We start from the raw sequence: 72,089 nt of genomic DNA, 5'->3' as shown, positions 1-72,089 counted from the left end.
CGGACCAGATCAACTGACCTCCCTTTTTAGGAGAGCATCTGTCTCCTGGGCAGGAGGTTAAAATCCTAGATATCACCTTAAACAGGTATCTATCCATGACAGCTCAAGTAAAAAGGGTGGCTGGCAGTTGTTTTGGCCTCCTAAGATCCTTAAGAAAGATTTTGAAGTGGCTCTTGATGGAATCACAAAGAATTGTGATTCAAGGACTGATCCTTTCCTGCCTTTGATATGGCAACTCACTTTATTTGAGCAGTTCAATGTCAGTTATAAAATAAAACTGCAAGTTATTCAGAACATAGCCACCCAAATACTGTAAGGTGTTCCCAAACCACAGTCAGCATGAGCAGCAGTCAAATCTCTTCAATGGTTGCCCATAAATCACAGAGTACAATTCACTGCACTTTGCATCTCACATCGAGCAAAATACAAAGCAGGTCAACAGGTCCTTCATCAGTTCTTTATCCCCACCAGGCCAACAAGGCACTTAGGTCCAACTATCATGGTCTTCTTACTGTTCCCAGAGTCATGAGACCTAGAAATGGAGGTCGCTCCTTCTCTTTTCTCGCATCCAAACTCTGGAACTCTATGCCCATCGGCTTGAGAATGGACAAAAACTTCCTGAGCTTTAGAAAGAAATAAAAAACCTATCTTTTCCCCTAGTCACCCCAGTTATTTCTCACTTTAGCTAGATCAGACAGCGCTGGGAAGCCCTTTGCCGGGGCTATAAATAGATCCAACACATGAAATAGAATAGCTACTGTCCTTATAGGTTTCATATTTTCTCCCACTTCCTCCCTCCTTCTCTTTCTTTCTTTTTTCTCTCTTCTTTCTTTTCTTGTCTCGCTTTTTTGTTTCTCTTCCCCCCTCTCTCCAGCTTGTTCTCTCTTTTTAAGTTTAAAGTTTATTTGAAAGAAAAAGATATATTTGCATACATAAGAAGTAATATCATATACAAATAATCATATAATATGCATGTTAAAAAATACAAATTGGAAAAAAATACAAAAGACCTAGACTAGTATATGACCAGAGGGAAGGGGAGAGGAAAACATGGGGGGAAAAGAGGTAGGAGGCAAAAGTAAAAAATTCCTATTACAGTATTATTCTGAAGTAATAATAACAACAACATTGTATGCGAGCCTCAATTTCTATTTCATATATCAAAATTAATTCCAAATATAATAATTGAGAAAAGAAAGGAGTAAAATGTAAAAAGTACGACTAATATTATTTGAAAGAACGACAACAGCAATCTATGGAGGTTTTCTAACTTCATCAGGAATGTTAACTAAAGTTGCAGATTTAGCAGCAATATCAGTCAAATAAGTGGTTAAAGGAAGCCATAAAAGATCCCTTTTAATGGAGAGGGATATGGGAGAAACGTTGCAAGTGTCCAGTCTATGATGAAAGCAAACAGCATTCCACCAGGCTCTGAAGGTAACTTTGTCAGCCTGCTTCCAATTAGAAGTTATTAAGTGAAGGGCTATTGCTAATAACAGGTCAACTAATGAAGGATTAGGAGATGGGTGAGGCCAGGACGGTGATAAGGAGCCTAAAAAGATATTGGATATGGAGAAAGGAATTTTAGTATTGAATAATTTATTAATTTGGGACCAGACTAAGGACCAAAAATGGGCCAAGGAAGGGCATTCAAAGAGCATGTGTTTTAAATCAGCTGAAATAGCAGCACATGACCAGCAGGCCGAAGAAACTTCTGCAGAAAAAGAGGCTAATTTCAAGGGTGTTATGAAAAGGCGTTTGTAAATAAAATAAAGAGTCTGGGAGGTGTTCGCTGCTCTGGATGTTTTGTGTATTTTTAGCCATAACGTATCCCATAAGGGAATAGACCAACATTCTACAAGATCTCGTTCCCAAGCCAATTCAGCCTTCCCCTTATTTCTGTCAGATGAGAAAAACAAATTTCTATTTAAAGAGGAAGCTGAGTAAGAAGAAGAGATTAAAGGGTAAAGAGTGGAGCATTTGGTAGGTAAAGTAGAGCTAGACGGTAAGGAAAGAAGATATTGTATAAGAGGAGGAAGAAGTGAGTCATATTGGGACTTACAAGCAGAGGATAAGGAATATTTTAATTGAAGATATGAAAAAGATAATGGACTATCAATAAAAACCAATTGTGATATCCAAAGAAGACCCTTGAGTCTCCAAGCTTTCCAATAAATAGTACACCCTTTAATATGTAAAAGATGATTGTGCCAAATGGGTTGCTGATTTAGCGAGGAAGAGGAAGGATAAGAAGAAGGGAGAAGAGGTCTCAATAATGTGCGTGTATGCGAGAGAACTTGTGAGCGAAAAGAAGAGATAGTTTTGGAAAAGGCAAGAGATTCTTGAAAGTGAAAAGGAGCGATAAAGAATTTTTCAATATTCAACCAAACGGGAGGATGGACACACTGATCCAGAGAGAGCCAACGCGAGGATTGTCTGAGAGAGAAGGCATAATGATAAGATTTCAAATCCGGAAATTTGAGACCGCCAGAAGACTTGTCAGCTTTAAGTGCATTAAGCGCTATTCTAGGAATTTTATTTTATCAAAGGAATTTGTTAAGCCGAGAGTCAATTCTTTTGAAATAGAAGCCCAGGATATGGACTGGAATCATAGACAACAGATATAGAATTAACGGAGCGAGCATCATCTTAATGGAACATAAGCGACCCCACCATGAAAGAAAAAGGGGGTGCCATCTGTCAATGGAAGTAGACACATTTTTAGTAAGTACATCAACATTTTCTTTTAAGGTTTCTGAAATAGTAGGAGAAAACCACAAACTTAAATATTTTATTTTAGAGGAGTTCCAGGAAACGCCAGTGGAAACAAAGTCCTGTTTTTGACAAAGAATATTAAAAGGAAGAACGTCACATTTATCAGAATTAAGACGATAACCTGATAAGCGAGAAAAAGTGTCAACTTGAGAAAGAAAGGCAGGAAGAGAACAAGAAGGGTTGGAGCAACACAACAAAATATCATCGGCATAGACAGATAATTTAACCTGGGAATCGGCAAGTTTAAAACCACTAATTCCCTCATCTAGCCTGATTTTCGTTAAGAAAGGTTCAAATGCAATTTTAAAAAGAATAGGAGAAATTGGACATCCTTGACGTACACCTCTGGAAAGTGAGAAATAATCAGATATTCTGCCATTAATAAAAATAGAAGCTTTAGGACTAGAATAAAGTAAAGAAATGAAAGAAATCATTTTAGAAGGAAATCCAACCCATTTAAGGGCATGAAACATGAAATCCCAACCAATCCTGTCAGATGCTTTCTCAGCATCCAAAGCAATCATGGGGTAGTCAAGCGAAGAGGCTTTACTTAAAATGTTAAAGAAAACCCTAGAGTTATCCGAGGACAACCGACCCTTAATAAAACCTGACTGTTCTGAACCAATAAGGTTGGGTAGGATGGGATCGATACAGAGGGCTAGAATCTTAGCAAAAATGTTATCATCCAAATTAACTAGGGAGATTGGGCGATCATTTTTACAAAGAGCTGGATCTTTATTTTCCTTGGGAATAAGACAAATCATGGCTTCTTGGAAAGAGCCGGAAGAAAAACCATCCTTAATGAAAGATTGATAAAGAGACAAAAGATGAGGAAGTAAGAAGGATACAAAAGGAGCAAAAAATTCAATAGTAAAATCATCCGGTCCAGGAGCCTTCCCTCTTTTTAATATAGAAACAGCATGTTTAATCTCAGATAATGTGATGTCAGCTGCTAGGGAGGCAAAATCAGAATCATGTGCAGGAGGAGAATCTATCGATTGAAAGAAAGAAGAAAGAGCCTCTGAAGAGCGCTGGTGTTCTGGAGTGTACAAATTAGAATAAAAAGAAACAAACTCCTTCAGAATATCTTCATCCTTAAAGAGAGATACGCCTACATCATTACGTATAGATTCTATCTTTGTCCGTTCTTGGCGAATCTTCAAGTAATTAGCAAGAAGTTTACCCATTTTATTTTGGCCTCCATAGTAACGAGCGCTACTCTTTAAAAGATAAGAAGATGCAGCTTCTGTAGTAGATATAATAAAAGATATTTTTGCATCAATTAAATTTTTTAATTATGCTTCCAAATTAGATTGATAATAACATTGTTCAAGATGTTTAATCTTAGTAATTGAGCTGATTTAGTTTCAAAAAGTCTTTTCTTACGAGAAACAAACTGAATGGTAAACCCTCTAGCCGCAGCTTTAAAAGAATCCCAAATCATCACAAGAGATGACTCAGGAGTGGAATTAATGGAAAAGAACTCAGAAGCAAAAGAGGTGAATTGGCTTGTGAAAGTAAGATCCAATAATAATGAATTATTAAATCTCCATCTACCAGCATTAGGGGAAAAGGATAATAAATCTAAATCAACAATAACTGGGGCATGGTCTGAAATTAATATGGAACCAATCTCAGCTTGAGAAGCAAGTTGTGCCAAAGGTTTACTGAAAAAGAAATAATCTATTCTCGATTGAGAATCATGCGGAGGAGAATAAAAGGTGTATTCTTGTAAATCAGGGTTACAAAGTCTCCAGATATCAACTAAAGCCTTACGACGTATGGTAGCAATGAACTGTGAGTCCATTTTGGTATTAGGACATTTTTACAGATGAGCGCCTGTCTAATATGGGATCATAAATTTGGTTACAGTCACCTCCAAAGACAATATATTGTTCATTGTTCATTTATCATAAGAAGTTTGTCAGAGATTTGATTCCAAAAAAATGTTATCAACATTACCAGGTGCATAAACATTAAATAACACTAAAGGTATTTGATTTATGAGCAAATGAAAAATTACCCATCGGTCATCTAGATCATTTTCCTGAATTGTCACTGAAAATTGATGTCGTTTATGACATAAAATCGAGAAACAATTTTTTTTTTACACAAAGCTGGTGAAGAAAAGACATGACCCACCCTGCTTCTTTTCAATTTAACTGCTTCTGTCTCAGATAAGTGGGTTTCTTGAATGAAGGCAACATCAGTATTTAATCGAGCTAAAGGCGTTAACACTCGTTGTCATTTTATAGGATTATTAACTCCTTTAACATTCCATGTTACAACTCTAAACATAAACTATTAAGAAGAAACATGCATAAGTATTATAAAAACAGTGCAAAAATAAACGTGTCATAAACATCTGAATAATCAATACAGAAACTTTATCAAACGGCAAAAACAAAATATGCAATTGAGAAAAACTGAAAAGCAAAAAATTGCAAGAGAAATTCAGGAAGAAGAAAATGAAAAAAAAGAAGAAGGAGGACAATAGAAATGACCATAGCGTAAAAGTATAAAACAAAGTGCAAAGGAGAAAATGAGAAGGAAAGAGAGAAGGAAGAGATTATGGAAAAATAATGTAGACAGGAATTAAAAATGCATTGAAAATTAGACATATAACAGAGAAAAAAGACATCAAAAAGACATATCACAAAAAAACAATGAGACTGGGGCTGGTAGAACCACATGAGGGAATCAGCACACCGGACCAAGGACTCCGAAGAGACGCGTAGCGAGAGAAAAGACCCCAAGCGATACACACAGATGATGACATCACAGAGCCACATCTAAAAGAGACCAAAAAGATATAATAGTTAACATCGGGAAACACAATAAAGTAAGGATAAATAACAAAAAGGTCTAAGGACAAAATAGAAAATATACAATACAAGATACAGCGGGGAACAAGTAAAAGAAAACATCCTGAGTTAATATCAATCCGTAGGTAGAGAGAGTATAGTCAACAATTAAGCACGATGGATGTCCATTGATTCATTACTGCAGGAATCAAGGAATTGATGAAGAGCCGCCGGGTCCTCATAATTCGTTGTTTTATTATTAAAAGTCACCTTAAAGAGGCAAGGATGAAACAAGCCATAGAGAGCATTTAAGGATCGAAGAGCAGGTCTCATCTCCAAAAATTTCTTACGTCGATCTGCTGTACTTTTAGCATAGTCTTGTGTAAAGAAAAGATTCAAGCCATTCCAGGTAATCTTCCCTTTTTGTTTGGTAGCATGAAGAACCTTGAGCAGATCCGTGTATTCCAAAAAATACAAGATAACACCTCTAGGTTTTGTTGCTGAAGAGGCAGAAGTAGATAGACGTGAAGGAGGGCCCAGGCGATGAGCACGCTGAATATTCAAAGATGGAGAATTCGAAAGTCCAAGACGCGTAGGAAGGAAAGACTGAAAAAAGGATATGGTGTTGGATCCCTCAAGACCCTATGCAAGGCCATAAATGCGTAGGTTGTTACCCCTATTTCGGTTTTCTAAATTTTCCACTTGTCGGTTAAGATCTTGAATCTCTCTGTGCATGGAAGGAACTTGGTTAGTAACTACTTGAACCGATGCAATTGTTTTCTCAAGATGGTCAACCTTTTGCTCAGTGTGCGACCAGTTGTCCTCAAGGCTTTGAAGGCGAGAATTTGTTTCTGTCATATATGGCTTAAGGGAATGAATTTCTTCCAACAAAAGCTCCATAGATATAGAAGAAGCTGAGTTCGTCGGAGAAGGAGGATTTTCCTTAACACGTTTCCCTGAAGTCAATGAAGTAGCAGAAGGTAATTTAGAGGAAGATTTTACATTCGGGCAAGAAGCAAGTGAAGAGGAAGACTTCAAAGAAGGGGTTTCACTTGCTGAATCCTCCATGGGATCTTGTAAGACACTAAACGGGTTAAAATCCTCCAAAGGCATGTTAGGAGCACCACTCTGCTGAGGTGAGTTCCTATTAAAACGCGGCATTTCTATTGACAGAATGTTATATTAAAGATGAACAGGAACCATGCACTCTTAGCCAGTTGAAAGGAACTCCGGAGAAATAGAGCAGTGCAAGAAGACTGAGGTAAGCCTAGACCAGACGTCTGCACACTGGAAGGACCTGAAGATAGCACAGATAAATTCACTCAGTCAATAGAAATAATACGTGTTTTGATTCTCAAATCAATTAAAGGCAGATATGTTGAAAAACATCTTGAATTAAGATAGTAACACGTTGAAAATGCTGAAAAAATATTTTAAAAGAAAACACATAGTCATTGAAGAAGAAAGTCTCAAAATGGCGGCCAAAATTGAAACTGCAGCCTAAAGCGCGAAAAATATTCACCAATTGCCAGGAAAGTGCAAACGATATTTATAAATCCACATAAATGTCATTGTTGGCGTTCAAAATGAAGTTAAGAGGCAAGAGTGAGGTAAAAACAAATTCGGCATGAGGTAAAAGTCGTAGCGCGCTCACCGGTGCCAGAGAATGTAAAATGGCGGTCGCGTCTGCAGCGCGACTCGCCGAAAGCTTAAAACGCGAAAAAAAAAGATGTTCCGCTTACCCCACCAACTTGAAACTCTGCACACATAAGCAGGGGTTATTCCGACGTTGGAATCCGCGGTGTTACGGCTGGGAAGACGGAAAGGTCGCTCAAAGGTCTTCCATCCCGCCCGCTAGCCGACGGAACTCCTCGGAAGAGTGGCCATTTCCGCTGGCGCCGTAGTCACGCCCCCCCCAGCTTGTTCTCTCTAACTCTCCCGCTCCATCAGAGTGTGGTCCCACTCTTACATCACCCGTCCTTCCTATGGTTTCTGTGTTTCATTCATCGGCTAGCTCTTTTCCATACCAAGCTCCAACTTGATTGTCTCCCACTGAGAGCTGAGCACGGGGATGCTTCTAAATTTGATAAATTAAATTGCTCTACTGGCTTAAGAAAGTCTTAAAATGGAGAAATTGACACTTCTTTAAATTATGCCGTGTTTAATAATGCAAACAGCTTTCATATGCCTGTAAAAATACAAGTGTGTCACTTAAGCACTTATTTGTATTGTCACAATCCAGGTTTTCGCAGTCACCTCCTAACAATTGTAAATTACATGATTTCTTTCCCTGAATAACTAACTTCACCTTTATGAATGGCCCTGTCACTCAGCGCATATCTTCTCTGTCTGGATAGGAAATAATATCTGGGTTTCCGAGAGTGGTTGTTGCAGTGCTCGATAGACGCTTCTACCGATTTGACTAGCGACATGTATCGTTGTGACAGCAGCTTGCGCTGAATGAAGGCTTCCTTTGCAAACAAACTTTGCATTGGTTCTACAATGCAAGCCCGTCCCGTCAGATGGAAAACAGTGGTTGACGAACGAAAGGTAAACTGCAGTATCAAGTGCACTTCCGGCCCTTCCTTCACAAGCAATTATGATTTTCTTAAAACCTCTCCCATAGCTCACCCTCAAGGTAGTATCAATTCGAATATCAGGTTCGACGAAATTGCCACACCTTTCATGCTCGGAAAATAAGGTGTTTTTCTAAATCACCTCGCAGAATTACCTGGTTGACTTTGCACACTTTACCCTCTCCACCTCAACGATCCTTACTTCCCTTCTACTCGCACCTGTGGGTCTTTACATCCTGCACACACCCACCTCAACTAGGCCCACCTTTAAACTCTAGATACTCTAAAGACGCTTAAGCAAGTATATGCTCCTTGCTATTGCACTTTATGCTATTGACACAACTGTTTGTCTATACTCAGTGTACCTACATTACCACACCTATGACCTACCTCATGTCCTTTGACCTACCTATGTAACTAGCACCTTGTACCTAACTACCTCATATATTACTTTGTATATTCGCTTCTTTACTTTGTATTTTTACTTTGTATATTCTACTTTGTATTTTTTACTTGTAAAGCGCTCTGATATCTGCAAAGATCTTGTTCGCGCTGTATAAAACTCTCAAAATAAAATTGATATCTTTGCACAATAAGTATTGCTTCCAAATCACTGGAGCTGCGTTGTCTACAAGTGCAATAGACCAAATAATTGGCAAGCACTGCACTGTGCAGTAGAGTAATGTAGACTCCATCCTTTATACTTTATCATAGCGCAATTTCGCATTTATTTTGACATTATATTTACAGTGTGCCTTTAATAATATCAGCGTGCATAAATGTTTAAATGCATTAATGTAATGTAAATATTGAAAAATAGAAGCTTTATAAACGTGTCTACTAATTTTCAGTTTAAACATGAAGATGTATTTTGTATTCATATTTGCATTTATACTTTTGGTCACATTTGCATGTATTCTGAAAGTCATATTTGAAAGTGTAATCATGCATGCTACTCATGTTTGCATTTGTTCTTGAGTTACATATGCACAAGTATAACATGTATTTGAAGTACACGTTTAACTGTTTAGCTAAAGTTAGCCTGACTAAAGGTCTTAATTTTGAAATGTATTTTGCTTGGTTAGCGTGTTCTTTCTTTTGCAGGTACGTTCTCATGACTTCATTAGCTAGATAAAAGGAGTATTATTGTATATTTTATTTGATTGATAGTAAGGCCTGAGAAGAGAAATCCTGGCAAGAAACGTGAAGACCTAATGAGCAGATTAAGACTCCTATTCATTGCGTGTCAGGAACGGGGCATGCTCAAGGTTGCAGTAACTGTCCAAGGGGCATATCAGCAAGGAACGGCGATGATTAACACAGAGCGTGCTTAGCGCTTTTTTGGCTTTTAAAGCCACAAAAGCGGAGATAAAGCCCTTGTTAATATGCCCCCAAATTCTGTGAGATGGGAAATTCAAGTGGTGGTTCAAATTTATACCACAAGAAGTGAAATGATTGGTTCCTGATAAGTGGTAAGCAATATGATTGTTGTTGAAGTTTTATTGGTTTTAATTAGTTTTCACTACATTAGACGTTAGGGCAGATTCTTTCAGATGTGGAATGATACAGACCTCTCTGCTTCCTTTACTCTTGCAAGTGTGAAGCTTCATGCTAAACACTTATTCCAATTATGAAAAACTTCTACTGGAATCTTTACCATGCTGACACGTCACGCATTTCTGAATTGCCTTTACAACCTACGCCAATATTATTCAAGACATAGAACCTTGACTAGATGACTTTAGAGACTAGTCATGTTTAGGAGAGAGAATCAGAGTTACTTTAAGGATCACCTATTTCTAATTCTCAGTATCTTTATTACAGATTCTGTAATTATTTAATATCTTATCCTACTGAGCCTGAACCTATTTCGATATTTCAGCTTGTGCGCTGTAATCCTGTATCCTTTTAATATTTTCTTGACATGCATATATATATTGGACTGATCATGTGGAGTAGTGTGGCTCACTGGTTAGAGGCGGCAGGCCTGAGAGCAGAAGTCAGCCTGGGACCAGGGTTCAATTCCCGACGCGGCAGGGTCGTGGACCTTGGTCAGCAGACTCGATAATTCTCACTTCGGTGCCTACTCTAATCAGGGGTTCCACTCGGCAACTCTGGGCATTAGCTTGCCTAATCTCCACAACGGCCCCACCAATTCCGGGGATGCCTGGCTCCACCTTGGGGACTCCCAGCAAGGGACCATCCCACAGGAAGAGCCAGGACGGGTTCCCCAGAGTTATACAGCGCCGGGACGCCCCGTTGCTGGGGCAGCTGTGCGCTTTACAAGTATACTACATTTACATTTACATTAATTGGTAATAAAAATACTCAACTTTAACCTCTGATTCCTGATCCTTATTGTGTGGCCAAATAGGCTTCATGAAAGTTGAATTATTTTATTATTGCTAACTCCCTTGGCCTCTGAGTCAATTAAGAAAGATCCGTCAGATGAGAGATTGTAAATCACGCACCTGCGTGCTCTCACTGTCTAAATACCTAATCAGTCATTTTAAGCACTAGGAGGAAGACATTTTAAAAGTGGATAGGGGGAGCAACTCTGCCTGCATTTTTCTTCTTTCAAGGCCTGCTAGTAGTGTTTACATTTTATGTGAGTCTCCTGGTTTAGCTGCTGGTCAGCTTTCAAAATGCCTCACTCCTTTTAATTTTGCTGCATTTAGTAATGGCTTCCCTGTTTAGATGCAGGTTAGATTTTAGGTTGACATAGGTGGGCAGACAGAGCATAAACAAGGCCTATTCTGGTCCTGTGTTCAGAACGAGGAGAGCCCTACGATGAAGCACGCCACCTCTGGTGGGAGGTGGCTCGGCACACTTTTAAACAAAATATGGCTGGATGAACCACTGCTCGGCGTTTGTTCTCTTTTATCCTTCAAGGGTTCTGTGTCCATGTAGTACCAAAATACCTATGCTATAATGTTGTCTAGTATAAAAATTGTATTCAAAATATCCTTCCTCAAACTATCACCCAATTGGAGTAAGCAATAGAAAATCCATGTGACAATAGTTTTGTGAATAGCATTTAGGGGAATAATATTCATGTCAAGCAATATTTCTGTGTACAGTATTCTGAGGTACAGTCCTCTGTGTCATCAGTGTGCATTAAATATGTCCAATAAAATTCACACAGCCAATGCAGTAAACAACCAATCTTTCAAATTGAGGATCCAATATTGGATGAATGATGGCTTTAAAGTTAGTGGGCTAAGATCAAACCTAGATTTAATCTGTTGTGAGTGAGGATTTCACTCCTAAGGGGATTTCCATGACCCATCTGAACTGTAACCCACATGTCATTTTGCAAGTACTGGATTACAGAGAATATGGAACTAATAATGCCTCACCAGAATCATTCCTTCCATAGTCTTTGTCTGTCAATGTTACCAAAGGTTAACAAATAATCAATAAAACAGGCATGCAGAATTACATCAGAGACTGTTATGTGATTCTCAGCATTCACAGCAAGAGTTAAGAAGTGCACATGGTAGAGTTGATTGATAGGTAGAATGCCAGAAGTCTTCACCCATGCTGAGGTTTTGAGATAATTTGACAAGATCTTACCCAACATCTTTGCTTCCAAGTCACAGAGTGCAATCAACAATAACTTGAAGGTTTAGTCAGATCACCTTTTTGTGTTATCGGTTGGATTTCTGAATCTTCCAAGATGAGGGTGCAGATCTGTATGTTATGATAAAATTATGAAAATGAGTAAAATGGAGAAAAACAAGTCGGCCAGAAACTGAAAGTCCAATTTATATATGTTGTTCAGAATGTCACTTTGGCCTGCTGGTTACATAATCTTGTGATTATTATCAGATGTCCTGGGACTAAGAACAATGTGTTCCATGGAGAAGAAATTGTGAAACAATAGGATGAATCAGTTAGATATAAAAGTATTGTGAGTGGCTAATATATATTCAAACAATTATTTATATTTAAAATAACTTTTGATCCTAATCCCCTACGAACCCAACAACCCGCTACTAATTTAAAATTTTGTAGTGGGTGGATGGGCTAATGTAATCAGATTTTTTGAGTTAAGTTTACTTGTGGCCTTTACAATGGGCCTTCATAGATTCCAGTGCAGTAATCAATACGTGCTATGGCTACTGTTATAACAAGGGTGATTCAGCATTGAGTTTGCAAAAGAGGGAGTGCACCAAAAAGGCATCAGAGATGGAGAACACATTCAAAGTCGCAGTGCTGACCTGTATGCTGTATGATAATTTGATTTAAAAAAGACTCCAGGATTGGTGTGAGTTTGAAGAGATGAGAGCCCAGTGAATACGTTTGTATTATGGAGACAGCCTAAGTGTTTGGGAAATTAAATATTAAGATCACATTCCTTCACTGTTAACCCCTTCCACGCGGGGCTAATTCCCCCACGGTGCGAGGGGGGGAGGGGCCGCGTGCGGCGCCGCGATGCTCGTGACAAGCCCAGCTCGTCATGCTGCACAGTGGAGCTGTGCTGTCACGACTCTGCCCACTCCCATAGAACGCCCGCACAGGCAGGGAATTAGCCGAGCGTGGGAGTGCCGCAGCAGTTACGACGAGCTCAGCTCGTCATGAGCACAGCTCCACTGAGCCTCATGACGAGCTGAGCTCGTCATGAGCATTCAAGGGGTTAAGGCAAAGCGATTTCTGTATGTGGTGGAGAGAATCTGTAGCAAACATGTAGAGCCGCATTGATGATTTACGTAGGATTTATTGTAAATACAGAGACCACAAGGAGGAAAGGCTGGATCTGGCAGCCGTTTAACTGCAACTGCCACTGCTCAATCAACTCCTAACATTCCAGTAAGGAAAACCATGACATAATGCCTTAGAAAACTACATTTTCATTTTCCACTATAAAATTAAGCAATCTTAACAAACAATAGTTTTTTTCTGAGAACAAAAGAAACCAAAATAAAAATACAATAATAAACTTTACATGAGAACGTTGTGCAATACAGAATAAAACTAGCAAATACAGAAATGAAAATACATTTAATAATCGTACTCTAAAAATCATATACAACCCAAAAAAGGAAATAGGTCCACTACTAAATTCCATTTCTACAGGCACCATCACTACCCTTTTGACTACTTTCATGCAATGCATTTCAACAATATCTAATCGGCAGATTCCGTTGTGGATTACTTCTGCGAGCATACGCCACACAGTCAAAATTCCCACTTGGGTTGTTTGTGGCTGTATTGTCTTTAGATCTTCCCTGATCTGTCAGGTCAACAAACAACTCTCCGCTTTCCTCGAGACCAACGGATCCCTTGACCCCTCTCAGTCCCGTTTCCGAGCAAACCACAGCACCGAGACCGCCCTCATTGCAGCCACCGACGACATCAGGTCCCTGCTCGACAACGGGGAAACTGCTGTCCTCATCCTCCTGGACCATTCAGCAGCATTCGACACCGTATGCCACCGCACCCTGATACAGCGCCTCAGCAACACCGGAATCCAAGGAGCGGCCCTGGAGTGGATCATCTCGTTCCTCACCAGAAGAACCCAGAGAGTCCGCCTCCCCCGTTCCGCTCCGTGGCCACCGAAGTCATCTGTGGCGTTCCACAAGGATCCTCACTCAGCCCCACCCTCTTCAACATCTACATGAGCCCTTTTGGTGCCATCGCACACCATCACAACCTCAACATCATCTCCTACGCCGACGACACCCAGCTGATCCTCTCCCTCACCAACGACCCCGCCACGCAAAAGCCAACTTCCAGGAAGGAATGAAAGACATCGCAGAATGGATGAAGATCAGCCATCTGAAACTGAACTCAGACAAGACGGTAGTCCTATTCCTCGGACCATCTCCCTCCGCCTGGGACGACTCCTGGTGGCCCCCTGCCCTGGGCACCGCACCCAAACCAACGAACCACGCACGTAACCGGGGCTTCATCCTGGACTCCTCCCTCACGATGACCAAGCAAGTCAACGCCATCTCGTCATCCTGATTCAACAACCTGCGCATGCTCCGAATGATCTTCCGATGGATCCCCACCGAAACCAGGAAGACGGTCACCCAGGCCCTCGTCACCAGCCGCCTGGACTATGGAAACACCCTCTACGCTGGAACCACAGCCAAACTCCAGAAAAGATTCCAGTGCATACAGACTCATCCTGGACATCCCTCGTCACAACCACATCTCTGCCCATCTGAAAGACCTGCACTGGCTCCCTGTCAACAAGAGGATCACGTTCGGACTCTTCACCCACGCACACAAGGCTCTCCACGACACGGGACCGAAGTACCTCAACAGCCGCCTCACATTCTACACACCCACCCGCCAGCTCCGATCCGCCAGCCTCGCCCTCGTCTCCGTCCCACGAATCCGCAAATCCACCGCTGTCACGGACCTAGTGCTACTACACTAGGCTTCTTCTCTGCTGATTTATTTAACGCTGCTGTGGGCCATGCTTCAAGTCATTTGCTGGACCGGCACCACCAGTCCATTGTGACCCGCACGCTGCAGTTAGAGGCAAAATGAAAATTAGAACACAACAACAATCAGAGTGAGAGTTCACTCATCCAGGCACTACTCACTTGCTTTTGCTGTTTAACGACAATAACAGACCGCCTCGTCATCACTGCCACAACGGCTCCTGAGGCAAATGCCGGCCTGCATGATTCGGAGGTGCCTAAGCAGATCTGGCTAGACAGGGCATAATGTTTACTCAGCTTCGGGTGGTGAGGTGGGTTGGACGGTTCCGGTCGCGGCTGGGCCAATAACACTGCGGTGCAAGCAGTGCTAACATTTGCAGTCTCCCCAAACCTTGTGCAATGCAGCCGCCCAACCTGGCGCCACCACGGGTGGAAGCAGGAAGTCCTGCCTGTGCGTCAAAAAACTCCTACTGACCTCACCCCAGGTCTTTCATTGGGCAGCACTTATTCTCAAGTCAGTCTTCACTAATGTATCAAATATGCCGCGGGCCGGTGTTGTCGGGTGAATCCTTATTTAATGTTACATTGTTAATTTCAGTAGAAAGCAACAAGATCTTTGGACTGTGAGCCAGCTCCTGACCTGGGAGCAGTGTGCATGGCACGCTGCAATTCCAGCTTTACGTTTGCTAAAGCAACATACTAGCACTCCTCCTTCACAGCACAGGCGCTATGTATTATGCGTGACAATGCATTTCAGTGCGGTGCTGCGGACCACCACAGTGAAATGAGTTAGTCTAACGCCTGATGCATGGTACTTGGCAGAGCTGAGTATATTTCGTCGCTCCTGTTTTTCTATGAACAGGAACTTTTATGCCTATTTTAATTTAATGCAGGAGAACTCTCTTTCTAGAATCAAAATATTCCTTTTGATTGCATTAAACTTTTTTAACATTTTGTCTCACCACATTATCAACATCATTGAACAAATCCTGTTTTACCTATTTCAGCATCAGCCCTGGGTAGATTTTTGGATGAATGAGGGGTAGTATAACAGAACCACAACATAGACCGTACCGCACTCTGTATTATACATTTAAATGTATAATCAGGTCTGATTCCTCATTGCACAATACAATTCAGCCACCAGATGTACATGCTTCGCTTTCCCTACACCTAACTTAACAACTATCTACCAACCACTTGCACCACCACCCTGGCAGCATCAACGTGATCCTCAGTCCCACCAGCAACTAAACATTTCGGCCTCTGGGAAAATGCTTGCGAGTACCCATGAAGTAGTTCAGTGATACTAAAGGTACAGCCCAGGGGCTGCATGCGGCCCTCCTGACCTTTACATACGGCCCCCAGGGAAGCAGCAGCACTGGGCTGCTGTTTATTTAAGTCAGCACTAACATTATTTCTTTTTTTTAATATACAGAAAACAATTATTTAGAGGTTTACTGCAGTTAGGGAAAGGAAGTAACAAGGCCCTTAACTTTAGGAACACCTGCATTTTTAACGACAACAAACGTATAAAAATATGAGTCTATTCAAAATTCAAAAAGTGTATTTCATTGACCTGTAGAACCATTTCACTTTAATAAATCAAATTATAGCAGTGCATGCAGAAGTACTTTTCTCAAAGTGATGGTTTTCAAATATGAATCTAGAAACCTTCATGCCCCCCCTCCTATCCTGACAACATTGCCATTAGTGATTATATCCAAGCACAGGAGATAGTTTTGAACAGCATGCATTCTTTAGTCGTGTGTTTTGAGTTCCTCTTATATGTGATAATGAAGAAAAAGGAGGCTTATTGAAATAAAACAATTGCCCTGGGTCACATAATTTGATTAAGTGGTGAAGCTGAGATTCATCCCAGGTTTTCTGGTTTCACATTGCGCCATTGAGTTCAGCCACTACATGCTTTGCTTCCCCTACACTGACTTTACACCCACGGCTGTCATCAGTGTGGCCCTCACTCACACCAAAGACTAAACATTGTGGCCCCGGCAAAATGTTTGTGAGTAGCAATGCTGTAACCTGACCGTCACCAATCACATAGTAGTGAACTTGTAGAGCCGCGTTGATGATTTACGTAGGATTTATTGTAAATAAAAAGACCACAAGGAGGAACGACTGGATCTGGCAATTGCACAACCACAACAGCGGTTGCTCAGACAATCGACCCCTAACATTCTAGTAAGGAATACCATGACATCATGCCTTAGAACATTACAGAATCATACAGTAACCTTCTTTTTCCCAGTGCTTGCACGATTCTATTGTGCTTTTGAGTATCATCAGCCTACATTAAAAAAGTTGCCATACTGTCGGGGTCCATGAAGATGTTGTAGAAAGTTGGTAAGAGGGCTGCTCCTTTAGGTACATCACAGATCACCTGAGTTGTTTGGAAAGAAAGAGACAGAGTTTTACCTGATGCGTGTAGTTTCAGAGGAATGACTGAACCACTGGAGCATCCCATCCTTCAGCCCAACCATGATCTCCATCAGAAACAGAAGACTGCCATGTACAACCCTATCATAAGCTGCTGACGGGTCTAGAAATATCCACTCACAACGTTAGGCTTTGTCCATGGCAGAAGGGATTTGTTGTCTAACGTGCATTGTGGTGGATTTTGCACTTTTCCAAGATCTGCAGTTTGACTGAAAGTCACTATTCAATCCTTGACACCAAATGTTTGTTACACCAGATCTCTCCCCAATGGGTGTGGCTCAGTCTGATCATTAAATTGCTGACTTTTTTCTTTGATAGTTATTGTGTAATTCTTTTAAACTATATTGGCTGGGCCAAGCGTAATATTCATAACTTTTGTTTTGATTTCGAGAACTAATTCACTCATAGACAATAATTATTCAGAAAACAATAGTTCTGAAAAACATCTGGAAAAAACAATAAAATAATTTGTGATGGTTGGTGAAAATTACTACATCTAACCCACAGAAGAGAGCAAATGACTCCATCGCTGCAGGACGATAGAAGCCAATTTGATGAGTAAATGAACGCCTTGGAAGATTCACTTAGCGAGACAACTCAACTCATCCAGAGATGATGAGCAGATCAAGTTTGGATGATGTATTCCTAACAATATTCTCATTTTACTATCATTATATGATCATACTGAATAATTGCACAAACATAGGCAGTATCCACCCTGCAAACCACCGCTTGTCCCATTAACTTTCCTCTTTAACTGTCCAATGTAAAAAAAAATTCATTCAACATTGGCAAAGTCAATAAGTCTGCTTTGGCAAAAAAGGTGAGGCCTGTAGGTGGCAGCGGCCATGCCGGTCAAGAGTTGATGGGTGATGGGCCGGGTGGGGGTGGATTTTGACTGAAGACGATGAGGGAAAATTAATCATTTATTACATTTTCTCTCGTGGCCGTCTGTCGAACCCCCTAACCCAGCCCCATCGCTCTTACCTGCATGGGCCGCTCCTGCCTGCTGTCTTTCTTAATGCTTGTTATATTGATGATTACTTCTTATATACCATAACTAGTAACTCTACAAGACTGTTATGTGTGTTTTTATTATTTTTATCACAGTTAGCCTTTAGTTTGGTTTCTTGGTGATGTTGGCTGTCTCGGCATGCCTTAGGGCACAATTCCAGGTTTTAAATCGCAGGAGTCATTATTTGGAGATATGTTCTAGGTATAGTTTTCCTGATCTGTCTCTGGTTGGGGGGCAGTGCCATGTTCGATGAGTTGTGTGTTATTATAGTGTCTAAGAGGTCTGTCAGAGAACATTAACTAGTGCTGTGGCGGGCAACACACTTGGCTTCCCATGCTTCACTAAGTGGAAAAACATTGATTTTGCCAGGTGCTATTAAAATGACGTTTCTAGGTGATCCAGCATAAGCAGTATGAAATTGTGAGCACAGACATGTGTTACCCACGTTACCACCAACTCGAACCTCAGAAATACTATTCACAATAACACAGTGTTTGAGCCTGTAGAAACTCTACTACCACTTACAAATCATGAGGTCGTCCGAAAGATCTTTGTAAGAGCTAATGGGGACTCAGATAATTAGAGGCGGAAGCCGCTCCTTCATGAAGACCTTTAATGGAGAAGTGCCTATCTAACAACAATAATTAATAACCATACATTGTCAATAATATCGTCAATAAGAAAGGACAAACTCAGAATAGTTATCAAGATACTTTTATCTAAACTTCAGGATGAATGGTCAATGCACAAAAATACATTAGAATGATTTAATACTTAGTTATTCAAATGAATACAGGTTAAATCACAGCAAAATCACAGTTCAAAGCAAATACATCATAAATCAAATGCCTAGCGTGAGGGTAGAGTGAGAGAAATAAAGATCATATATTGCAAATACAGTATGCAACTTCAGGAATCATACGAACTAAAATGTGGTTGTAGATTATCAGGACCAAGACGAGGGATGGTCTAGAGCACAGAGCGCAATAGCCAAAGTAGTCAACCCTTCTGCCGAAAGGTTTAGCATGCTCAACTTCATCAGCCGATGAAGTGCTGGGGAAATCAGGGGAGTTCAGAATTCAGAATTCAAACCGACAGCATGTCAAACCCAAGGATTGCAAAGAAAATAGTCGCACTCGTCCTTTTCCCACGGATCAATTAAATCTCGAAATGTTCACAGTTCATGCCCACAAAGTAAATTTTTTCAGATTGTACCGATTCTATTGGTTGAGATCCATGGTATGATCATGGAATGATCATTATCCAGCTTAAATTGACTGGAACCCAAACATAATACCTTTTGTTTTCTGTCTGTTTGTTACATAAGAATGTAAAATATCACTTCAACTCGGAAATAGGAAGCACACTTGCAACTTAACATGTCCACGCGCTCGCTTACGAGTTAGCTTGCAACAAGGTTGACACTTTATTCATAGAGAGAGGATATTCAAACTATAGGAAGCATTTTAGTCTATTTGAAAGAAATAATGAAGGACAAAATACATTTCTCTGAGGCCTACAATGAAAAAACATAATACGCTTTGAGGTCTACATGGAAAACCAAAAACGTGCTAACTTTAAAACATGTGAAGGAATATAAACGCATAAGAAAACTAATACATTAACACCATTTCACTATTTTTATAAGCATAGTCTAGTCATATTTCATTAATAAACAAGCAGCATTTCTGCAGTTTCAGAATTTCTGTGTTGAGAAAAAATAGCAGGAAACATTTCATATAAGCAATCCTTTAAAATCATATTTTTGCTAAAAAACAACAGACTGCCTTATTACTCTTCACATTATTATCATAGCACACCATAGTTTTCTCTCTCTATCATGAGTCACTTGATCTCAAACCAATTTTCCATCTTTTCTGCATGCTTTTACGATGCAATTTTAAAACACTCAGGTGTTAAAGGAGACACAATGTTAGTCATGCTTCTTAAGTTAGTTTTAGTAAATCACACGCAACGAGCAGGATTTGACCAAGCAAAATCATACTTAAATAATCATGCTCCACCATAGGCGTCTCGAGCTGTATACGCTCTCAAAGAGCCAGAAGGACTGTGCAGTATGTATGACAGTAAATTGCGAGAGACGACAACTCGCTGCTGTAGTTTCCTAACATTGGGCATAGAGAAAAAGTAAATGTATTTCTAAAGCAGGAATGCAATGGATTTATGTTCATTGCTCTCCCTCTGGCCCAGCAACAGCTCGAAGAAAAACATCCCAAATACAGCATGCCAGATTACAAGAACACTTGTCTCATCAAACTTCCTCCTCACATCCCCTGCCTGCATGATGTATGGCATTTTGCTTCCATAATCCCCCGTTGGCCTGGTACCCACACTCCATGCCCATGGCAACGGCCATCGTCACTAACAAACTCTGTGCAGTAACTATAGCAATATATGAGCCAAGGACGTTTACAAGAGCAATTTGCTGATGTGAAAATATAAGCCTCGTTGCAACTAATCATTAACCCTGTTCGCGCAGACATCAACTGCGAGCTTATTTCTTGTCAGAGAGATGAATACAGGCATGGAGATTACAGTGCCAAGGGTGAAAGTGTTCATTTACTTTTTCTTGTGGTTTTATATAGCGCGAACTCTACCGGAAGGTATCAGAGCGCTTTACATGAGCACCTGTTGCGTTACAGACGGACACATTCATTTCTAGGCACGGGGAGGTTAAGTGGTTTGCTCAGAATCACAGGATGGTTGAGTCTACAGCTAGACTCGAACCTGTTTCTCCACCTTCAAAGTCGACCGCTCTAGCGTTAAGCCACACTGGCACTGGAGGGGGTTGATTGGCTCCTCAAACATGTGCCTCGCGCCAAAATCTACTTTTGTATCTTGAGTCTCAATGATTCCCAAAAGCCGACACAGTTCCGTTGAGCTGCGCAGCCTTACTGGTAAAGACACCCTTAGTCCACCCCGGGAGCCCAACCAACTGTGAACTCTAGCAAAGCACTGGTTGAAAAGCTTAGAGCCCCAGTCTCAGGAGAGAGTGGTAGAGTACACAAGCCGCCTCTAAAGTAGTTCCATTTCCCCCAAACTTGACCCATTTCCCTTAACACAAGTTTAGCGGTGTGCTCTATGAAAAGGTTGCCACATTTGCTTTATTTTGGCCTCGGTATTAAAAAATGCAATGTAAATATTAGTGCACGACAAACTTGCGAAGAGGCCTTTATGTTCAGAAACAGTTGTGAGTTCGGTAGAATAACCTTAGCTTTGGAAGCACCTCTGTGCCACTGACCAAGTATTCTTCATTTACTCTTGACATAAAAGAGGAAAAGGACTGGAGTCTGATTCACAGGCTGCTGGTCACTAAAAATAACCAAGTACTCCATTTTCAGGCCCTAATTAATTTTTACTTCAAGTTGCGTCACAACTGAGACGGAAGAGGATGCTGCACTCAGATGCAAAGAACAAAATTGTTAAACATTTGGAAATCTTGTTAAAAATGTCAGAGCACATCCATTTTACTGCCAGTGAGCTTCAGACAGGTTGTGACACAATCTAAACTCAGCTGTCCTAAACAATGTCTCTGAAATTATGCTGTAGGGGACCATCAAATTATGCGGCAGGGTTGACTAAATTATGCATCAAGAAAAGGCAACTTATGCAGCATAATGCAGCGCATTTGTTGATAGCGTTACTTCATTATTTATTCATTTTTACACATGGTAATGCAGTCTGGGCAAACATTTCACCTCATTAGTACCAGTTTAACAACCAAATACATGAATAAGCAACTGAAAGATAACTAGTTAGCCTTTCTGAAGAGCCTCCCAACGCAAGCGAACACACATTGCCATGATTTTAGTCACTTTTGGTCCATTTGAGATGGAAACTAGCAAGATTTGTTTTGTTAAAATCTTCAGATTTTACACTATGATGGATTATGTGGCAAATCCTTAATTATGCAAAAAAAGTTGCAGCCGCAGAATCACATAATTCCAGTGCCTTAAAGTAAGACTGGAAGTTACCAATAGTGGGATTCAGTTTCCTCTGCCTTGGGGAGTATGTAGGTGTCCTCTGCATACAGATAAAAGGAGAACAATGTTGATTTAATCAGTAGCGTCAATTGAGAGATGTGCACTTTAAAAAGAGAGGAGAAAAGTCTAACCCGTAAACTACACCACAAGAAGGAAAACACCAGGAGGACTGGAGAGGAATGTAAAACATTTGATAGTAGCTATTCAGGAAAGAAAATGTAAAGGTCAACACGTTATCACTGACTAATGCCAAATGTAGGCAAGAGAAAAAAGCTATTATTAGCAACTGTATCAAATACCATCAAGAGGTCTAACCAGTGCTTATTTGTAAAAAAACATAAGTGTCAGGGACCTCGTCAGGTGACCGCTGCAGCTTGTACCACACATTACCCCTGCCAGCGTTGCCAGTTATAGTATCAACACAACTGCTAACCCCCAGAGCTCTGTAAGTGTGGCAATTTAGAACATTCCAGGCCCCCAAAGCTATTAGAATCGTTTAGGTGGCAAGTATTGGTCATTTTCAATCTATATTGAATTACAAAAACAATTGTTTTTATGTTCATCTCTAAATTAGAGCAGCAGCGTCACCATTTAGGAGACTGTCAAGTGCGCCAGTCTTGATAATTAAGTGCCGGTGCCGAGCACCGGAAACCACTGGCTCAAATTAAGCACTGGTCTAACCTGACCAGGTTTGTGACATCACCATAGTCATCCTATACACTCAAATCGTCTAAGGCCACCGCCACCACTGACTCAGTCTCCATTCTCGGTTGAATCCCAGCCTGGAGATGGTGACGTTTATCAGATCTCTCAATGAACTCGTCCAACAGAGATACAAAAGGCTTCTGTAAGAGGTTGAAGAAAGGGCAATTGAGATAACATCGGAAAATTCACTTAGATCACAGGATGTACTAAAGACTCCTTTCACCCATACAATGCTTCTTTGAAAGAAGGAGTATCTTTAACTAAATACAATGAAGCATTAATTACCAAAGGTAAATCTTTCACAATCAGGTGAATCAACAATTAAGAGCATCAGGAATGTGAAGGTTATATGCGGAGCCTGAGGCTTGCCATTCAGTCTCAAAAGTCATAATAGCAGATTTACTGAAAGAGGCAAAGCATGTTCAAAATGAGATATATGTACAATCATGAGTGTCAAAATGCAACATGATCAAAGAAAGGTTTGACAGCTAATTATACTGTAAAAAAGAGTTGCTGTCTTTGTAATGGAATGGAACAAATACACTAAGGACTCATAAGGCTGTAGATTAGTTAATTCTAAAAGAGGTTGTTGGTGCTATCTTTGATAATATGATGGATAATAAATAAAGCCTCTTTGTAGGATTAGGGGTGGTGTTAACCTCACTCTTAGATGAGGCAATGTGCCCCTAACAGAAGTAAAATCATCAGGAAACAGTAAATTAATAAGTCCTATGACTCAAAAAGGCTCAGGATCAGGAAAGTTAGAAAACTATAAAGGTGTATTAGGTAATTTTAAAGTACAGTACAGAACAAAAAACTAGTATTTATAGTATTTAGTCAAAATGCATGGCAAATCAATTTAGGGAATTAGCATAAGGTCAGTCAGGTGCAGTAAAGAGTCTGAAATTAACTTGTCTCAGAACAAAAATAATCTAAGTCTTAAGTAAGAGACAGATTGACACGGGTCCGCTCCCTGAGTCGGGGTAAGCTAGACTTGGCTCACCTCTTAAAAGGTGCTTTTATATGAGAACATACACAGTAAAAACATCATTGTACAGATTGACAAATCCAAATGTAATGCAGTATCATCTAACAACAAACCAACACCATCCACTAAATAAATAATAATATAACACCTTTTGAACTAATGTCAATGGATATGTCAGTACAAATCTAGTTACACTCAAAACAATAACAGTCTCAGTTTACGAATAGGCCTACAGTTGTATAATCAGGAAGAACCTTGAATTTAGCAAATGGCTTCTTCCAGAGTTCTTTGAAAACATCATGCCAACACAAGGCATTTCTTTGTGGACATTTTAGTATGTGGAAGGATAGAAGCAATGGAAGCACACACACATCATGGCTGCGTTAGAATTCAAGATGGAGCTTAGACATGGTTCGTGCTTAGTTTAGTCAAGAACAGGAAAGTACAGTTTTGCAAAATGTTGAGTTTTCGTTTAAATTAAAAAAATGTTCATGACATTAGGCCCACATTTTTTTAATAAATCTGAATCCTCTCTCTCGGTGTGGAATCCTGAGATCAGACTTCAGATACTAGTATGTAAAGTGTTGACAAACAGAAGGCCGTGCAAGAGCCCAAAGCAAGCCTTGAAGAAGGAAACGTACTATCAAGGATGGCTATTGTCTGGACAATTCCAGCAAAATGTCCTGGTCTGGTAGTTTGGACAGATGTGGCTTCAGGAGAGTATCTGAAGAGGCGCCTTCGAACACCCATAAGAGACCATTGCTCATTAATATATCGGACGGGTCAGCAAGGAGTTCACCCACGGGTAGTAAAACAGAAGTGATTCCAAGGGAGCTAAAACAAGACAAGGGGACTAATGAGTAAAAGGTCCTTGTAGTCCAATTTAGGTATATGTTCTTGGTAATTCACCCTCCTCCTCCATACACTGCCAGAAGTTAAAAGTGATTAGGATTAGATAACTTTTCTCAGGGTTTTCCAAACATTTTGGAATCTAGGTCCTGCCTTATCTCAGGAGGTATATTAGTCCATCTTTTGTTCCAGGGAGGCATATATGATTTCTTTCCTAAAAGGAAGCCAAGAAGAACAGACACACAGATTTTGCTAGGTTAAGTGGTAGCGGTCGTGCAAAGGTTGCCTGTATGAGATTATTTCTTACAGAGATTCCTGAGTAAAATGGTTGAATGACGTCAAGCTATCCACAGTCATTTTCGGTGCAGCAATGGCAATATTAGAACTATGGGTAACGGAATTGGCTGCATTCTCAACACCAATAGTGTGTATCTTATTGGACAAAAAATGGGCTAAATCCTCATAACTTTCATTAATTAGTCATACAGATTTACACGTATATCTAGTTTCAAATCTAGCCTTGTCAAAGAGTTTCCTAGCCCAAAAGTTAGCTGACTTAGGGCATGATTTAGAGTTCGGCAGACGGGTAACTGGGTCACAAACATGGCAGATGTCACGTTCACTGTATTACAAGTGCATTATATCCAACAGGATTTGGAATATGGTGGACGGGCTATCTGTCATGTTTGTAACAAAGTAATCCACCCACCAAATCCTATATCAAGCCCTTCATTTAATCTGGGAGGAATGTGGTTTTAGACTTCAGTAAGTCTGACTGGTATTTTCTTCTGTATTGTTTTAATTTTTTGGCAAGAGTAGATGTACACTTTTTTTAATGCATTCAAGTAAGAAAATTTTCTTTCTCCAGACTTAAGGAGGTTGTGAACCATCCTTTGGTAGCTATTATCTAGATTATTTTTCTGCACAATGGTGCTGGCATATAATGATGGGCAGGATGGAGAATCTGTAAGGTTCATCTTGGAGGGGGGCATTGTTCTGCTTTTGGTTTAAAGGACATAACATAGGGCTGGATGTATCAAACAGTTTTTCCCATTCTGTGTCTGTGGGAAAATGTGTTCATACATCTGGCCCTATAGTGATTGTTCAGTTTAGAGCTTTTTGTGATGGTCCTCACCCAGTCCCAGACCCAATGAGGTTGGGTTTTAGGTGTGAGTTATGCTTGGAGGTTCAGTAATGACTCGATCGATGGTAAATGCCAAGGAGTGAGTCGGTTACAGAGATAATTGCATTGATTTGTTTTCCAACAGAAAATAGTTCAATGCCATTACTGTGTTTTCTTTTTGTTCCAAAGCATGGTTGATCAGTTCTTCAATGTTAGTTTATTAATTTTGCAAGGAGATTGACATGAAAGGGTGGTGTTAATTTGTTGTTTCTGTGATTTCTGAATAATACATTGGAGACACCTACACATCATTTTAAGTACTTTTGGTACATCTTGTATTTATTAAAGTTACTCGGCCTCTCTTACTGCTGCCCCTGTCTTTTGTAAAATTTTGTACACCAGTGGAGAGACAATCAAGATTATTACAAGGCGTCGTGAGTGGGATAATCAGGTTTCCATTACTAAAAGCAATAGTCAGAGCAGTAGATACGTTGCATTTTTAATAATATATATGTGCAAGAAGATGTTCTAGCAGGTTCCTCTAGAAAGTTTTCATTTGTTGGAGGCTTTTTTTATTTTCTGATTATGTATTGATGACCCTGATTTCTGGTGCCACTTAATATTAGGAGGATTGTTGGACCCGGTCCTTTGGGCAGGTCTACCCCGTGACTTTTTGCTTTTTCCTAGCCTGTTTTTGGAACCTGGATTGGTGATTGTAGGCCTCTGCGCACTTTTTCACTGTGGTACAGTGTAAAGTGCGTGTGCTTTCTGTGTATGGAGGGTGAGTGACCTGCCCTCCCATAGGAATGAATGGGGAATATGTATGCCCATGGTAGATTCCTGATGCATGGGGAGTGCAGGGTCGAGTTTGATATGTATGAACTCGTGAGAATGAATGCTGCAAAATGATGTATGCAGCATGACTGTGTCTAGTCCAGAAGTACCACTTTTGGAAGTTGGCATAATTGTGTAAGTTGGTGCTAGCGTGTGATTGGCTGGTGAGTCTGCCCAGGCATGCCTGGGCCTGTTGGTAGATGGACTGTCTGGTTTGAGTAGAACAGGGTCTGCAGGGTCCGCAAGGCCCCGGAGGAGGGCGTAGATGAAAGGCCCCCCATCTGCTGTTAGGGAGGAGTGGAGAGAGCTCTGGTGGTGCCAGGCTGTGTCTGTCGGCCCACCCTGGATGACTCTCCCTCCCGATGGCCCCCTGTCACCTCTGACCTGAGGCTGACAGGGGAGGGAAACCAGATACTCCCAGAGCTTAGGGCTCGCCTTGCACGAAAGCTTCAAAGGCTTCAAAGCTTTTTTCTGTGGATAAGAAGGGGCTCTGCCCCTTCCAAAATCTTCTTGTCCTGGCTCTTGTGGCTGAGTCGGATCTACCAGGGGTGGGCGCTGCCCAGCCCCTGGGTGCCTGGATTACTGGACTCCTGGGGGGACCCTTCTGCCCTGCCTGGGCTGAAGGGGGGACTTTGCTTAGCCCCCTGGGACTCTCTGGGACCTTTGTGCAGCATGGTGGAGCTGCATTGCTGAAGGACTTGGCTGGACTTGTCCCGGTAGCGCTGAGGGAGCGCTTCATCTGCATCTAGCGCTGAGAGAGCGCTTTATTGCCTTCCAGCGCTGGGAGCGCTGGACTTGTCCTTCCTAGCGCTGAGAGCGCTTTATTTCCTGCCCATGGCGCTTGGTTGCACTTCTAGTGCTGGAGCGCTTTGTGTGCCTCTATAGCGCTTGGAAGCGCGCTGCTGCTGGAGGCCGGCGGCGGATCGGCGCGGGAGCCCACTCCGCTTATTTGTCCGACTTGGATTTGCCCAGGTTTATGCAAGTTACGAGTGCCCACCTCGCGATTGCTGCCCGCCTGCCTGCCTAGCGAGGGCCGCCGCGCTGCCCGCGGCGACCCGGAAGTACCTGGCCGGCCGGCCAATCCCTGCGCGGCCGGCCGGAAGTCCCGCCCCGCAGCCTGTGAGGCGGGAGGAAGAGGAGGAAGGCGCGAGGGAGATGGCGGCCGATGCCGAGGAGAGGGGAGAGCCTGGGGGCCCGAGGCGCATTGTCGGCGCCTGCCCCAGGAAGACGGAGGAGCCGCCCCGTGAGCCCCGGTGAGTCTGGGCTGAGGGCGGGCCGAGTGGGAGGTCCCCCTTCGTCAGAGCGGCCCCGTATGGCAGCGGGCCGCTCCAACGGTGTGTAGAGCCTGGGAAGGCTCGAGGGGCCAGTCTTTGTGTTGAGCCCTGCAAGGCTCCAACGCGGGGGGGCAGCAGAGAGGAGGGGCGCCGGGACACGTTGTCGGTGTCCGCCCCCCCCCGCAGTGGCGCGAGCTCGCGCCTAGTGCCAGTAGGAAGCCGTGAAGGCTTCCTGGGCGGCCCCAGTTGGCAGTGGGTCGCCCCAACGTGCATGAGCCTAGAGAGGCTCAGAGGGGCCGCATTATGTGTACGAGCCCGTTTGGCTCCCGAGAGGGCCATATTCGAGAGGGGGGCTTCGGGGCATATTTTCGGTGCTCGTCCCCTCCTGCCCCTGAGTGTGAGGGCTAGAGTCCGGTGAGGCTCATGGGGGCATCGGTGTTCTAAGAGCCTGTGTGGCTCCAACGGTTGGCATCATTGCTTTAGAGCCTGTGAGAATCCAACGTCTGGGGCATGTGTGTTATGCCCAGAGCCTGTGTGGCTCCAGCAGTGGCGCAGTTGGCGCCGAAGGGCCAGTGAGGGCCCTGGCTCAGTTCTGTTGTTCTCCAGGTGCCCAGCACTTTGTGGGCACCTGCCACGTTTAGGCTTTTTATACTTTGAGACTGGCGCTGCATGGCAGCGCACCCTGACACTGAGACTCAGGGCGTCTGAGCCCCAACAAGGCCAGTTGGCCTAGGGACTGCCACAGGTAGTGGCTCATGTGATAGTATCTGCCTAATGTGAGTTTTGCGCATTGTGATGTGGTGCTAGGAAATGTAATGCTTTTAGTATGATTACGCACCTTGATCTTACACCTCTGAATGTTTTTAGACATCATGTGATTCTTGCGCTATTGCTTTACTTTGACACCCCTGAATGTTTCATGCATTATGTGTCTTTCTCTTCTTGCGCTACACCTCTGAATGTTTAGTCATCATGTGTCTTCTTGCGCTGCACCCCTGACTGTATTTTAATTGCATCATGTGCTCTGTCCTGAACACCGCTGAATGTGTAGGTCTATACATCATGTGTTTTCTTTCTTTACTACTCCTCTGAATGTATATTCATGCATCATGGGTAGTGTGTTTTGAGCTATACCCCTAAGTGGATTTCATCCTTAGGTGGTTGTTCTTTCTTAGTACAGGTGGTCCTAGTGAGGTCCTGGTCCCCTGCGTGACAGTCTCCCAAGGAGTGTAGGGTTGCGTAGGTGGTACTTACCTGTCCCCAGTAGTTACTGGGGGTGATCTATAACTGTTCCTTTGTGGTACAGTGATTTTATACACTTTTATTCTAAGTTCTATAAGTACTATTTCTATTTTAGAAGTGCTGATTATGACAGTGGCCTATGTGGCCCTGTCCTGTGTACATAATCCCTTGTGAATATTGCCGTGCCAGTTGGCACAATGTACATGTGTAATTTCTATCTGATATGTTCTTACAATACAAAAGTTATTTTAATATAACCTTGTGTGGAGTCTCTTTGGTGGTGTACCTAATATGTTGTTGCTGTCGTGCGCTGACGCAAATGCTTTACACATCGCCTCCGAGTTTAGCCTAGACTGCCCGCGCCATGCTACCTAGAGGGCGAGCAGGGGTTATCTTGGCGTGTGACTTCCTTGCCCTGACTGGAATGGTGGTTTCTGCCTGGCTTTGGCATAAGCCTTAGCCTACCAGAAATAGCCGGTTTCCAACATTGGTGGCAGCGGTGCGGATTTGGACTTGCATTTGCCCAGTACCATAGCGACAACTGGCTACATTACAAAAACTCTGCGTTTTTCAGATAGTCACATGTTTGGGATTATTGTTTTTGATTTTATTTTTCCTCAAAAGAGTCATTTTCAGATGGTGGTCCTGCGCTTTATGTTAAGTGGCAGATGAGAGAAAATGACAGGGCGGGACGCCAGTAGATAGGGGAGGTTCCCATAGGTTAGGAATCCCTTGCTGGGTCCAGTGTCCAATCCCTATTCCTGTCCCTGTGTGGGTGAATGGAAGAGAGGGAGGGTGGAGGAGAAATTGCTTGCTCAGGAGGGTTGTTATTCCCTGAGTGTAGTGTGTGTGTCTGGATTCCCCAGTATGGTAGGATCCAGTGGTGGCAGCTTAAATGTGTCCAGTGCGTGAAGTCCCATTCCCAGTTCCCAGAGTATGGTGCCTGGTGCTCAGTAAGAGAGTGACAGGTTGAGAGTCAGAGGCAGTGAGGAACTGTCTCACCAGTCTGGAGGGGGAGTGTGTGGATGAGTGGTGTCTTGAACTGGAGGAGTTCGTGTGAGTTTTTTTTAAGGAGCTTGCACGTGAGGTGTACCTCTGGTGGTGTGCAGGACATCCTGCAGAGGCATTGGACAAGAAGGTGGATGTCTGGCGGTGTGCTGGATGTTGTGCAGAGACATTAGAAAGTGATTCTAAAAGTAGTGGCTTGTGTATCTGATGATCCTGTGTAGGTGAAGAGGTTCATGTGTAGCCCAGCTATGTCCCATTAGGATGATAGGGGTGTAGGGGCTCACGTCCTGTCTCAGTGGAGGCGGAGTGAGTGTGGGACGGTGTGTCCCACGTTGGCCCGAAACCCTGTCTCGGGGCCTGGAGGGTTCCCTAAGGGAGCGCCAGGTCAGGGGCCTAGGCTGTACTTATAAGTCATTTGAGGCGGATCTTCCTGTGTCAAGAGGACGGGGAGTTTCTGTAACCAGAACTCCGGCGGTCCTAGTGTTGGGCTGTACCGCTCCTAAGTGGAGGGTGCAGAAGTCCTGGTTCGCTGGGCATTTGACCGTCTAGAGTGCTTGACCATTTGTGGGGCCTCTGGAGGTTATTCCCCGAGGAGGGGGGAGGCCAGGTTCAGGTTCAGCCTGACCTGGAGGGAAGGGCATCTGTAGTCAGTGTCCTGACCGGTTGTTGGCTTCCAGGGGTACCGCTCCCAGGTGGGAGGGTGCAGAACTCTGGAGGGGGGTGCAGAGGGACGGTGTCCTTACTTCTGACCCCGGTGGGAGGAAAGTGTGTTGCTGATACGCCGCTGGCGTGTGCTCTGTCTAGCCTGGAACATACTGAGAATCCCTCTGTGATAGGGAGTACTGGAGGAAAGTGTGTTGCTGATACGCTGCTGGCGTGTGCTCTGTCTAGCCTGAAACATACTGAGAATCACCCTGTGATAGGGAGTACTGGAGGAGAGTGTGTCGCTGCTACGCCGCTGGCGTGTGCTCTGTCTAGCCTGAGACATACTGTGCCTGTGATCATAGAATTGGAAGGGGGTGCAGAAGGACGGTGTACTTCTGACCCCGGTGCAACTTAAGGGTGTAAATCCTAGGTTGGGAGATTAGGAAACTTCTAGGTCAAGAGGAACCCTACCAAAGTGAATCAGCTGAAGAGACCGAGGGGGCTGCCCTTGCTGTGTGTTCTGGGGCCCACCTGCAGTTTGTTGTTTCCACTAAGGTAGAGGAAAGGGGGCTTTGCTGTGTACTGTGTCCCCCCACCTGCTTGAAGAGGGACTGTGCTGTGTGCTTTGTACCTCAGAAGTGGAATCGTTTCCAGGTGATAGACCAGTGACGGAGTGAGGTCCTGATCTGGTAGGAGAGTTGTGTTCTGGTGAGTGCTTCGCTGTGAGGGTTATTCCTTCACCATGACTGGAAGCAAGGGTCCCTACTTGGTCTAAGGTACTTACCTCTGCCAACATGAGACCCCCAGTTCTAACATTGATGGAGTAGAGGTAGGGTGGGGCATGTTTGCCCGTGACCTCTAGTCAGCCGAGGGTGTGGTCCCTAGGTTGTAGGATCAGTGGTAGTGTAGCTACCCTGAGAGAGAGAGTGGAGATTGGCTATTGTGTGCCAGGGGCTTCTGCCCCCACTCTGTGGATTGGTTAGGACCTGTGATCTTTGGATGGCCTAGGGCCTGGTCCTGGCTGTGGACGACTAGTGTGTACCAGTGGGGTATCCTAGTTGTGTCAGAGAGCTTTTGTTGAGGGAAATCCCTGTGGGTTCCGAGTGGCGAAAAACTGTAAGGTGGCCCTGCCCTGCAGGCCCGTCTCCGTGGTTTTGTCGCCCAAAGCATTGAAGACCATCAGTGTATTGATTGGTCTACCCTGCGTTTTGGCTGGAAGGGGGATGTGTTGGACCCGGTCCTTTGGGCAGGTCTACCCCGTGACTTTTTGCTTTTTCCTAGCCTGTTTTTGGAACCTGGATTGGTGATTGTAGGCCTCTGCGCACTTTTTCACTGTGGTACAGTGTAAAGTGCGTGTGCTTTCTGTGTATGGAGGGTGAGTGACCTGCCCTCCCATAGGAATGAATGGGGAATATGTATGCCCATGGTAGATTCCTGATGCATGGGGAGTGCAGGGTCGAGTTTGATATGTATGAACTCGTGAGAATGAATGCTGCAAAATGATGTATGCAGCATGACTGTGTCTAGTCCAGAAGTACCACTTTTGGAAGTTGGCATAATTGTGTAAGTTGGTGCTAGCGTGTGATTGGCTGGTGAGTCTGCCCAGGCATGCCTGGGCCTGTTGGTAGATGGACTGTCTGGTTTGAGTAGAACAGGGTCTGCAGGGTCCGCAAGGCCCCGGAGGAGGGCGTAGATGAAAGGCCCCCCATCTGCTGTTAGGGAGGAGTGGAGAGAGCTCTGGTGGTGCCAGGCTGTGTCTGTCGGCCCACCCTGGATGACTCTCCCTCCCGATGGCCCCCTGTCACCTCTGACCTGAGGCTGACAGGGGAGGGAAACCAGATACTCCCAGAGCTTAGGGCTCGCCTTGCACGAAAGCTTCAAAGGCTTCAAAGCTTTTTTCTGTGGATAAGAAGGGGCTCTGCCCCTTCCAAAATCTTCTTGTCCTGGCTCTTGTGGCTGAGTCGGATCTACCAGGGGTGGGCGCTGCCCAGCCCCTGGGTGCCTGGATTACTGGACTCCTGGGGGGACCCTTCTGCCCTGCCTGGGCTGAAGGGGGGACTTTGCTTAGCCCCCTGGGACTCTCTGGGACCTTTGTGCAGCATGGTGGAGCTGCATTGCTGAAGGACTTGGCTGGACTTGTCCCGGTAGCGCTGAGGGAGCGCTTCATCTGCATCTAGCGCTGAGAGAGCGCTTTATTGCCTTCCAGCGCTGGGAGCGCTGGACTTGTCCTTCCTAGCGCTGAGAGCGCTTTATTTCCTGCCCATGGCGCTTGGTTGCACTTCTAGTGCTGGAGCGCTTTGTGTGCCTCTATAGCGCTTGGAAGCGCGCTGCTGCTGGAGGCCGGCGGCGGATCGGCGCGGGAGCCCACTCCGCTTATTTGTCCGACTTGGATTTGCCCAGGTTTATGCAAGTTACGAGTGCCCACCTCGCGATTGCTGCCCGCCTGCCTGCCTAGCGAGGGCCGCCGCGCTGCCCGCGGCGACCCGGAAGTACCTGGCCGGCCGGCCAATCCCTGCGCGGCCGGCCGGAAGTCCCGCCCCGCAGCCTGTGAGGCGGGAGGAAGAGGAGGAAGGCGCGAGGGAGATGGCGGCCGATGCCGAGGAGAGGGGAGAGCCTGGGGGCCCGAGGCGCATTGTCGGCGCCTGCCCCAGGAAGACGGAGGAGCCGCCCCGTGAGCCCCGGTGAGTCTGGGCTGAGGGCGGGCCGAGTGGGAGGTCCCCCTTCGTCAGAGCGGCCCCGTATGGCAGCGGGCCGCTCCAACGGTGTGTAGAGCCTGGGAAGGCTCGAGGGGCCAGTCTTTGTGTTGAGCCCTGCAAGGCTCCAACGCGGGGGGGCAGCAGAGAGGAGGGGCGCCGGGACACGTTGTCGGTGTCCGCCCCCCCCCGCAGTGGCGCGAGCTCGCGCCTAGTGCCAGTAGGAAGCCGTGAAGGCTTCCTGGGCGGCCCCAGTTGGCAGTGGGTCGCCCCAACGTGCATGAGCCTAGAGAGGCTCAGAGGGGCCGCATTATGTGTACGAGCCCGTTTGGCTCCCGAGAGGGCCATATTCGAGAGGGGGGCTTCGGGGCATATTTTCGGTGCTCGTCCCCTCCTGCCCCTGAGTGTGAGGGCTAGAGTCCGGTGAGGCTCATGGGGGCATCGGTGTTCTAAGAGCCTGTGTGGCTCCAACGGTTGGCATCATTGCTTTAGAGCCTGTGAGAATCCAACGTCTGGGGCATGTGTGTTATGCCCAGAGCCTGTGTGGCTCCAGCAGTGGCGCAGTTGGCGCCGAAGGGCCAGTGAGGGCCCTGGCTCAGTTCTGTTGTTCTCCAGGTGCCCAGCACTTTGTGGGCACCTGCCACGTTTAGGCTTTTTATACTTTGAGACTGGCGCTGCATGGCAGCGCACCCTGACACTGAGACTCAGGGCGTCTGAGCCCCAACAAGGCCAGTTGGCCTAGGGACTGCCACAGGTAGTGGCTCATGTGATAGTATCTGCCTAATGTGAGTTTTGCGCATTGTGATGTGGTGCTAGGAAATGTAATGCTTTTAGTATGATTACGCACCTTGATCTTACACCTCTGAATGTTTTTAGACATCATGTGATTCTTGCGCTATTGCTTTACTTTGACACCCCTGAATGTTTCATGCATTATGTGTCTTTCTCTTCTTGCGCTACACCTCTGAATGTTTAGTCATCATGTGTCTTCTTGCGCTGCACCCCTGACTGTATTTTAATTGCATCATGTGCTCTGTCCTGAACACCGCTGAATGTGTAGGTCTATACATCATGTGTTTTCTTTCTTTACTACTCCTCTGAATGTATATTCATGCATCATGGGTAGTGTGTTTTGAGCTATACCCCTAAGTGGATTTCATCCTTAGGTGGTTGTTCTTTCTTAGTACAGGTGGTCCTAGTGAGGTCCTGGTCCCCTGCGTGACAGTCTCCCAAGGAGTGTAGGGTTGCGTAGGTGGTACTTACCTGTCCCCAGTAGTTACTGGGGGTGATCTATAACTGTTCCTTTGTGGTACAGTGATTTTATACACTTTTATTCTAAGTTCTATAAGTACTATTTCTATTTTAGAAGTGCTGATTATGACAGTGGCCTATGTGGCCCTGTCCTGTGTACATAATCCCTTGTGAATATTGCCGTGCCAGTTGGCACAATGTACATGTGTAATTTCTATCTGATATGTTCTTACAATACAAAAGTTATTTTAATATAACCTTGTGTGGAGTCTCTTTGGTGGTGTACCTAATATGTTGTTGCTGTCGTGCGCTGACGCAAATGCTTTACACATCGCCTCCGAGTTTAGCCTAGACTGCCCGCGCCATGCTACCTAGAGGGCGAGCAGGGGTTATCTTGGCGTGTGACTTCCTTGCCCTGACTGGAATGGTGGTTTCTGCCTGGCTTTGGCATAAGCCTTAGCCTACCAGAAATAGCCGGTTTCCAACAAGGATCTATTGAGATACCTGTGTTCTGTTTTTAAAAGTGATAGCAGTTTCAGTGGCCGTGATTCATTGCTTAGTTTGCAGAACAGAGACTTTCCAGAGACCTGTATGAAATTGTGTGCCTCGGGGTATTGCAAGGATATTTTGGGGAATGTGATTGTCGAATGCATAATAACTACTAGGTTGTATGTGTTATGAATAGATTGATGAACTCGTGTAGTTTTGTTAGGGGCAAATCTTAAAGAACATATGTGAGATAGCTTGGGATCAGAGTGAATAATTATCTCAGTGTGAGTTTACTGAGATTATTTGAGTTTATAGAAGATGACTGGGCCTGTGAAGCAATCTTTCGAGAAAGGTTTGAGAGAGATTGTGTTTTATTTGGATCACTTCCTATTGTGTTAATAGAGATTTGATAGATTATGTCTCAAGTGATCTCATTATTCATTCACAGGTTAGAGGTGGTGGCCAGTATTTTTACTGTAACAATTGTAGTTACAAGTGGTAGGGGTTGGTTGTTTGCCCTGTAATCTGAAAGTGTACATAGATGATAGTTGGCACACCTGATAATAGATTAAGAGGGAAGTAAAGTGAGTAATTTATGTAGAATGTTGCTGGGCTAGAGATTGGTACAGTTGCTTTGATCAAATTCTATTCCACCTTATTAATGACTCCAGGTTTTTATGCTACCAGAAGACCATGGACAGAATATAGAGGACCAACATAGTCACAAGGTAAGCATATACAGGTCAGTATCTTCGAGTTAGGGGATGTGGAGTTAACAATAGTAAATATATACTTACCTATATGCCTTACATGCTCGATATTTTGGCCATGATATTCTGATAACAAGGTGTTTCTATGGACATTGGTAATGGTATGCACCTATCCAGTCACCGTGAGAGTCCTATCTACTGATACTGCTCTAACTGCTCCCGTGGTATCCACTCCACCAACACAGAAGTGGAATCACGATATCGACCATGCTAGTTCTCAAGTCCCCATCTTTCAAAGTTTTCATGCCCAACCCCTTCTGAACCCTGGCTATCAGTCTGCATGTCCTACATCCCATACTATGGCCTCTCAATGTTCCTTATCATTTGTGACAGTTTGTGACCATTTGGTATGGGTTTATAGTTGGTCACTTTGAAGAAGATTGATATGCAAGTAGCCCTTGGCTGCCATACTGACAAATGTATACATCATGACTTACAGATACAAACGTTATTACAACCAAAGGCCCCTCATGCATTGTAGCTATATTTAAAAAAAAATGTTGTACCCCTTATGCTAATGGGGGGTGTTGTTGAGGTGTTTGTGCCTGGTCCCTTCTGCGCACCGGCTTACCCACAAAAGAGGGGGTGAGAAGCTCACTACTGGGATGCTTTATTTATATGCCTACGATATTACAAGTGGTGTCTCACACACACACACAAATCGGATGAACCTGGGAGGGATTCTTTAGCCTAGGAAATCATCTGGCTCCTTCCTGGGGCAGGCTCAAATACAGCAAGCATCCCCTATGGAAGCTCTCTTATCAAAAACATTCTTAGGGCCCTAAGCTTTGGAACACATTGCACAACTCACTGAGAAGCTGCCAATCACTGACCATTATCCATAAAAATCTTAAAACCTGGTAGTTCTGATCTGTTTTCTATCTCTGGCTAGTTGCTACCTTTGTCTAAGCGCCAGGAAACCCTTGTTTCATAGATATGTGCTATATAAGACCTAATAATAATATTAATATTAATAGTGTGGGGATCCCTCTAATATCCTATTGATACTCCACATTTGCCTGGTACCTCCACACTCAGGCTACCAAAAGGAACAAAGACTGGGATCAAGCTGTGGCATGGATAATCTGTACAAGGAAGACGGGAGGGAACTCTGTGTTCTGAACAACTGCAAAAAAATCTAACAAACATCATGTAGGGTAAGGGAGGTCTGGCATGCAGCAATAGAAACTTTGGAATGTTTAAAAAATATATGCAGCCCAGTTTTAATTTCTGCAACCAAAAGACAAGTACTATAAACCGGCCTTTCATTTCAGTTGCTTTCCAAATTTCCCACATGCACTGCACTCAATGTATCACCTATGGGCTCCCTCAGCTCCTTTGTAAGACAATTCATGTGTGGTACCCCATGCTAAGGAGACCCAGAAAATCTAAGCTGAGGTTCAAGTCTTGGCAGGGATATGGTTCTGTTTGTGGGGAAACTAAACGGAATTGCCATTTTGTTTGAATAGAAGTTCTGAAAATCTGACAAATGTCATGTTCAGTGCAGTCTTCCAGCAAGCCAATCAGGCTAAGGAAGGTCTGGTTCAAAGTGCTGGCAAACCCTATGATGTGTAGATGTTAAAAATATAAGACTGTGGTATGTTTCATACAGCCCATAGGTCATACCACAGTTCAAAAGACACGTATGATAAACTGGCCATTCGCTTTCAATTGCTTTCCAAATTTCCCAAATCCACAGTTTATCTATCACATGTGGACATCTGAATCCATTGAAAACCCATACAGGTCTGGTAAACTCAAGCTCAGAAGAACAAGAGGAACAAATAGTGAGGGCAAGCCTTGGCAGGGATATGCTCCTTCGCGAGGATGATTGGAGGGAAATAACATGTTTTGAAACAACTGTTAAAAATCGGACAAATGTCAGGTTCAGCTTGTTTTACCTGCCAGCCAATTAGGGAAAGAGGGGGCTGACACACAGCGACAGATACCTCGAGATGTACAGATGCTTAAAATATATGGTTGTGCTATATGTCCATAATGCCTAGGCGTTACACCTGCAACCAAATGATAGATGCCCTTAACCAGCGCTTCACTTTCAGTTGCTTTCCAAATTTATAAAATGGCCCATTTCCAGATTATCACCTGCGGGCACCCTGTATGAATAGAAAACCCATATGTGACATCATATACAATGTAGTAAATGTAAAAATATGAATATTTTTGTTTTTTTTTAAACTGTTGAAAAGTTATATGTAATCATTTATATATCAACATTGTAATATTAACTTTAATGTAGGTGCTGCTACTAAAAGCAATATATTGCTTTTTAGGTACTGTATAATAATGTTCTATGTTCCAAAAATATATATTATTTTAACTAAAAAGCTGAAAAGTTATGTTATCATTTTTATTTTAAAAAATATACATTATGCTTACAAATGTTTTATAATTACCTTACATAGATTTAAAAAAATCAAAAATATAGATCCCATATATGTGCATTTTTTATCTGAAAGTAACGTATACGATGATGAAGAACAGCTTTACTTTGAATACAACAAATTGCTTAACCCTATTTTTAGATTTTTTTTACATTTAAAAATGTGTGAATGTTTATTTAATTATTTTATGCATACAAGTGACTTATATGTTTGATTTAATTAATTGTATCAGTGATGTCATACATTATATCTTAGAACAGATCATGAGCAGTGTATGGCAGGGCACAAGTTAACTCTACTAACTATAACTGGTGAATGTCTGTGGTTTTTAGAGTTCAAAACGTTAATGTTGTCACTGACATATTCACCCAAATATAACGCTACTTTAACCTTTGGTTTTTCTCAGTGAATTTCTAAGTTTTTTTTTTTTTTTTAAACAAAAAAATCTTTTCATCACACCTAACTATAATGTTATAATGTTATTTTTTAACCCCGGCCTTCAACATCCAGTCAGCAATAGATTTAGCAGCTTAGACCTAGTGGATTGACTGGATCCTGTAGTAGATCCAGTTGAAGGTTTAAATATCCAGCCACTTCTGGCACAAAACTATGAAAGACTACAGGCTGGGACTTCCACTCTTGGGGAAACATATGAGGCCACAGTTGCGCTGGGCGGACAAGGAGCCCCATCAAATACATCAGGGGCTTTCTTGGGAAACACTCAAGACTCTGAGGGGACATATTGTCTAACACTTCAGCAGGAGTTGGAAACCACTGATCCCCTGACTGAGGTCTTAACAGATATATATGAAACATAAAGGTTCTATCATGGAATATAGCAGGGTTTGTTTCCAAATTGGATTAACCGGACTGGGGAGCCTACATTGACAGGCATGAGCTATGTCTTTTTCAAGAGACATGGTCTGCTGTCCCATTATATAGGCATGGATTTGCAATTTACTCAATCCCAGCCCTCCAGGGGGAGACCCTTAGGGGGCTTATGGATTTCAGTTGCAACCCATTTGGGGTGCTCAATCAAAACCCTCAATACCAGATTCTTGGACGTACTATGTATCCTCCTCTCAGTTGATGATCAATCTACTCTGCCTATTATAAATGTATATTCCCGCCCAGTGAAGCCAGAACAAACCTCACAGACCTTAGATTCTCTGTCTTCGTTTTTGCTGACTCTGCCCGAGTCTGCCTATTTAATCGTTGGGGGGGATTTTAATTGCCATTTTGAACCTCTCAATGGCATTAGCCCCAACATAACAAGCGAAGAAGACTCTGTTTGGTCAATCTCAGATTGTAATACCTAGGCAACCAGGGGGTGGTCCCCCCTTGTCTTACAGTTGACCTCATTCACACTTACTCACTCGCTTAGGGCCTGTAACGGTCCATTCCCCGCAAACAGCCCGGGGAACCCAACTTTTAACAAAATAGCACAGGCCTCCATAACTGATTATATCATGGTCAATGTTGAGAACTGGTCCAAAATTAATGATTTCATTGTCCAAACACGGTGTGAAAGCGATCACAACCCACTAATACTTTCGATGTGTATCCCTGAACTTAGGAGAGACCAGGGCCAGACAACCCATTCCCCCCCAAATCTCATTGTAAGAGAAGGTGGCAGAAGAGTACGATGGGGTACACTAGCCGTTTCAGATAAAAAAAATGGCCTCTCTGTACACTGAAATGATCCCCCTCCTAGAGAGTGCTTTTTAAGTTTTTAGAATCTATGTTATTGATGAAAACTAACCATCAGGATTTGTTTTCAAAGCTGGCAGTTTTTTTTTATAAATATGACAAAAATAATAAACCCGATCCCAAATTGAAGCATCAATGGTTCAACAAGGCATGTAAGGAAGCTAAAAGTGCACTTTTACATGGAGTGAAGAATAAAGATGCCCCAGGTATTAGAGCAGCCAGGTCCCATTATAAAAATACCTTGGTCGAAGCTAAATCAGCCTGGGAAAATTATAAATGGGAAGCGATCAGGGAAGCTTTGGAAAATAGAGACATGCGATGCGTTTGGAACCTAGTGAAGACTGGTCACTCCGAAGGCAACTCGGCTATTGCTCCAAACCTAGCGGTAGAAGTCTGGAAATCGCATTTTAAAAGTTTATATTCTAAGTCCCTGGATGACACCATGGCACGTGGATGTCTCATATACCCCCCCAAATATTGGCCCACCACATTGCACATTGTTGGAAGTCACTTTAGCATTGGGCAAGATACTTCCGAACAAGGCACCGGGTCTGGACAGAATCCCTGGTGACCTGCTCAGAACTGAACAGTCTGTCTGGGTGCCCTATTTTCAGTTGTTATTTAATGCTTTTATTCAAGGCATGGAGTTTCCCGGAACTTGGGCCGGTGCGGAGATTATTCCAATTTTTTTAAAAGGCTGTCCATTAGACCCGGCAAATTATAGGCCTATTAGCCTTATTGATGTCATCCAAAAGATATTCACCCAGGTTCTTCTAGGACGACTGCAATCATGGATGGACGAGTCCAATGTTTTAACCCCTCTACAAGCAGGAGTTAGGTCTAAAATTTCGACCATAGACCAAATCTTTAGATTGCAATTAGTTTACAGGAAAACAGTAACCTTGGGAGGGGGTAGTGACTTCTGTGGGCCTTAAGTCAGCTTTCGATATGGTCCATCGCGAGCAGCTCTGGGGACTCCTACAAGATTTGGGGGTGCCAGTGTACCTTTGCCTGCTTTTAAAACGCCTCCACAAAGGCACTTATACAAGGGTAAGATTTGGCAAGGATGGAGAACTGACTACTTCTTTTCCAGTTGAGAAAGGGGTGAGGCAGGGATGTGTCCTAGCGCCCACCCTCTTCTCCCTATTCCTGAACGTCTTAATCGATACTCTTTTGGCTGTGAAGGACACAGACCCACCCAGGTTAGCAAATAGGAAAATACCAGCTTTAATGTTTGCTGACGACACGCTGCTCTTGTCTAAATCAACATTGGGGGCGGGGCATGGCCAAGATGGCGGCGGTGTAAGTCGTCTTCTTACGAGCTCCAGCCCGCCGTCCGCTGATATAGCATCTCCTAGCACAGTAGAGAGCTGGGAAGAGCGGACTTTGCCGGCAGAACATCATGCTGTCCCCCACTGCCAGCGAGAGGGCTGATGGCGACCCTGAGACGACAGAAAAGGTGCCGGGAGGCGGCCTTCAATGGAGCGACGGAGGCCTGGTGATAGAAGCGGTTCGCTTCCAGGAAGACAGAGGCCTGTTCGTACCGTCGCTGTTTCGGCTGGGCCAGGCCGCAGTGCTGCGTGGAGCACCACCGCCGGTGGTCTCGCGAGCCGAGCGGGAGCCTACTGAGAGGGGACAGAAGCGCAGACTCGGACCGCCGGCGGTGCCGGGGAGCTGGGCCGGAGTGGGGGCGGGGCTCCTGCTCGCGGCGCTCCGCCGCGCACCACGCGACTACTGGGGAGCTCCGGACCGCAGAGGTCTAACACGAACGCGGCGAGCGCCAATTTGGCAGGAGGTTACGGCCAGTGGTGAGTCCATGGCCCTGACCTGAGACCGCCTGACCCGAGCTGCTGCGGGGTCTAGGCGGAACTGTACAACGCCGCTGAAGCCTCCCATGACCAACAACGCGGGGCGTGGCATCGGTACTGACAGTGCTGGCACACTGCAGCATGGAAGTACCACCTGGGCCTACAGAGGGGTGCGGAGGAGCGCCGCGAGCCATAGCTGAAGAGGCGCTGCCTGTCGGTGAGGCGCCTGAAGAGGTCACTGGCCTGAACCGGACAGCAGCAATAACACTGGGTGAGTGACAGCGCTTTTGGGGCCCCGGCAAGCGCAACCACCCGCGCCCATAAGAACAGGCAGCGGCCACCTCCCATGCTGAAAGCATCACCGAAACGCTCAGAAGAGGGGAGAGACACTCAGATATCACCAAATGGAGATTGCTGGCCTTGGGGGCCGTTGTTGGGGGCTCGCGGCGCCTCGGCGAACTTCCCGGAGTGAGCGCACTATATTCGGGGCTCCTGGGACTAACTGCACGTCTGGGCATTGGCTGCCTGGCCTACGAGATGAGTTGAGAAGAGGGCACCAGCCTACGCTTCCTGTTGCCGCAAGGAGGTGGCAGCGTGGGATACAAGACAGTGAAAGGCCAGAGCGCTAACGCAACCCGACGGGGGGCGGGGTCCCTTCCCCGTTCAGTCCAGTGAACAGGGCACAGCATCCAGCTCCTCAGATCCACTCCGTGGGAGCACCTTACTAAGCGCCGGAGCGCCAAGTCTGTGGTGTACTGGGGCCCGGTAGCATGACCAAAGCCAGGAACACTAGACCGAAGGGCCTTAAGGATATTTTTGGGTGCTCCCTCTCCAATCCTGACATGGGTGACCCAGGCCCGGGAGCGGGAATGAGTCGGAACCCTCCAGCATCAGGGGATGAACCCATAACGAAGGCCTTTCTTGAATTTTTATTCCTCACGCTGAGGGAGGACATTCAATTGGTAAAGGCCGAGTTTGCTGCTGAGGCTAAGGAACTGCGCCGCGATGTGGACGGGCTAGGGGAGCGGGTGACATCCCTGGAGGAACGACACGATGCTGCGGTCTCGGACCAGACTACGCTACAACAGGAAATAATCAGACTCCAGGATCAGAATATCGACCTCCAGATGCATCTAGAGGACTTGGAGAACCGCGCTAGGCAGCACAACATACGAATCCGGGGAGTCAAACTCACAGACGATACCCGGGATGCCTTTGCATTTACCCAGGGCCTCTTTTGCTTCATCTTGGGAGAGGCGCAAGACTCGGCCGTGGTCCTCGATAGGGCGCACAGAGTGGGACCTCCCTGAGCTCCTAACGCGCCGCCGGCGGATATCCTGGTCTGCATACAGGATTTCAAGACTAAGGAGGCCATCCTCTCCAAGGCCCGGTACTGCGTCCCAGTGGACATCAGAACTACCCCCTCCTTTCCAGAATTCAAGAGTCGTCTAAAAATCCTCTACCTCAACCGCGCGTTCCCGAACTCTACCTCAATAGCGCAACATGGAACACGCACTACCTCGAAAACACTACCTCAAAACCGCCCCCCAGGCGGAAGATCACTATGCTAATCTCTGAACTTATACAAACCCTGTTTATGTTATACTGTACTTTTTTTTCGCACTTGTTTTTCCAGGACTGAATGTAAAGCGCTCCGATACCCTTGGGTCTGGCCAGCGCTATAGAAAACTCCAAAAATAAAAATAAATAAAAAATAAATCTCTTATCAGGGACACTCCCCGGTCTTATACCAAGACTTAGCCCTGATGAATCTGCAGAGGCGCCGCCAATTCCGTCCAGTAACAGAACACCTGAGACAGCAGGGAATCCAGTACTCCTGGGGCCACCCATTCCGCCTCATCTTTCGGCACAGCGGGAAGCTCCACCAGATTCGCTCCCTCGCGGAAGCCTGTCGCATCTTGGGTCTGGCTGACACCCCTGAAGAGGACGATGACCGCAACACAACATCAAAACCGGAGACCTCTCCATCGGGATGGCAACGCCAGGGCAGGCGGCGTCGCCAGCGGCGACAACCCAGGTCCGAGATCGCTAAGAGCCAACAGAAAGCCCTGTCTGCAGCCACTCTAGCCCTAGCAGGGTAAGACCTGCCCTCTACATGAATGCCGCCTACCCTCGGATCACTCTACTCTCCAATTCGGTGGCCCGCGGACGGCGGGGGAGCGAACACTAAGATTGACCTGTGACAATCACCCCCATGTTACATAACCGGGCACCTATGGGTGATGGACTATTTTTGTATATTATTCTGACTATTTTGTCCCTCGTTGGGACCGGTTGTTGGGGTTCTGTTGTTTTTGGACTACCGGGTTCCCCTTTCCTTTTCCCCCTTAGTCTTATTCATTGGGTGGGTCCCCCTGTCCACATTGCCTTGCCCCTGCCACTGCACTTGCTTTAGAGATCGCAATACCGCCTCATCCCCATTTCACCTATGCGCATATTGATCAGGCGCTCACCTGGCTCCTCACCTCCCAACCCCTATAATGCCACGCACCACACTTAAAATCCTGACCCTGAATGTCCGGGGCCTGAACAACCCCATCAAGAGACGGGCCGTCCTTAACTACCTGGCTCAGTCGACAGCCGAAATTTGCCTTTTACAGGAAACTCATTTACTGCATACAGACCACCACAGGATGAAATCTAGAGCCTTCCCCACACAGCTCTACTCCTCACACTCCACTAAAACAGCAGGGGTTGCCATATTGGCTTCCCAGTCCTTCCACGGCAGAGTGATTCAGAAGGAGGCCGAGATTAAAGGGCATCTACTCACCTACCAGTTCCAGATCGCAGGGATTTCCCTTATTATTGGCTCGGTATACGCACCGAACGAGGGCCAGGATAAATTCTTACACGACGCACTAACAATAGCCACAGCAAACTCTGAGCGGTGATTGCTCCTGGGGGGGTGACTTAAACTTAGTATTCGATAATCTCACCGACCGTTCCTACCAGCGCACCACTCAGGTAGGGGCCCTTTCGCAGTCAAGCTTAGAACGGCTTCAAGACCTGGGTCTGGTGGATATGTGGTGGAGATTCCACCCCCAGAGCCTACACTTACTATTTGGGAGTGCACAAGACATATGCCAGACTCGATCACTTCCTGTGCTCCAATCCCTTGATGTCATTAGCTACCGATGCAAACATTCTTCCTGCGTCACTGTCGGACCATTCCCCAGTCATAGCCTCTTTTCTATTCCCCCACTCACAGCTTCCACAGCGACACTGGCGTCTCCGCGATTCCCTCCTACACCAAACCACCATCACAGATCGCATTAAGGCGACTATCTTACATTTTCTCGCTGACAACGCTAACCAGGAGACTTCAGTGGCGACGCAGTGGCTGGTGCTTAAAGCTGTAGTGAGAGGCGAGTTCATTGCGATCTCCTCTGCCATCAATAAAGAAATGGCCCAAAACGGGCGGAACTCACGAAACACGTTGCGGATTTAGAGCAAATGTATCAGCGCACGGGCGCCATGAGAGCTTGGCGCCAGCTCTGCACGGAGCGGAAGCAGCTAGCTGCCTTAGATCAGGATAAAGCGGAATACGCAGCCCTACGCCTCCTGCACTCCTATTACACGGGAGGGGATAGGTGCGGCCACCTCCTAGCTCATAAGCTTCGAGAGGTACGCCAGCGGCAGGGAGTTCAGGCTATCCGCTCGCGAAGCGAAGACCTCTTCTCCGACGATGCCGCCATAGCAGAGTCCTTCCGTGACTTTTACGCCTCGCTCTATGCGGGAGACTCCCTCAATGCTCAGCACAGAAGTGCATATCTGGAAACCGCACAGCTCCCATCCTTGACCCCAGTGCAGGCTGCTAGCCTGGTCCGAGAGATTGAGCTAGAGGAGGTCATCGCTGCCATCTCACGCCTCAAGCTCGGGAAGTCACCTGGCCCGGATGGGTACTCAGTGGCCTTTTATAAAGCTCTTTGTAGCCAAGTGGCCCCACTACTACAGTACCTCTTTAATTCCTTCACCCAGCCTGGCGCTATTCCGGCGGAAATGCTGGAAGCCTTGATTACAGTCATCCCGAAACCTGTGAAGGACACCACTAGCTGTAGTGTCTACAGGCCGATCTCCCTCTTAAATATTTTAAGCTCTACACGAGCACCCTCGCGACACGGCTTGGGCCCTACATGCGCAAACTGGTAGAGCCGGACCAGGCGGGCTTTATCTCCCAGCGCCAAACGAGCGACAACACCAAAAGAGTCGTACACCTCCTAGAGGTGGCTTCTCGGGTGCAGAAAGAGTGCATGCTGCTGGCGATAGACGCGGAGAAGGTCTTCGATAGAGCCCACTGGCCTTACTTAGTGCAGGTCCTACGCCGGTTTGGCCTTGGGGAAACCCTATGCAACCGCATCTTAAATATTTATCATTTGTCCCAAGCCACAGTGTGAGTTAATGGACAGACCTCCTCCCGCTTTCGTATAGAGAGGGGCACCCGCCAGGGTTATCCTTTATCCCCCATTCTATTTGCGTTATATATGGAGCCCCTTGCGCAGAGAGTTAGTGTTAGACCTGACACCTTTTGGCGTGGTTCTTCCCCCATATTTTGCCTCTGACTCATGTGTGTTGATGCTGTGCTGGATTTCGTTTTTGCTGATTTAGATGCTTTGGACACTCTGCCACTGCTGATCAGTGTCAGAGTGTAAGTGCTCCTTCTGTAAATTGTGATATTGATTGAGTATACCTAATTGGCATATTTGTATCACCACGAAGTCCCTAGTAGAGGGCACTGTGTGTGCCAGGGCTGGTGATGACAAATGTTACTAGTGGGCCTGCAGCGCAGATTGCGCCACCCACATGAGTAGCTTTAAAAGGGCGACTCAGGCCTGCCAGCGCAGGGCCTGTGTGCAGTCAGTGACTGCCATGTCAGCCTGGCCAGTGTCCCCACTGGCTAGGCCTAACCCTTCCCTGTCTGTGCACATCAGTCACCCCTATGGAAGGCTCAAGGTACCCCCCTGGGCAGGGTGCAGTGCATGGATAAGGTAGAGCATGTGCTAGTGCAGGTACTATGCTCTGGTAGTGGGCTGCAGCCATTTTATGTGCTCACTGCTGTAAGGCTATCTTGTTCCATAGAGTAACCTGGAGGAGGCTGGGCCCATGTGATACCAGCCTGTCTTCCCCTAGGAACAAGATGGGACATAAGTGAAAGATATCCCTGGACTCAGAATTTAATGACACATCTTTTAGTGAAGGGTGTTTTTAAATCCTGTGTTGGAGAATAGCACTTTTAGAAAGTGGCTGTTCTCTTGTCTAAACCTTTCTGTGTGCCTGGGTTTGTGGAATGCCTGCCTGGTCTGGATGTGACAGGGAGGGGCTGCAGAGCCCCAGAGGAGAGGGTCGGAGCCATCCCGGGGATGAAAGGGCACATCTGCCTGCCTGGGAGGAGGGAGGAAGGAATGCCTGATAAGTGCTGAGCTGCGCCTGCCTACCTCCCCCACGTTAGCTCTCTCCTGGTGGTCAACTGACACCCCTGGCCCTGAAGCTGACAGGAAGAAGAAAACCAGAGACACCTCAGTGCTCCGCAACCCCCAGAACTGGTTTAGACTGGACCAAGGGCCTCCATGCACAAAGACTTCAAAGACATTGAGGGGTATAAGGGAAGGACCCCTGACTACAGAAGATTAGATTCTGAAATTCTGCAAGCAAGAAGGAACCCTCGCTGGAAGGAGGACAGCTAGAGAACTGAAGGAAGACTGCCTTGCTGTGTGCTCTAAGGGCTGACTTGTTCTACTGTCCACCTGGAAGCTAAGGAGAAGAAAGGGACTTTGCTGTGTGCTATGACCCTGCCTATTTGAAACTGCCAAGACTCTGCTGTGTGCTGTGTCTACAACTGAATCTCCAAGGGCCTGAGAAGAGCTGGCCTCCTGTTGGGAACCCAGGGCTAAAGGTTCCTAAAGCTATCCCAGAAAACAGCTGCAAAATCGTGCTGTTGGGACCCGAGACGCGTGGTGCTGGACTGCGGAGCGTGAGGAAGGGATCGGTGTGCTCATCGGCACATTAACGATGAGGGTCGGAGGCTTGTGGAGCCTCCCCTCGTGAAATCCGCTCCCAGGTGGTGGCAAGGTCGAGAGGGGGGTCTAGTTCTGACCAGCGCCCTGTAAAACCCTTTGCCGCCAAATCACCGCCGCAGCCCGGAGCCAGGATCACCCCTAGAAGTTGCCGTTCGTGACCAGGAGCTGCGGGGCCGAAGATCGAAGTCGCCGCGCTCCCATTGGTCGAAGGAGCCGAGCCCCCTCACCAACGCCACGACGGGATTGGCCCGTGCGGCGTAGCGTCATCAGCGTTCTGGTGCCGTGATTGGCTGAGCTTGCGGAGCGTCATCGGCGAGGCCGCGCTGCCATTGGTTGGCGGCCTCGCGCTCAGAGGGGCTCGACTGAGGGCCGCGACAGGATTGGCTGCCTCCGCTGAAGCTGCGGGAGGTGCCGAAGAATTGCCGTGATCACCGCCGGGCCCGGGAAAAGGTGAGCTGACCTCGCCGAGGGATTCGAACCGCGTCCCGTCCCCCCTGGCCTGCCGTCCCACACCAGGTGAGCCTCACCTCCTCCCCCGCCGCTCGTTGGAGTGTCGAGAGCGGGCGGGAGGGGAAAGGGGACCGGCCGGGGCGGGGGACGAGAGAGATCTGCAGGGCGAGGTGCGCCCAGAGCCTGAAAACGAGTGAGGCTGTCCCGGGGCAGACAGGAGAGTCCCTGGGCCGCGCGGTGAGGCGCATCTGCAGCGCTTGAGGTCCAGTGCTTGAGGGGCTGATTCCCTGGCATAGCTCATACGCTGGGATTGTTTTCTTTGCTCATGTTGAGAGCATCACAATTATGAATCAGTGGCCATATTTTCTTACCTACTGATTTAAGAGACTAGAGACTATTTTTGGTTTGGAACCTGAGACTATTGTTTTGAATGACCAGAACTGCCTATTTACAAGTACCATCCTAGAAATTAAGTGCAACCTTTAAGCTAAAATGCTATGTGTTCTAAAGAAGTGATTATAATGCAACTGCTTCATTTACCTGCTGAAACTAGATAAAGTTATATTTTATATATACTTACCTGTGTGGTCTCAGTTTGTGGTGGATTGGGGATTGTTGCTGTGTTAAGTGCAAATGTTATCCACATTGCCTCCGAGTTTAGCCTAGACTGCTCGCGCCATGCTACCTAGAGGGTGAGCAGGGGTTATCTCAGAGGGTTATTCCGTCGCCCTGACCGGAACTAGGGGTCCCTACATGGGCCAAGGTACTTACCTTTGCCAACCAGAGACTCCCGGTTCTAACATTGGTGGCTCGCGGTGCGGATTTTGAACTAATAATTGCACTTGACCTGCAGTGATTTCTTGTACATCACTAGTCTATGTTAGCGGAACAGGTTGCGCAAGATTTTTTCTTTTTGGTGAAACCTTTTTAGTTGAAAAAGGGTAGGAGGTACCATGTCTCAGACCGCGCAAAGCATGAATGTAGAAGTGGAAGTGGAATTCGACATCAACGAGTTGCTCACCTATAACAAGGAGCAACTGAGAAAAGTCTGCAGACAGCTTGAATGCCCAGTAAGGGGCGGCGCAAACAAGGAAGAGCTACGGACAGCTCTGGGGGCCTGGTGGGAGGCCAAACATGGTGAACTAGAAGCTACTATTGGAGAGGGTGGCGCACAGGAGATTGTTTTTCTGCCTAGTGATTTGCCAGTGGCGAAGCCAGCGTCTAGGGCCGGCAGCACCCACTCCAGTAGGATTATTTCTCCAGAGGAGGTGGAGGAGAATCAGAGAGCTAGGGCCCATGAGATTGAGCTTTTGAAGCTCAAAGCGGAAGCCGACGAGAAGAGACTGCGCCTAGAAGTTGAGAAAGAGGCGCAGGAGAGAGCGGCACAGGAGAGAAGGCATGCTCTCGCTTTGGAGGAAAAGAAGCTCCAATTGGCTCATGAGAGGAGCATGAAGGAGTTGGACTTCAAATATAAAGAGAGGGGGGTCCAGTTCTAATGGTGGCAGCGCACAACCAGTACAGGCGGGTAAGGTATACATACCAAAGGATCTGGTACAGAATTATCAGAGGGGTGAGGATATTTATGCGTGGTTCAGAGCGTATGAACTTGCCTTACAGATGAATGAGGTGCCTAGGAAGAATTGGGGAGCAGGATTGTGGAAGCATTTTGAGGCCTCTGGGAGGGATGTTTTGGCACCCTTTGACGCAAAGGATGCTTTATCCTACTCCGCCATGAAGGAGGCTTTGTGCCTCAGGTATGGGCTCACTGCTGAACAGTACCGCCAGAAGTTTAGGAACTTCAAGAAGCTTGATTCAAGTACTTGGGTGGAGTGTGTGAGTATGTACACGCGTGCACTGGAAGGTTGGATGAAGGGCAGCAAAGTTACTGATTATGTGGGGTTGTGTCACTTGATTAGTAGGGAGCACTTAAGTAGTTTGTGTGTCCCAGAGCTGCGCCAGCATCTTTTGGATAGTAAGTTAACTGATCCCAGTGAGCTTGCTAAAGAGGCGGACCGGTGGACTAGCACCTGGGTCCACAAGGGGGTGGTAAGTACCCCAGCCAAAGGTGGACAGGGTCCCCAGCAGAAGAGTTGGGGGGACACGGGTAATCAAAAGGAGTCTTCTAAAGGGCCCCAAAGTAGTTCCCAAGAGAAGGTGTCTCAACCCCCCAAGCCTAAGAAGTCCTGGCCCCATAAGGGCCCGCAGGACAAAAAGACCCTTACTTGCTATTCATGCAGGGAGGTGGGGCACATTGCTCCAAGCTGTCCAAAGAAGAAATCAGCACCCACGGGTGCTCCAGCTCCAGCTCCGGCGTTGGCCAGTGTAGCTTTGGGAGGGGATTTGATTTCTAGTGGGGAGGAGGGGTTAGCATTGATGACCCTTGTCTCTCTAGGAGACCAAGAGATGGTCCAGGAAACCTTGCTGCCCCAAAATACTAAGAAATACAGGCAGAAGGTGACCATCAATGGACAGGTGGTGGAGGCTCTGAGAGACACAGGGGCCAGCGTGACATCTGTTAGGTGTCAGTGGGTGTCTGAAGAGCAAATTGTTCCCCAGGTACTCCGGCCTGTGGTGGCAGCTGACAGTTCAGTGCGCTACTGCAGGCTGGCGAAAGTTCCATTTGAGTGGGGAGGAGTCTCCGGTATTTTGGAGATTGTTGTAAGTGATGCCTTGCCTGTAGATTGTCTATTAAGTAAAGACCTGGAGAGCTCCCCATGGAAGGAGGTGGAGCACAGGACTCACTTGGAGATGTTGGGTTTGCCTGCGTGGATCTGTGTGTCCACCCGTGCAATGACAGCCAGAGAGGGCGGTCTAGCAAAACTGGAGCCTGGAACAGTGGCCCAGGGACCTGCCAAGAGAGGAAGGGGTAGAGGGCGCAGGAAACCGGCCCCCACTGTTCCCACGGTCCAGGAGGAGGCAGACCCAGAGGGGGATGCCCTGGAACCTACAGGGGAGCAGGTGGCCGAACTAGGGGAATTGCCTGAGCTGTCCCAGTGGCAGCAAGAGGGTGGTCCCTCCAGGGAGGAATTCTGCCAGGCTCAGAAGGAGTGCCCTTCTCTCATTGGTGTGCGGCAGCAGGCTGCCGACCAGGCCGCAGGCCTGGGGTCCAAGGAGCATTTGATCTATTGGGAGGATGACTTACTTTATAGTGAGCCTAAGTTCGCTGAGCCCGGCGCAGCCCGTGTGCTGGTGGTACCGGAGCGCTTCAGGAACTTCCTACTGGGTCTGGCTCATGACGTGCCTCTCGCAGGACATCTGGGGCAAGACAAGACCTATCACAGGCTTGTCACCCATTTCTACTGGCCCCAGATGAAGACGCATGTCTCTGCCTTTTGTAAGTCTTGCCAGACTTGTCAGGCCAGTGGCAAGAGTGGAGGGAAGCGCGTGGCCCCCCTCCAACCCTTCCCCGTGGTGAGCACCCCTTTTGAGCGGGTGGGCATTGACATCGTGGGGCCCCTGGATCCCAAGACAGCCCTAGGCAACAGGTTTATCCTGGTCTTGGTGGACCATGCCACTCGGTACCCGGAAGCCCTTCCGCTCAGGACAGTCACCGCCCCAGTGGTGGGCCGTGCCCTGATGGGGATCTTTTCCCGGGTGGGATTTCCGAAGGAGGTCGTTTCGGACCGCGGGACAAACTTCATTTCTAAGTATATGAAGTCCCTGTGGAGTGAGTGTGGGGTGACCTACAAATTCACCACTCCTTACCACCCTCAAGGAAATGGTTTGGTTGAGAGATTCAACCGCACATTGAAGGGCATGATCATGGGCCTGGAGGAGCCCATGAGGCGGAAATGGGATGTCTTGTTGCCATGCCTGTTGTTTGCCTACAGGGAGGTGCCTCAGAAATCCTTAGGGTTCAGTCCCTTTGAGTTGCTGTATGGCCACCCTGTCAGAGGGCCTCTGGCTCTGGTGAAGGAGGGGTGGGAGAAATCCCGTGGGAAAACCCCTCAGGATGTGTTCAGCTATGTGCTGGCCATTCGCAACCAGACCAAGCGCTTCAGGAAGCTCGGTCAAGAGAACCTGGAGGCTAGCCAGGAGGAAATGAAGAGGTGGTATGACCAGAACACTTCTCTGGTTGAGTTCCAACCTGGTCAGAAGGTGTGGGTGATGGCGCCAGTGGAGCCTTGTGCGCTCCGTGACAAGTGGTCTGGCCCATATGAGGTGGTGGAGCGCAAGAGCGAGATTACCTATTTGGTTAACCTGAAGACTCCCAGGCAGCCCCTGAGAGTGCTACATGTGAACCGCCTCAAACCCCACTTTGAGAGGACTGAAGTAACTATGCTCATGGCTACAGATGTTGGAGGGGAGGAGGATAGTGATCCTCTCCCTGACCTCCTGGCAGTCAAGGAGCAAGATGGGTCAGTGGATGGTGTGGTCCTCTCCCCCACCCTGACCCCAGAACAGCAGGAGGACTGTCGCCAAGTCTTGGGTCAGTTCGCCCCACTGTTCTCCCTGACCCCAGGTGTCACCAAGTGGTGCGTCCACGACGTGGACACTGGAGACAGCATGCCTGTGAAACAGAAGTTTTACAGGGTGGCTGACAAGGTCAGAGCTAGCATCAAGGAAGAAGTTTCCAAGATGTTGGCGCTTGGGGTTATTGAGCCCTCCAGCAGCCCCTGGGCTAGCCCAGTGGTCTTAGTGCCTAAGAAAGCTGCTACCCCCGGTGGCACCCCAGAACTTCGGTTCTGCGTGGACTACCGTGGGCTCAATGCGGTCACCAAGACTGACGCGCACCCCATCCCCAGAGCTGATGAGCTGGTGGATCGGTTGGGAGCTGCCCAGTACCTGAGTACTTTTGATTTGACTTCAGGGTACTGGCAGATTGCCTTAACTGACGGGGCAAAGGAGAGGTCAGCATTTTCAACGCCAGAAGGACACTTCCAGTTTCGTGTCATGCCCTTTGGGTTGAAAAATGCCCCCGCCACATTTCAGAGATTGGTCAACCAGGTACTGGCAGGGCTGGAGCAATTCAGCGCAGCCTACCTGGATGACATTGCGGTGTTCAGCTCCACTTGGGAGGAACACCTGCAACACCTCACTGAAGTGTTGAAGACTCTGCAGAAGGCAGGCCTCACTATCAAGGCCAGTAAATGCCAGATAGGGCAGGGATCTGTGGTGTACTTGGGACACCAGGTGGGGAGCGGCAAGGTGGCGCCCCTACAGGCAAAAATTGATACCATTCTGGCTTGGGAACCCCCCAAGACTCAGACTGAGGTGAGAGCCTTTCTCGGTCTCACTGGGTATTACAGACGGTTTGTCAAAGGCTATGGCACCATTGTGGCCCCTTTGACAGAGCTGACATCTAGGAATCAGCCCAGGAAAGTGCATTGGACTGAGGCCTGTCAAATTGCTTTTGACACCCTCAAAACTGCCATGTGCACAGCACCGGTGCTTAAGGCACCTGACTTTTCCAGTGAGTTCATTGTGCAAACTGACGCTTCAGAGCAAGGCGTGGGAGCAGTACTCTCACAGATCAATGATGAGGGAGGAGACCAACCTGTGGCTTTCATTAGCCGGAGGCTAATCCCCAGGGAACAAAAATGGAGTGCCATTGAAAGAGAAGCTTTCGCTGTGGTCTGGGCTCTGAAGAAGCTGAGGCCCTACCTGTTTGGGACTCACTTCCGTGTTCAGACCGACCACAGGCCCCTCAGATGGTTAATGCAGATGAGGGGTGAGAATCCAAAATTGTTGAGGTGGTCCATTTCCCTACAGGGGATGGATTTTACGGTGGAGCACCGCCCTGGTACAGAACACGCCAATGCTGACGGTCTGTCCAGATTCTTCCGCCTTAGTGATGAGGACTCCCAAGAGGTTGGGTAGTTATCCCCACTTTCAGCTGGAGGGGACACGTGTTAGACCTGACACCTTTTGGCGTGGTTCTTCCCCCATATTTTGCCTCTGACTCATGTGTGTTGATGCTGTGCTGGATTTCGTTTTTGCTGATTTAGATGCTTTGGACACTCTGCCACTGCTGATCAGTGTCAGAGTGTAAGTGCTCCTTCTGTAAATTGTGATATTGATTGAGTATACCTAATTGGCATATTTGTATCACCACGAAGTCCCTAGTAGAGGGCACTGTGTGTGCCAGGGCTGGTGATGACAAATGTTACTAGTGGGCCTGCAGCGCAGATTGCGCCACCCACATGAGTAGCTTTAAAAGGGCGACTCAGGCCTGCCAGCGCAGGGCCTGTGTGCAGTCAGTGACTGCCATGTCAGCCTGGCCAGTGTCCCCACTGGCTAGGCCTAACCCTTCCCTGTCTGTGCACATCAGTCACCCCTATGGAAGGCTCAAGGTACCCCCCTGGGCAGGGTGCAGTGCATGGATAAGGTAGAGCATGTGCTAGTGCAGGTACTATGCTCTGGTAGTGGGCTGCAGCCATTTTATGTGCTCACTGCTGTAAGGCTATCTTGTTCCATAGAGTAACCTGGAGGAGGCTGGGCCCATGTGATACCAGCCTATCTTCCCCTAGGAACAAGATGGGACATAAGTGAAAGATATCCCTGGACTCAGAATTTAATGACACATCTTTTAGTGAAGGGTGTTTTTAAATCCTGTGTTGGAGAATAGCACTTTTAGAAAGTGGCTGTTCTCTTGTCTAAACCTTTCTGTGTGCCTGGGTTTGTGGAATGCCTGCCTGGTCTGGATGTGACAGGGAGGGGCTGCAGAGCCCCAGAGGAGAGGGTCGGAGCCATCCCGGGGATGAAAGGGCACATCTGCCTGCCTGGGAGGAGGGAGGAAGGAATGCCTGATAAGTGCTGAGCTGCGCCTGCCTACCTCCCCCACGTTAGCTCTCTCCTGGTGGTCAACTGACACCCCTGGCCCTGAAGCTGACAGGAAGAAGAAAACCAGAGACACCTCAGTGCTCCGCAACCCCCAGAACTGGTTTAGACTGGACCAAGGGCCTCCATGCACAAAGACTTCAAAGACATTGAGGGGTATAAGGGAAGGACCCCTGACTACAGAAGATTAGATTCTGAAATTCTGCAAGCAAGAAGGAACCCTCGCTGGAAGGAGGACAGCTAGAGAACTGAAGGAAGACTGCCTTGCTGTGTGCTCTAAGGGCTGACTTGTTCTACTGTCCACCTGGAAGCTAAGGAGAAGAAAGGGACTTTGCTGTGTGCTATGACCCTGCCTATTTGAAACTGCCAAGACTCTGCTGTGTGCTGTGTCTACAACTGAATCTCCAAGGGCCTGAGAAGAGCTGGCCTCCTGTTGGGAACCCAGGGCTAAAGGTTCCTAAAGCTATCCCAGAAAACAGCTGCAAAATCGTGCTGTTGGGACCCGAGACGCGTGGTGCTGGACTGCGGAGCGTGAGGAAGGGATCGGTGTGCTCATCGGCACATTAACGATGAGGGTCGGAGGCTTGTGGAGCCTCCCCTCGTGAAATCCGCTCCCAGGTGGTGGCAAGGTCGAGAGGGGGGTCTAGTTCTGACCAGCGCCCTGTAAAACCCTTTGCCGCCAAATCACCGCCGCAGCCCGGAGCCAGGATCACCCCTAGAAGTTGCCGTTCGTGACCAGGAGCTGCGGGGCCGAAGATCGAAGCCGCCGCGCTCCCATTGGTCGAAGGAGCCGAGCCCCCTCACCAACGCCGCGACGGGATTGGCCCGTGCGGCGTAGCGTCATCAGCGTTCTGGTGCCGTGATTGGCTGAGCTTGCGGAGCGTCATCGGCGAGGCCGCGCTGCCATTGGTTGGCGGCCTCGCGCTCAGAGGGGCTCGACTGAGGGCCGCGACAGGATTGGCTGCCTCCGCTGAAGCTGCGGGAGGTGCCGAAGAATTGCCGTGATCACCGCCGGGCCCGGGAAAAGGTGAGCTGACCTCGCCGAGGGATTCGAACCGCGTCCCGTCCCCCCTGGCCTGCCGTCCCACACCAGGTGAGCCTCACCTCCTCCCCCGCCGCTCGTTGGAGTGTCGAGAGCGGGCGGGAGGGGAAAGGGGACCGGCCAGGGAGGGGGACGAGAGAGATCTGCAGGGCGAGGTGCGCCCGGAGCCTGAAAACGAGTGAGGCTGTCCCGGGGCAGACAGGAGAGTCCCTGGGCCGCGCGGTGAGGCGCATCTGCAGCGCTTGAGGTCCAGTGCTTGAGGGGCTGATTCCCTGGCATAGCTCATACGCTGGGATTGTTTTCTTTGCTCATGTTGAGAGCATCACAATTATGAATCAGTGGCCATATTTTCTTACCTACTGATTTAAGAGACTAGAGACTATTTTTGGTTTGGAACCTGAGACTATTGTTTTGAATGACCAGAACTGCCTATTTACAAGTACCATCCTAGAAATTAAGTGCAACCTTTAAACTAAAATGCTATGTGTTCTAAAGAAGTGATTATCATGCAACTGCTTCATTTACCTGCTGAAACTAGATAAAGTTATATTTTATATATACTTACCTGTATGGTCTCAGTTTGTGGTGGATTGGGGATTGTTGCTGTGTTAAGTGCAAATGTTATCCACATTGCCTCCGAGTTTAGCCTAGACTGCTCGCGCCATGCTACCTAGAGGGTGAGCAGGGGTTATCTCAGAGGGTTATTCCGAGACCCTGACCGGAACTAGGGGTCCCTACTTGGGCCAAGGTACTTACCTTTGACAACCAGAGACTCCCGGTTCTAACAGTAAGGAATCACCCCCGCATCACCGGCATCAATTTCAGAGCGGACACACACAAGATTAGCCTCTACGCAGATGACATTCTGCTGTCCCTCTCTGACCCCATCCAGTCCATGCGAGCACTTTTTGTGGAATTACAGGTATTCACGCAGACTTCAGGCTTCAAGATTAACACTGACAAATCGGTCACCCTCAATACCTCCCTAGCGACACCAACACTGGCGGACTTGCAAGAGGAACATCCTGTCCAGTGGTCTGACACCTCGGTCCCGTACCTGGGGATCCTATTAGGCCCAACCGTACCTGTTACGGTTGCGGCCAACTACGAACGGCTGTGGACCTTGATTCGTAGGGAACTGGGTAGATGGAAGCACTACCCCTTCTCATGGCTGGGAAGGATAGCAGCGGTTAAAATGACGATCCTTCCCCAGATCCTCTACCTCTTTCAGAAGCTTCCCCTTCGCCCCCCGGCGGGTTGGATTCAACAAACCCAATCTGAACTTTCGCAGTTCATTTGGCAAGGACGTAAGCCACGGTTCAAGCGCACGGTCGCTGTTCTCCCCCCAGAGCAGGGTGGCGTCGGTGTCCCAGATTTACAGCTCTACTTCAATGCAGCGCAGCTCCACTACTTAGTAGAATGGCAGCGCCTGGAATCCAAAAAACACTGGTTGTTCCAGGATCAGGCAGTGGCAGGTATGCCACTGCAGGGGATTCCTTTCCTCAGGAAAAAGCATAGACCCCCCAACCTCTACGCTTCCTATATCACAAGCACCATTTTAGAGACCTGGGATCGCACAGCTATCGCATGTGGGCTAACGTCGTTCCCTTCCCCCTAACCCCGCTCTTTGACAACCCTGACTTCACGCCTGGACTGGACCCTAAAGCTTTCCTGGACTGGCGCTCTTCACCATGCCGATCCCTGGGACACCTATTTGACCTCCGGGGCATCCTATTTTTCCCGCAGCTGCGGGCAGATTATGACATCCCAGAGAAAGGCACAATGCAATATCTACAACTTAGACACTGGGCGCTTCAACCTCACATTAGACCGGGAGCGCAGCACTTTTTGACCCCCTATGAGAAATGGGTGATCTCTCGCTCATCGGACAAAAAAATAATCTCCGATTTGTACAAGCACCTACTTTCAGCTTACACTTACAACACTGGGAGGGTACATTGGGAGCACAAACTGGGCAGATCCCTTTCCCATAAAGAATGGAGCGGCATTTATTATAGAGCCAGACACTCGGCGTACCACACAGGCCTCACAGAAACACTGACCAAGGTTGCCACCTATTGGTATTACACACCGTAACATCTCCATCGTGTCGACCCTCACATTAGCGACCGTTGCTGGAGGGGGTGTGGGGAGTTGGGTACCCTTGAACACCTCCTGTGGAGCTGCGACCGCATCCAACCATACTGGACCACAATTCTTGATACAATAGACTCCCACCTGGACACGCAGCTTCCTCACTTCCCAGCATACATAATCCTGGGCTTGCCCAACCCATTGATGTATCCCCTGAAATCTAGGAGAGGTCGCCTGATAGCCATTGCCCTGGGGGTGGCCACCCAGAACATACTAGCACACAGGCGCTCCTTACAAGCGCCACCACATTCGGGTTGGCTGCAGAGGCTCTGGAGGGTTCTGGGGATGGAGAAGACGTCCCTCTCACTGGCGGGGAGGGAGGAGGAGTTTCCTGTACTGTGGCGCCCCTTCTTGACTCTGCTTACGGCGGAATTCCCGGAGCTGTCCTGCTCCCGCTACCTGAGGCTTCTGAGGTTGGCTGACACGCAGAGTCTGGCGAGGCGTAAACCCAGACAAACACCATGAACAGGGCAGGTTCAGCTCTACTCCCCTTAGCAATTGTGGACAAGGGGTGGGGGGGAGGAGGGTGGCTGTAGGAGGTGGGGGGGTTAATTTCTTCTTTTCACTTTTGGGTTTTTCTTTTTCTCCCGCGTTGGGAGTTCCCTATTGTTGACCTGCTCCTAGCATTTACTTTGTAAACTGTACCTTGCAGACTGCATGATGTCTTATTTGCACTGTCTTTCAGGAGCTGGAGGTTGTGTTTCTTTATATCTTGTGAAAACTAATAAAGAGATTTAAACCATAAATCATCTATGGAGATGCAGCGTGTTTTGGATGAGTTTAGCACATTTTGCAGGAAAAGGAATTTGGTGATAAATGTTTAAAAAATCAAGTATATGGTTTTCCATGCCAAACCCACTAACTGCCCTCATCCTCAAATGGATGGTAGGCCCCTAGAAAGAGTGCCCATTTTCGACTATCTGGGCATTACACTGAATGACAAAATGGACTGGAGGACACAAATAATGAAGGCTAATTTGAAATTAACGCAGTCAACGGGAGGTATCCTCAAAGCCCATAAAAACTGTTCCCAAAAAGTGATTGGTCCCCCGGCTGAAATTTATAAAAACCAAGCAAGGGGAGCATCCCTTTATGGTGCTGAACTATGGGGACAGTGCCCTTATCACTCCTTATTGGTAACTGAGACCATATTTATTAGGCAATTGCTGGGTCTCCCAAAAAGTACGCCCCTAACCCCGCTCAGGATGGACCTAGGTATTGGCCCCCATCTCAGACTTGATTGCCTCTCGTCCCCTCCTATTCTGGCGTCGCATCTGGAGCACGCCAGAGTTAATCAACTATAGGGAGGAGTTGAGAGAAGTTATGTACAAATTGGGTGCTACTAATCTACCGTGGCTGTCCTATATGAGGAGTGTCTGTTTTTCATTGGAGTGTGGTAATTTGTGGTTGAATCCAGAGGAGTTTCGTCCTAGAACTTCTAAAAAAAACCTCTAGTTTTAGCCCTTAGGGAACTCAAACTTGCCCAACTAATTCAAAGCACGAGTTCATGCTCCTTGACATCGAGGTTTCTTAACGTCAAGCAACAGTATAAATTGGAAATGGCCTTGGACAGTATTCAACCATTCATGGCAAAAAAACGGTTTCTACAATTCAGGCACGGCACTCTCCCGTTATGTGCATTTACAAATAAATGGAAGGGTGCAGCAAAATTAGATTGTCCTGGCTGCTCCGCCTTAGAAGAAACAGAAATCCATGTAATGTTTTTCTGCCCTGCATACCATAGGTCTAGATCAAAGTGGGTCTTCCAACTGTGTAGAGACCTAGACCTTAGAAATTATATTGAGGTCTTCAGGCTACTTAAATTTGAAACATTACCATTATTTGTAGCTGTTACCTCGAAATACCTTTTTGCAATGTGGTGTACGCGCAGAGGTATTATAATGTGGAAAGAGATGGGCAACAGTTGATGATACCCTTTGGACGATACCTCTACTGCCCTTTGTTAATGTATGGCATTGCCCAGAGAGCGTGATGTTAATAATTGCGTCTATTTTGTTTTTGTAATAATGTAATTTTTAACGCTCTTTCTTTTTAACTTATTTTTTTAAGAAGAAGCCTAATTAATTCCGAAACTCTTGTGATATTGTTTTTAACGGTTCTAATTTTTAACTAAGTAACATGTGTACTATTGACAAAAATGCTTCCCTTTAATTTGGGGGTCAGGTAGTTATCTATTGATCGTCATAGTGGAGGTAAAGATGCAATTTATTTCTATTGATCCAGGATTGGCTGTTTTGAATGTTTATATTTTATTGTCCTCCCCGATGTAATACTTTATTTTATTTTTCTGATTGTAAAATTTACTGTGCTTTTATGGCTGCAAAGCCGAAATAAAGTATTTTTGACTGACTGACTGTTATTTTAATCTTTGATGATTTCAGTCAATTTCTAGGCTTTTTTTTATGTGAAGTCATATTTTCTTGGGAGACGTAGCCGGGCATAGCAAGATGGCAGTCGTGTTCTAGGACAGCTCCGATCCAAGATTCGGCAACATCTATTGTGACACGGACCAATACAGCCCAGTCAATGACCGCCCACGCTTGTACAGACTTCACCCCATCGATTGAGTCATTTGTTAGGGATGGTGATGCAACTGGGTGTCCATCGCATCGCTACATGGTGCACCATGACTTTGCAGCCAAGACCGGAGTCTCGAACCTGCAGAGAGGGCCTGAATAACCCAGTGACTCTGGACATTTGCTGGCACCGCTGATGGGCCCAGAGCAGCCGATCATAAACTGACAAAACCGCAGGAAGCCGCAGAGCTGCATCCACCAGCTCGCTGCTGTGCAGCCCGCAGTGACACACCATGTTTTCAGGACCTGTACTGGAGACCTGAACCAGCGAAGACGGCCTGCACTCCTAATGACCCAGGGCATTTGCTGCCACCGCTGTGGGGGTAGTGCCTAACCTGTATAATCCCTGACCAAAACAAACCACAGACTAGTGATACAGTGAGGACGACACCAAGCCATGTCCATCTGCTCGCATCTGCGTGGCCTGCAGCGAGGCCCTGCTGAAGCCGTGCATCAAGCCACAGGGCTCACATAATCTATGAGCACTGCTGAGGGGGGCATATGAGCTGCAGTTCTCCTGGCACCATGCACTTCTTTCCAGAAGCAGCTGAGAACTGAAATCCAAACTGCAAAGGCCAATTTACAACGACCACTGACACAACCTGTGCACCGCACTGCCTGCCTCCACGTGCATATATGCAACCCAGATTCGAACCCGAACTTCCAGCAATCCTCCATACACAAGGACACCACCGGAGAAGGAGACGAGAGGCGACCCAATCTTGCAGGTGAAAAATTAATTTATTTCATTTTTTCGCCGCCTGCCAGCATAACGTTTCGGCCTACCCAGAGGCCTTGATCACACAACGCTATAGGAGGAGCAGTTCATTTTTAAAGTGCAAAGTGCAAATTGGTCTGTTACATGATTGGATGTCACGATTGCCAGCATGAATGGAAGTAGAAAACATACTGTGGATGGATGGGTTTACAAACAATGTTAAAAAACACATATTAGTAAGTCTGAAATATAAATCTGAAATATGTTTTTTTTAAAAGACAGCTAAATTAGCGAGCCTTTAAACCATTATTGTTAAAAAAAAGTATATACAAATCACTAAATGAATTAATTCATATCGATACAATCAGTGCAAAAGTTGGCTACAGTTGATAAAATACTAGGGCAAAGCCCTACGATAATACAACCCAAGTGGGTTAAATCCATATCAACATTTATAATCCAAAAGGTGTAAACATTCACAGCCCTGCGGCAATTAAAGTGCAAACACTATGTAACATCAGTGCAAAAGAATGTGCAAAAATATGTGCAAAAAATAATATAAAAGACCAAAGTCTTATATTAAGAAACCATTAAAACAGATAATGTTAAAAACCACTGTACTGTACGAAGAAAGAGGCAAGCACCCTTGTTGTTCCCTAAGGAAATACAGCAATGGGGAGATATATTATAGAAACTTGTTGTTTAGTGTTAAATTCACAAAGGTGCTAACTTGGTGACAAAGTAGAGACTAAAGACAGGTGTAAAAATCTTCGCTGGCATTCAAGCCTAGAGGGGACATGCAATCCAGATCCACAATATATTTTGTCTCAAGAGCTCGCAAGATAGCCTCACGATTCCCTCCCCTCCTCAGGGGTGGAACTGTATCAATCACAAAATATCGTAACAGCCGACTTTGATTTCCATGATGATCTTTAAAATGGCGTGCAACTGGGTACGCGGTGTCACTGGTGTTGATAGCCCTAATGTGCTGGAGTATCCGTTTGTGAACCTGCAGCTTGGTACTCCCCACATACCGCAGGCCACATGGACACTCCAGCACATACACCGTGAACTCAGTCTTGTACGTCAGCTGTTTGTGGATCACACGGGGGATATCAGAAAAAGGTGTAGTGTATTCTGTCCTACTCACCCCGTGTTTGCAAGCCTCACACGAAGAGAACTTTCTGAAACCCTTACTGGCCAGTAGCCAGGAGGTCTTGGTTATTACCTACCAAGGGGCGAACATCCTTTACAACGCAACTTTTACCACGCAGTGCCTTTACGACGCAACTATTACAACGCATGTTATTACAAAGTATAGCGCTGGGGGGCGCTCTAGGATAGGGAATAGATTTAATTTACTATCCAACACCTTCCCTACTATCCACGGGGACTGGAGTTGGAATAGTAAATTAAACTATTCACTATCCAGCACCCCTTAACGCTATGCGTTGTAACAGCATGCGTTGTAAAAACTGCGATGTAAAGGCATGCGTGGTAAAACCATGCGTTGTAATGTCATACATCCACTAAGGGTAATTAGACAAGCTGCAATACTAGTCAATGGAACCCACTGAGGGTATGAACTATAAGTACCAGCATAAAGCGTGCACTATGCAACACCCACCCACTTAAACAGCCAGCTGGTCTCTCCCAAAGACTTTGAAGCAGCCGCCTATGAAAAAGAGGTCAAATACCTCGAAACGCATCGGCACAGAGATTGAACACCAGAATATTCCTGCTGGTTGCCATGAATTAATTAAACTCCGGTTTTGAACAGCATTGAGTGTGTCCAGGTATGCTTGGGCAATTGGTTGAACATATATATATATATATATATTCACTGAAAAAACCATAGGTTATAGACCATATATAGTTAGGAATTAGCATTTAAAAAACCTTATTTTACTCACACAAAACCATTGAAATTCCATATATAGTTAGTTGCACTAACTATATATCGCGCACCCGCAATCCACTGCTGATGATGTCACATATTACATCATTCATGACATGGTCAGTGACATCACTGATGACATCACTGATGACATCTCAAATGACATCACTGATGACATCACTGATGACATCATCCAGTGACTGTGTGTTTCTGTAAAGTTTAAATATGTTTGATATATTGAAGAATGAGTGGATGTATAAGTGTCTGGATGAAGGATTTAGTAGGTGCGTGACTGACTGTATGAGTGAGTGAATAAATGTGTCGTACTAAATGCATGGGTTAGTGACTAAACTGTCTGAATGTGTGCTTCAGTATGTCTGTTGTGATGTAAACTGCTGCATGTGTGGATCATTAGCTATACAAGAGGCTATATATGTTATTGATTGGTTGCCCAAGTATTTGTATGGGAGATTGAGTTTGTGTGGGGGTGGCTGGGAGGTGTGTGACTTTGTGCATAGATGTGTGAGCAGTTGATTCACTAGGTGTATGAGTTCAAGAGTGCATGTGGAAACAGCTACATGGGCGGTTGACTGTGTGCATGAGTGTATTGATGAGTGAATGGATATCTCAATGCTACATGTCATAGTAAGTACATATGTAAAACACAGTACATGTGAGAGTTGGCATATATAAATAACTGTGCATGAGAGCCACTGAATGTGTGAGTGGCTGTATGGATCATTGTGAACTTGTATCAGGGATTGTATAAGAGAGTAAATATGTGTTAGTATATGTTTGAATAAGTAAGGTGTGTATAACTGTATAGTTGAGGAAATGGAGGTGTGATTGATTCTTTGCATGACTGACTAGGTGTGTGAGTAACTCCATGGATGAGTGACAGTGTGTGAGTGTTTGTATACACTGAGTGTATCTAAGGTTATATTAGAGTCTGAAGAGGTTTATCGTATTAGCACAAGAATGATGTCAAATGAGATGTCATCAGTGATGTCATCAGTGATGTCATTTGAGATGTCATCAGTGATGTCATCAGTGATGTCACTGACCATGTCATGAATGATGTAATATGTGACATCATCAGCAGTGGATTGCGGGTGCGCGATATATAGTTAGTGCAACTAACTATATATGGAATTTCAATGGTTTTGTGAGTAAAATAAGGTTTTTTAAATGCTAATTCCTAACTATATATGGTCTATAACCTATGGTTTTTTCAGTGAATTTTCAAGGTTTTGTAAATGCTAATTCCTAACTATATATGGTCTATAACCTATGGTTTTTTCAGTGAATTTCAATGGTTTTTTAATAGCAAATATCATAAGCTGTCGAATGTCAAGTACGTGGTAAGTGAAAACATTTTCGTGTTTATGCACACTGATCTGCTTTGAATGGTGCCCCCCCCTCATTTCTATTAGGAGTACTCTCTCTTTGCACATAGTGAAGGGTAGTTAACGCAGGCCTTTGCCCCCGTTGTAATACGTCGTGCCTGCTTCTCTCTCCATTTGATTGATTGTTATCCAAGTATTTACTGTTTTAGAATTGGTTCTCTTTGGTTCATTCTCTATTTACAAACAAACACAGAGTCGCAATACTCTGTTTAGTCTTTGCAGATAACGAAAAATCGTGTAAAAAAAAAAGAAAAGGAATCGAGCAAAATCAGTAGGCCACTAATGGGATCTCTTTTTGACCTCGCTAAAATAGAAACATTAGGAACAACCCCTCATGACAAATACAAAACTAGTGAAATGAACTGAACTCCACACAATGATGGCTGCAAAACAGCTCGGCTCCGCCACCCACCCCGCCCAAAATAACGATAAAGAGCGGGTGCCATGATTGGTTGCGGAATGGCCACGACGGAGCTACGAAATGGTACTGCTCTCATGCTAACCCCAGCTTCAGTCTGAAACATCCAGAAACACTGTAGACTACCAATTCGATCAGTTCCGGTAGCGCCCCAATGTAACCCGGTAGAGAAGAACTAGCCCTCCCCTCTTTGACTGATGGTTCTTGTTGCCTGTCCCTTCTGTTGTCATTTAACAGAACTATTTAGCCTGCTGAAAGGGGTTGTGTTCCGACCGCTGGTTGGTGGAGACATTTTGACTATATTCTGGACCTGCGTTGTCGCGTAATGCGTCATATGACGCGCCGCGTTAGCGCATCCGGAAGTCATCCGGGGCGCGCAGCGCGTAACGTAAGCATAACAAGTCATGTGACTTGTTAATAAAACTTTTCATTGGTTCATTTTACTTTTCTTATTCTAATGATGAAAGGCTTGGTCATATGACCTAAAAATTACGCTTTTTATTACTTCCGAACATTATTTTTTCTTAAATATATGTTAAAATGTTCCAGGCTAATGTACTTTCCCGGAAAATTTACAACTGTCCTGCAAGTAAAATATATTCTTTTTTCGAGAAAAAGAGCGTTTCTTCGTCCCATGACGGAGCCGTTGAGCAAAAGAGGGTCGACCTGCTGTCTTAGTCGCCGATACGCCTGGATATGAGATTCTTATCGATCACTTTATGTTGCAGGAATAGAAAACACAACAGCACTTGACCATTTATCTTTACTGCGTTCCTTCGTATTATACCTTTTACCCTTCATGTAATTGGTCTGCTTTATTTCACTTGCCTTTTAATGATTCTAAAACAGTGACTATTATTAAAAACTTTACCAATGTATATACTACTACCATGTTTTCTTTTAAAAACCTTTATTGTGAAAATTTCATTATACAAATACGAGCAAAACTGTAATCGTATATGATGAGTAGACATTTACACTGTAGAGGAACGTAACGGGCGGGCCATTAGGTTGCAAGAACTAAGGTGTCTAACAGTTACGGAATCGGTGGACGTACATTTTATAATTAAAATACGACAGGGCCAGTTACAATAAAATTATCTAGATATACATTTGCGGGCAAGTACCATGGGTGACGTTAATTCGAACTTTCAATAGTACAGTAATCAATAACACATCAGAACTTAATATCAATAGGGATGTCGAAATATTCAATCAATTCTCGTCCCCGCCCGCCATGTGCTTCAAAACTGCATACGTATCTCGTGATTTCAAGGTTCTGCAACCAGTACACAACAAGGAGTTACGAGTCCCATTTATTCCGGCGCCATTTTGGGCGAGGACGGGCAGGTCCAGGATATAGTCAAAATGTCTCTACCAACCATCGACTATGATGATGTTCATATGCTGTATTTATTAGAGTAACACTCATCTGTCCACATGAAATTAATTTGCCACAATCTAAACATGTCATTTTAATCTTTCCAAAGTTCTTCTAAATATTTGGGACCCTTTCCCTTGCCTCTGATGCTGTCAGTGCCACTTCTTTGATGAATGTACTAGCAGGTCAGGGGTTCTCCTCCAAATCTCTCTTTTATGCAGCACTATAATTAATTGGTGCCACCTCTCCATATGACGATGCATGGTATAGTTACCATAACTATATTTTTTTTGGTTCCTCTGGAGAGTTCATCGTGGCAGATAAAGCATGTAACGTACCGGGCATTTACCTTTTTTTGCATGTACAGGAAAGGAAAACAAAATCGAGCGTCCGAGTTCTAAGGTGTCCCAGGGCCATTTTAGTGGACCAGGCCCAAATCCAAAGAACAGGCCGCCATTTTGAGAGTCCTGTTGCAGCCGCCTGTCGCTGTAGCATCAAGAGCAGCTGAAACTCAGCTGAATGGCAACTGAAACGGTAAAGGGGCGCCCCACTACAGCAGACGAGCCTCCACCTAGGAAGGCCCGTTCACGGCGCCTCCCCCCCCCCCCTTCGGGCACCCCACGCCGTTATTCGGAGCAGTATTGTAGGATGGCCACACCAGTGCGGCAACTTGCTAGACATCACCTCGGTGGTAACCGAATCTCAACGCCTTGTGGTGTCTTCTATTCAGAAAACATTGTTATGCTGCCTTCGACCTATTCGCCGCAAGTGCGCACGCAACTCAGCTGCATAGCTTGCTAGACACCACCTCGGTGCTAACCGAATCTCAGCGCCTTGTGGTCTCTTCTATTCCAAAAAAATTGTTGCGCTGCCTTTGGCCCCATTCGCACATCGGTCCGCTACTGACGCCATCTCACAGGCTAATGGGGCGCCCCACGCCGAGTTTCAGCATTGTAGGATGACCACACCAGTACAGCAACTTGCTAGACATCACCTCGGTGCCATCCGGATCTCGGCGCCCCACTGCAGATGAAGTGCCTCTCAACTATGAAACCACCACGGTGACATCCGGATCTTGGCGCGTTGTGCTGCCTTCGGCCTATTCGCACATCGGTCCGCTACTGACGCCATCTCACAGGCTAATGGGGCGCCCCACGCCGAGTTTCAGCATTGTAGGATGACCACACCAGTACAGCAACTTGCTAGACATCACCTCGGTGCCATCCGGATCTCGGCGCCCCACTGCAGATGAAGTGCCTCTCAACTATGAAACCACCACGGTGACATCCGGATCTTGGCGCGTTGTGCTGCCTTCGGCCTATTCGCACATCGGTCCGCTACTGACGCCATCTCACAGACTAATGGGGCGCCCCACGCCGAGTTTCAGCATTGTAGGATGACCACACCAGTGCACCTTAGTAGACACCACCTCGGTGCCATCCGGATCTTGGCATCTCAGCGCCTTGTGGTGTCTTCTATTCAGAAAATATTCTTGCGCTACCTTTGCCCCATTCACACATCGGTCCGCTACTGACGCCATCTCACAGGCTAATAGGGCGCCCCACGCCGAGTTTCAGCATTGTAGGATGACCACACCAGTACAGCAACTTGCTAGACATCACCTCGGTGCCATCTGGATCTCGGCGCCTCACTGCAGATGAAGTGCCTCTCAACTATGAAACCACCACGGTGACATCCGGATCTTGGCGCCTTGTGCTGGTTCCGGCCTATTCACACATCGGTCCGCTACTGACGCCATCTCACAGGCTAATGGGGCGCCCCACGCCGAGTTTCAGCATTGTAGGATGACCACACCAGAACAGCAACTTGCTAGACATCACCTCGGTGCCATCCGGATCTTGGCATCTCAACGCCTAGTGGTATCTTCCATACAGAAAATATTGTTGCGCTGCCTTTGGCCCCATTCGCACATCGGTCCGCAACTGACACCATCTCACAGGCCAACAGGGCGCCCCACGCCGACTTTTACCATTGTAGGATGGCCACACCAGTACAGCAACTTGCTAGACATCATCTCGGTGCCATCCGGATCTTGGCATCTCAGCGCCTTGTGGTGTCAGTCAGAAAATATTGTTGCGCTGCCTTTGGCCCCATTCGCACATCAGTCCGCTACTGACACCATCTCACAGGCCAACAGGGCGCCCCACGCCGACTTTTACCATTGTAGGATGGCCACACCAGTGCCACAACTTGCTAGACACCACCTCGGTGCCATCCGGATCTTGGCATCTCAGCGCCTTGTGGTGTCTTCTATTCCGAAAATATTGTTGCGCTGCCTTTGGCCCCATTCGCACATCGGTCCGCTACTGCCGCCATCTCACAGGCCAACGGGGCGCCCCACGCCGACTTTCAACATTGTAGGATGGCCACACCAGTGCGGCAACTTACTAGACACCACCTCGGTGCCATCCGGATCTTGGCGCGTTGTGCTGCCTTCGGCCTATTCGCACATCGGTCCGCTACTGACGCAAACTCACAGGCCAACGGGGCGCCCCACGCCGACTTTCAGCATTGTAGGATGGCCACACCAGTGCTGCAACTTGCTGGACACCACCTCGGTGCCATCCGGATCTTGGCGCGTTGTATTGCCTTCGGCCTATTCGCACATCGGTCCGCTACTGACGCCGCCTCACGTGCCAACGTATTTTCTCCGCATTTTATACCCTATGCCGCATAACAGGTCATGTGACTTGTTTATAAAACTTTTCATTGGTTCATTTTACTTTTGGTTTCCTAATGATGGAAGGCTTGATCATATGACCTAAAAACAACACTTTTCATTGGATGAAAACTTTTTTTTTTTCCCAAACGATGAAAGCCCCACCTTGTTTCTGGATGTTTCAGACTGAAGCTGGCGTCAGCATGAAAGCACCACCATCTCGTAGCTCCGTCGTGGTCATTCCGCGAGCAATCATGGCAACCGCTCCCCACCAGAAGCCTACAGGAGTCGGGGGCCCCCAAAACGTTTGATGAATCCTCAAGGCGGAGGGGACGCTTTCGAGAATGGGGTCCAAGACCTAGCAGACAAGCGTCCGATTTCCAAGGTGTCCCAGGGCCATTTCAGTGGACCAGGCCCAAAAAGGAAACAGCCTGCCGCCATTTTGAGAGTCCTGTGACAGCCGCCTATCGCTGCACCGCAAGAGTGGGCGCAACTCAGCTGAATTGCGGCTTTTGACACAGTGGACCAAAAACGGACGGAATGGCAACTGAAACGGTAAAGGGGCGCCCCACTACAACAGATGACACTCCACCTGGAGAGGCCCGTTCACGCCGCCTCCCCCGGGGCGCCCCACACCGTTATTCGGAGCAGCATTGTAGGATACCAAAACCAGTGCGGCAACTTACTGGACATCACCTTGGTGCCATCGTTCTGCTGCCTTGGAACTATTCGCACAACAGTTTGCTACTGATGACCCACCCCCCGCGACGCCCCACGCCGGAAATCTGGACGTTGTGCTGCGTTGGGACTATTCGCACAGCCGACCGCTACTTCGTTGTTTTTCCCTAAAAATGTTTATATGTTATTACTGTTTTTGTTTTCTTGTATATATTTATAAGTTATTAAAGTTTTATAATCGTACTACTTTGTTGGAGTGCTATATATTTTTTATGTGAAACATAATTGTAAAAACTTTGATGTACAAAGAGTCATCCCTGGAATCTTCCGCTTCAGGCTCGGTCCCCTCCCCAATCACAATACAGGATGGTTTTCAGATAATAGGAACGCGTCTGCTGTGACGGATCTCATCGAGTGTGGGCCTTGATCTACTATAACTCCTTTGAAGAGGGGTGATTCTTTACAGCTGGGGCCATAAACTACATCTGCAGGGCTAGCTGATACCCTAGGACCGGCCTGGACAATCGGACACAGAGGAAAAGGAGTGTCAGAGGGTGCGGTAGTGAATAGGGCGAAAGGGAGGTGTCGGGCGGGCACAGGGTGTGATTCTCAGGGAAGAGCAGCGCAGATGGGGGGAGGTTTATTACCCATGCATAAGACAGAGAGCGGGGGTGACCACTGCCTGGGGGAGATGCTTGCGAGGGTGGGGAGCCATGCTAAGGATCGACAGCGTGCACAGAGTGGGTCTGGTCAAGGCATCTAAAATGGCTGCCGTGCACGACAAAAGTGTGGCATTTGAAAAAAGACAAGATGGCGCAGACAATGTTTTTCAACACTTCCTGATTTCCTTCGAATCGAACGTTAACAGACGTTGGGGCATATTACCAAAGTTAAGCGATATTTATCCCTAACGATGCTTAGCAACGATTTTTTTACCGCTAAGCATCGTCAGAAATTATCGCAGATAAACCTTGCTATTATCAAGGTTTATCGCAAATACGATAAAAAACGACCGCAATGCATTAATATCGCTGAAAACTCAGCGATATTCATGCATTACCGAGCTAATGCTCTTAGCCATGTTATCCACCTCCCATTGGATAACATGGCTAAGAACTGCTCAGGGCAGGTGCTAGCTTTTGGAGATATTCGCGCTTATCGCGAATATTTCCAAAAGTTGATAATAGGAGATAGCGATGTTAGCGACTGTTTCCAGTCGCTAACATCTTGGCATGCCCACTTTGCATGTCATTAGTGATAAATATCACTCACATGCAAAGTGGGGCCCAAGATGGTCGCTATCTCCTACTAGCCGTCGCTAACTGGTGTTAGCAACAGCTAGGTAATACAGATATAATTTTATCTCCGCGAAGCGGAGCGCTGTTACAGATATATATCTTGTTTTTGAACGTTAATTTCTCAAAATCCACTGAAGCACATATATTGAGACCTAGCAAAGGCACATCGAGCTACCAGTCCCTACAATTTTGCCAAGTTTCGTGCAAATCCATTCAGCCGTTCGATTATTATTATTATTTTTTTTTTTGCCCCGCGGGGCCCTTTTAAAACCTCCACATCAAACCTAAGAGGTCAAGGAGGATCTACTATGCCCCCTTATGGTCATTTGCCCCTTCGCTTTGGCCTCCTCTTGTCTCTCGATCCTACCGAGAGACAAGATGGCGGCCGCTACGGACTGTTTGCAATGTTTACAGACGCCGGAGAACCAATCAGCTTCGCAAACCTCCGTTACGCGAAGCGGAGCGCTGTTACAGATATATATCTTTTTTTGAACGTTAATTTCTCAAAATCCACTGGAGCACATATATTGAGACCTAGCAAAGGCACATCGGGCTACCAGTCCCTAATATTTTACCAAGTTTCGTGCAAATCCATTCAGCCGTTCGATTATTATTATTATTATTATTTTTTGCCCCGCGGGACCCTTTTAAAACCTCCACATCAAACCTAGGGGGTCAGCGAGGATCTACTATGCCCCCTTATGGTCATTTGCCCCTTCGCTTTGGCCTCCTCTT

The sequence above is a fragment of the Lissotriton helveticus genome, chromosome 6, assembly GCF_964261635.1.
Source record: "Lissotriton helveticus chromosome 6, aLisHel1.1, whole genome shotgun sequence".
NCBI lineage: Eukaryota > Metazoa > Chordata > Amphibia > Caudata > Salamandridae > Lissotriton > Lissotriton helveticus.
Note: the sequence above shows the minus strand (reverse complement) of the source record.